Source organism: Lontra canadensis, unplaced genomic scaffold, assembly GCF_010015895.1.
Source record: "Lontra canadensis isolate GAN:19392208 unplaced genomic scaffold, GSC_riverotter_1.0 scaffold28, whole genome shotgun sequence".
NCBI classification, from domain to species: Eukaryota; Metazoa; Chordata; class Mammalia; order Carnivora; family Mustelidae; genus Lontra; species Lontra canadensis.
The window spans coordinates 557,856-628,910 of record NW_022631022.1 but is presented as its reverse complement, the minus strand read 5'-3'; the positions used below and the strand labels follow the sequence as shown (position 1 = coordinate 628,910).

Sequence of the window (71,055 nt, the reverse complement as noted above, 5' to 3'; positions counted from 1 at the left end):
AAAATAAAATAAAATAAAATAAAATAAAATAAAATAAAATAAAATAAAATAAAATAAAAATAGATGCAGCTGAGCTTGTTTGCCCTGCTGGGATTTCCCACAGGAACCCAGTCCTATGGGTGTTCTAGGACGCAGGGCTTTCAGTGCTAAACGTGGGACAGTCCCCCCCAGGCAAACCAGAATTATTGGCTACCCTACCCAAGCCCTTTAGAGTATAGCACACTGATCTTACAGGATGGCTGGTTTCTCACTCGCTGAGACTGTAAACCTTTTCTGAAGAGGAACAGAAACTACCCATTCCCTTTATGCTGAAACAGGCCTTCAAACTAGGAGCATTCAGCCTAAAAGCATGACGCCTTCTCCCCAAACTAACCTCAATTTAACTCAGATTGAGCATTTATTTGATGGTAACACCAAATGTAATTATATAATATCCTTTATATAAATCATAGTAGAGTGTTTTACAAACTAAAAACAAGATGAATGTTGAAATTTTATAATTTTTTTTGGACCTGGCAAAAATTTTGCTTTTTGAAAATCACCTGGAGGCTGGTGCCATACCTATGTGTTAGAAATTTAGAAAACCCTAGATATGGGGTCCAAGGCTGAAATTTGAAGTATCTAAGACAGTTGAAGGACACCGAAGGATACATTTGGAATATGTAATTAAACAAAAGGTTTGGAGAGTATATGGTCCTGCTATAACTATGCCCTGTGTGTGTTAAATAACTAAAAAAAAAAAAATCAATACACAATGTTACTGACAACCAAGCTATTGTACTGTGGAGGTTTTGTGCTGAAACAGATAGTAGTAAAAGAGAATGATGGTGTTTTTCATGCATCATGTGTTGCCCTCCAACCAATGGCATGATCTGGGGAATCCATAACTAATGATTTATAGCACGACTCAGGCCTTGAAATAGAGTCACTTGTGATCACGTTTGATCAACATCTTTGCCTGTTGTTATTTAAAAAACAATAAAAGACTTCTAGACCTGAAAGATAATCACCCACGTTAAAAGAATAAATGGGTTACAGAAACTTCATTAACCAACTACTTAAAACTTGGCCTTTCGCAGCACCAGTAAGATTTAAATTGCAAGGTCAGTCAAAACAAAGCCAGTTGTAGTTTATGAATGACTGGAAATGGATCAGCTTTGCCAAGTAGAGAGCCAAATAAGAAACTGGCACCACGAGCAAGGGTGTGGTTTGAACATGCTCATCTGTGATCGTGGAAAGGTAAAGTGGGACAAAATTTTTAGAGGGCATTTGACTCTAAATACAAAATTTTATGTTTCTTCTTATTTTTTTAAGATTTATTTACTTATTTATTTATTTGAGAGGGAGAGAGAGAGAGCTGGGATGGGGGGAGGAGCAGAGGGAGAAGGAAAGGGAATCCCAAGCAGACTCTACACTAAGAATGGAGCCCTACTTGGGGCTCGATCTCATGACCCTGAGATCAGGACCCCAGCCCAAACCAAGAGTCAGAAGCTTAACTGTGTGACCCAAGTGCCCCCCAAATACATAATTTTAAATACAATGTATTGTGTGGAGTGGATGTGTCTGATGGAGCAGGGCTATTTCTAAGAATTTTGTTCACAGAAATATTGGCACAGATTTACAAAGATATATAAACAAGGAAATCTTATTGCTGAATAGTTATAATATTTGTGATGGTGAAAAGTTGACCACCTAGATATTTAACAATCGTGTTAAAAACTTTATGGTAGATCCAAGGGCGCCTGGGTGGCTCAGTTGGTTAAGTGTCCCACTTTTCGTCTCCATTCTGGTCATGATCTCAGGGTTGTGAGATCTAGCCCCACTTTGGGTTCTGCTGTCTCCTTGAAATTCTTTCCTCCTTCCTCTCCTGGCCCCTTTACTCTCCCCGCCCCCTCTGCTTGCATGCATGCTCTTAAATAAATAAATAAATAAATAAATAAATAAATAAATACTTTATTGTACAGCCATACTGAAGAATACTATGCAGCCATCCAAAAGAAGGAAATTGATCTACATGCAATTGACTTGGAAATAAGTCTTGGATATACCGGGGAAAAGAGAGCAAGCTGCAGAGCACCATGCATAGTATAGTTTTATTTTGTAAAATAAATTAAAAAAAACAATCTGAATACACATTCATATGTATGCTCATAAATAATTCAGCAAACACTATAGTCAGAGCAAACTTAAGAGCGGTTAGTGTTTGAGAGTGGGAATGTTTCTTTTACATTTTTTTAAATGTACTTACTTTTGTTTTTTTAAGGCAGAATTTCCTCTTTCTTTCTTTCTTTCTTTTTTTTTTTTTTTTTAAAAACCAGGGAACATCTTGTCAATTAAGTCCTGACTCAGAAAATCACTGTACCTCTCCCTTGGAATAACCACATCAGAGACAAAAGATAGCAGAGATCATATATAAAAAGACATCAAGGATCTTGCAAGTAAAAGCAGGCCTCTTCATACCATCCCAGATATAGGGATGGAAGGGGAAAAAAAAAAAGAAGAGCCGTTTTATCCTGTATTTTTGGCAAGTTTTCAATTAGGTAACATATTAAACCATTTATCAAATGCTGAATTCATTTACCAGTTCTAGCAGTTTTTTGGTGACGTCTTCAGGGTTTTCTGTATGTAGTTTATGTCATCTGCAAATAGTGGAAGTTTTACTTCTTTCTTACCAATCTGGATGCTTTTTATTTCTTTTTGTTGTCTGATTGCTATGGCTAGGACTTCCAGTACTGTGCTGAATAAAAGTGGCGAGAGTGGACATCCCTGTCCTATTCCTGATCTTAGGGGAAAAGCCCTTAGCTTTCCCATTGAGTATGATGTTAGCTGTGGGTTTTTCATATAAAGTCTCATGTTGAGTTATGTTTCCTCTAAACCTACCTTGTTAGGGTTTTTATCATGAATGGATGTTGACTTTTCAAATGGTTTTTCTGAGTCTATTGAAATGATCATATGGTTTTTATTCTTTCTCTTACTGATGTGATGTAGCACATTGATTGATTTGCAAATACTGAACCACCTTGCATCCCACGAATAAATCCCACTTGATCGTGGTGCATGATCTTTTTTAACATATTGTTGGATTTGGCCTAACAATATTTTGTTGAGGATTTTTGTAACATGCTTATCAGAGATATTGGCCTATAGTTCTCTCTCTCTCTCTTTTTAGATTTTATTTTTAAGTAATTTTTATACCCAATGTGGGGCTTGAACTTATAACCCCAAATTGAGTCACACGCTCTACTGACTGAGCCAACCAGGCACTCATGTGGTTTTTTTGTTTTGTCTTGTTTTTTGTGGTGTCTTTATCCAGTTTTGGTCTCAGGGTAATGCTGGCCTCATACAATGAATTTGGAAGTTTTCTTTCTTTCTTCTTCTTCTATTTTTTTGGAATAGTTTGAGAAAAAATAGGCATTAACTCTTCTTTAAATGTTTGGCAGAACTCACCTGTGAAGCCATCTGATCTTGGACTTCCATTGTTGGGATTTTTTAAAAAAATTATTATTGATTCAATTTCATTTCTGGTAATTGGCCTGTTCAAATTTACTGTTTCTTCATACTTCAGTCTGGGTAGGTTATATTCCTAAGAATTTATCCATTTCTTATAGGTTATCCAATTTGTTGGCATGGAATTTTTCACAATATTCTCTTGCAATCCTTTGTATTCTGTGGTTTCGGTTGTTACTTCTCCTCTTCCATTTGTGATTTTGTTTATTTGAGTTCTCTCTCTCTCTCTCTCTCTCTTATTTGGTGAATAAGAGAGATGAATGAATGAATTTTGATGAACTTTTGTTGATCTTTTAAAGAACCAGCTCTTGGTTTCATTGTTCTGTTCTATTGTTTTTTTAGTTGCTGTTTCATTTATTTCTGTTCTAATCTTTATTATTTCCTTCTTTCTACTGGTTTTGGGTTTTGTTCTTTTCTAGCTCTTTCAGGTGTAGGGTTAGGTTGTTTTAGAGATTTTTCTTAGTTCTTGAGGTGGGCCTATTTTGCTATAAACTTCCATCTTCGAACCATTTTTGCTCCATCCCAGAAATTTTGTACCACTGTGTTTTCATTTTCATTTTTCTCCATGTAATTTTTGATTTCTTTTTTTATTTCTCAGTTGACCTACTCATTATTTAGTAGCGTGTTATTTAAACTTCATTTATCCGTGGTCTTTCAAGATCTTTTCTTGTGGTTGATTTCTAGTTTCATAGTGGTGTGATCAGAAAAGATTCATGATCTATTGTGGAGAATGTTCTATGTGTGCTTGCAAAGAATGTGTATTCTACTGTTTTGGGATGGAATGTTCTAAATATATTTGTTAAATCCATCTGGTCTAGTGTGTCATTCAAAGCCATTGTTTCCTTGTTGATTTTCTGTTTGGCTGATCTGTCCATTGATGTAACTGGGGTGTTAAAGTCCCCTACTATTATTGTATTACTGTCAATTAGTTCCTTTATGCTTGTTATTAACTGTTTTATGTATCTGGGTGCTCCCATGTTGGGTGCATAAATATTTACAATTGTTATATCTTCTTGTTGGATTGTCCCCTTTATGATTATATGGTGTCCTTTTTTATCTCATTATAGTCTTCAATAGACAATAGGCAAAAGTCTATTTTGTCCAATATGAGTATTGCTACCCTGCTTTCTTTTGACATCCATTTGCATGATAAGTGTTTCTCCATTCCCTCACTTTCAGTCTGCATGTGTCCTTAGGTCTTAAATGCAGCATATAGATGGGTCTTGTTCTTTTTCTCCATTTGGTCACTCTATGTCTTTTGATTGGAATGTTTAGTCCATTTACATTCAAAGTAGTTATTTATAAGTATTTATTTATTGCCATTTCATTACTTATTTTGTGGTTGTTTTTGTAGTTCTCTGATTCTTTTCTTCTCTTGCACTCTTTCATGGTTTGTTGCCTTTCTTCAGTGCTGTACTCAGATTCCTTTCTCTTTTGCATACCTATTACTGGTTTTTGTTCTATACAAACCACTAAGTTTGTATATAACATCTTCTGCATATAGCAGTCTACATTAAGTTGGTGGTTGCTTAAGTTTGAGCCCATTCTTTACTCCTCTCCTCCAACATTTTTGTATATGGTATATGATGCCATACTTTACATCTTTTTATTTTGTGAGCCCCTTCACTGATTTTTACAGATATGCTTGTTTTCACTGCTTTTGCACTTCCTACTTTGTAAACTCTTGCTTATGCTCTTTCCTTTCCACTCAGAGAGTCCCCTTTAACATTTCTTGTAGGGCTGGTTTAGTAGTCATAAACTCTTTTGGCTTTTTTTTTTTTTTTTTTGTCTGGGAAACACGTCTCTCTCCTTCTATTTTGAATGATACCTTACGGAGTATTCTTGGAGGCCAATATTTTTCCTTTCAGCACTTTGAATATATCATGCCATTCCCTTCTGGCCCACAATGGATCTCCTGAAAAATCCACTGATGGACTTACGGGATTTCCTTTCTACATAACTTCCCCCCCCCCCACTCTTGCTTCTTTTAAGATTCTCTATGATTACTTTTGGTCATTTTAATTACTTTGTGTCTTGGTGTGGACCTCCTTGGGTTGATTTTGTTGTGGGATCTCTGTGCCTCCTAGATCTGGATTTCTGTTTCCTTCCCCAGATTGGGGAAGGTTTCAGCTATTATTTCTTCAAATAAATTTTCTGCCCCCTTTTCTCTCTTCTTCTTTTGGGATTCCTATAATGCAAATATTATTAAGCTTGAGGGAGTCACTGAGTTCCTTTAGTCTGTTTTCATTTTGCATAATTTTTTCCCTCACCTGTGCAGCTTGATAACTATCCATTACCAGCCCTCCAGGTCACTAATTTGCTCCTCTGCTTCTTCTAGTCTGCTATTTATTCCATCTAGTGTATTTTTAATTTCATTTATTGTGTTCTTCATTTCTGATCGGTTCTTTACACTTTCTATCTCTTCATTAAGGGTCTCACTGATGCCCTTCTCTCTTTTCTCAAGTCCAGTGAGTATCTTTCTAATCATTACTTTAAATTCCCTACCAGGTATATTACTTATATCTGTTTTGCTTAAGTCTCTTATTGTAGTTTTGTTCTGTTCTTTTATTTGGGACATATCCCTCTATCTCCTCATATTGTCTAACTCTCTGCATCTTTTTCTCTGTGTTAGGAAAGTCAGCTATGTCTCCTGTTCTTAAAAGTAATGGCCTTATGAGGAAGAGGTCCTGTAATGCCCTGCAGTATGGTGTCCCCTGTTTATCAGAACCTGGTGCTTTAGGGGTATCTCTTATGTGTACTGCTGTTGTGTCCTGCCCATTTTTCTTTCAGTCCAGTTGTCTGCAGAGGCTCTCTTTGCCTGTTGTGGACAGTGTTTGTCCAGATAATTTTAACAAGGTACACACCAATGAGCTTGCAAAATGAGGCCTGCTGCCACTGCTGGGACTGGCGCTGCCTGGGCAGGGTTCTCAGTTTTAACAAGGTGTGCCTTGGGCTTGCACAGGGCCTACAGCCACCACCAATGCCACCACTGTGCCCAAGGCCCCACAAAAAGTGCTGGTGGGGAGACACGGTGTTAGGAAGATTTGCATTAGTCTTCTGACTAATTGCCTGAACTCATTGCCTGAACTGAGGTAAAGTAATTGGGAAGGGTGGATCCACTGAAGCATAGAGGGTGGGGCTTGATGTAAGCAACTTAGCTAGTGAATGTCAGCATTGAGCTGGTTCCTGCAGTCCTACAGGTGGCTGTGTGTTCCTGTTGAAGTGTGGGGGAGGGAGATGGCACCTGCCACCTCCTTTGTTCCTGGAGAAGTACTTCCAATACCCCTCTGGACATGCTCTGAGATGCATAAATAACTCTCTCACTCCTGTGAGTTCCAGGCATTTTTCAAACTGCTGTTTTTCTGCTGTAACTCACAGGTTGTTTGTCATGCTATCTCTTTAAGGGTGGGACTCAGCTTCCTTTTGCCCTCCAGACTCTCCCGGAACTGAGCTCTCTGATTTTTAAAATTTCAGGCTTTAGGTCTCACTGTAAGAAGTCACAAAATTTGGTCCCTTGGGTTTTCAAAGCCAAATGTTTTGGGGATTTATCTTCCCTGCATAGGCTCCCTGATGTGATAATCCATTTCTCTCCTTTCTTTATGCCTGCAGCTTCCTTCCCCCTGGACAGCCACAGTCCATTTAGCTGCCCACCACATCTTTGCCCTGCCTGCCCTCTTTGATATGGCCTCTAGCGTCTTCTCTACCTTTCGTTGTAGTGTTTGTTCTGTCAGTTCTCAGGTCATTTTCTGGGTTATTTACACTGATGTGTTATCTAGTTGTATCCATGGGACGAGGTGAACTTAGGGTTCTCTTACTTTGTCATCTTGGCACCCCATTCAATTAAAGTAAATTTTAAGGTATTTTAAAACAGGAAGCAGAAGTTGTCTATGAATGGCTCTAAATAAAAGGGTTATTTCTGGAAGGTTCCAAATGGACTAGGGGAAGGAAGTGGGTCAGGACATACTTGTGAGATGCAACAATTAGGAAGAGACTGAAGAGCAACTACTCAAAGGCCAAGGATAACTCTCTCTCTTCCCACCCATTAAATAGTCCCTGTCAATCAACTTAGTACTCTGTGAAGGCAACCAAAGAACTACTGGAGAGTATTAGAAATGTATGGAATTAAGGAGAATTGCTAGGAATAACAGCAGTTTAATCTTGGAAAACATCATTTGAACTCTTATAAAGGGACTGAAAATAAACTTTTAATTGAAGTATAACATGCAAACATGAAGTGTACTTACAATATACGGCTTATTAAATTTTCATAAACTCGACACACTCACATAACCAGCATCTAGATCAAGAAAGAGTACATTATTAGTACCTCAGGATTCCCCGCCCCCCACATTATTGTTTTTTTAATGTCAAGTGACAGTGCAAGCCTGTTTCTGGGCTCTCTTGGGAGGGACTGACATTTTCACAATACTGAATTTTCCAATCTTTGAACATGATCTGACTCTTACAAAGGGAAGCTTTATGATTCAGCAGCTGCCCTTGGAAATGCAGGAATATCAGGAAGAGATTGGTTGAGTTCATCAATTTCTCTGGGGTTTCTGAGAAATTTTCTGGGGTCTCTGGGACTTCCTCTGAGAATCCCTTGAGGAAGTAGATGTCCCACCTCTCTATGATCTAAGAAGAATGTGAATGTGCCCCTTGGCTTCATGGAGCAAGTAAAAGTTGCTACCTGGAGCCTCCACTCCATTTCTTTATCCACATCACTGCAGGTGCTTGGTGTCTTCCCCTCTCCACAGGACGTCCTCCATCATTTTATGCCACTTTTTCTCTAGTTCCTCTTCTAAGAATTTACATATGATCCGGCACTTTTGGTGGCCTTCCATCTTAGGTGCAGGGCTATTGGTCTAGCTTTTATTCTTGTTGGTCACTTTGGAGTGGTGCTGCTAGCCGCTCCTTGTTGACTTGACTGCCTATCCTGGGACTGTCCTTGACATTTTTTCTTCATGCTGGTGTGTCTTAAGGGAAAACAGGGATATCTTTTTAACATGTAATGCTTCCTACCAGTTTCCATGATAAAGTTTTCAACATAAAAAAAAAAAAAACTAGAACAAATCAAATAGTTTATATACACATACCAGTCAACTACCATTAATATTTGCCATGTTTTCTATACTGGTCTTATTGTTGAGATGTTGTACAGTGAATACAGACATCATTATATTTCACCCTAAGTATTTCAGTAGGCATCTCTAAAAAGTAAGGTCATTTCCCTAAATGACAATAACCTTATCATCTCTAACTATATTCCTTCATATTATCTAATCTAGAAGTTAGCCAAGATTTTTCAACTGTCCCCCAAATATCTTTATAGCTGGTTTATTCATTTATAATCTTATTGTATGTCTCTTCAATCTTGAACTATCTTACCATTCACTTATTGAAGTCACACCTTCTGAATTTGTCTGTTTACTTCCTCATACAACTGCATGAGTTGTTTTTTCTATCCTTCCTCTTTTCTTTCAACCAGAAGTTAAATATTTTTTGGCAAAAATACTTGATAGGTGGTGCTGTATACTTCACTTTTCATCATACTAGAAGGCACATGAATCTAGTTCTCCCAATATTTGCAATGCTAAGAGTGATCCCTGGGTTAAGATAATGATAACTTGATACCAGAATTACAAAATTAAATTTTCCTGTGCTTAGCAAGTAACCTGTTAGGTGAAATTTTGTGAAAATGTAAAACACCAGTTCCCATCGAGTCCTTCACCTGATGCTTTTAACATCTTTTGTTGATCCTTGCATGTATCAACTATTTCATTAGGGGTTGTAAGTTGATTTTCTAATTCTATTATTCCTTCAACATTTATTATCCAGCATGTTCCTATAAATCAAACTCACCCTCATCAACAAGGTTAATCTGATTATCCTGATAACAGATCCTAATGAAAAAGTAGGATAAATGCTTAATTACTTTCCTTTAATAACCTATTTTCAAAGTAGAAAGTAACTACCAATTTTCAAAGTTAATGCTATAGCTACCACCACTAGTAACAAATGAGTTTGGTTTTTTACCCTTATTCTAATAGCATCGTGAATTTATAATGGAATATCATTCTGAATTCTAAGTACTTCAGCCAGTTACATTAAATATTTTTTGATGCCCACATTGTTACATATTTGGCCAGCAGAACCCTTTCAAGATGGTTTACTTCTTTTGACAAGCTTTTATAAATCTTTGAAAGTTTCCTTACTTTCTGACATAACCAGATCTTCCACGGTCACCAGCTCATCATTTTATAAGCTGTGTAACCTAGAACAATTTTCTTAAACTTTCCAAGCTTCAGCATCCTCATTTATAAAATGGAAATAGTAGTACCTACCTCATAGTATTAATATGAAGAATAAATGTGATAGTGTTATTTGCTATAGTAACTGGCATTCAGTAAGTAAAAAAACATAGTTATTGTTATTATTATTGGTCCAAGCTCTGCGTAGTTTGGATAAGACATGTAGCCTCACCTTCTCTTTCTATACAATGGGAGATTTGGACTATAAACTTCCAATATTCAATGATTCTCTTTTGTAACCAGATCAGTGGTTCTGTACAGACTTGACAAAAACAAAAACAAAAGAAAAAAAAAGGGAAGGCCATATATGAAAACCCACAAATAAGGGGTGCCTGGGTGGCACAGTTGGTTAAGTGTCTGCCTTCAGCTCAGGTGATGATCCTAGGGTCCTGGGATGGAGCCCGCATCCAGGTCCTTGCTCAGTGGAGAACATGATTCTCCCTCTCCCTCTACTTGCCACTCTGCCTACTTGTGCTCTCTCTGTGTCAAATAACGAAATAAAATCTTAAAAAAAAACAACAACCCACAAATAACACCATATTCAATAGTAAAAGGCTAAAATCTCTCCCCTTAAGATTAGAATCAAAATTAAAAGACTTTTGTCAATGCTATTCAACATCATACTAGAAGTTCTAGCCGGAGCAATTAGGAATTGAAATGAGGTGAAGGAGCAATGAAGGAGTGTCCTAGAACTGAGCCAATGTGCAAAGACTAGGAAAGGTGTCTCTCTCTGTGTCTTTCTCTCATTCCGTTTCTGGGATTCAAGGAAATCTGTTAAAACACTACCTGAATATAAGCTAAAGAAAGAGAGACTTTGGAGATCACTTATAACAAAGACTGAAGACTTTACAGAATACTTTAGAAAAGTAACTAGGCAAACAAATAGCTGAAGCTTACAGAAAACAACAACAACACTGAAGGAGTAAACAATCTGATCTTTTGGAGTTGCCACATTTTAATATTCAAAATGATCAGTTTTCAAAAAAAATTATGAAGTATAAAAAGAAACAAAAAAAAATGACCTATTCACAGTAGATATGAATGTACCTAGGGAAGACATTGAACTTATTAGAAAAAACCTTTAAATAAATTGTCTTTAATATTCTCAAAGAACTAAAGGAAACCATGAACAAATGGTAAAGAAAACTGGAAAACAATATGGAGAAAGAGAATATTAACACAGAAATAGAAATGATAGAAAAAGAGTCAAACTGGATTCCGAAGCTGAGAATGCCATAACTGAATGAAAAACCTACTAGAAGGTTCAATAGATCTGACCAGGAAGAAGAAAAAAAAATGGCAAACTTGAAGATAGATCAAGTGAAAATACCCAGTTTGAGGAACAACAACAACAACAAAAAGAACAAAGAAAACTCAACAAAGCCTGAGAGATGTGTAGGACACTACCACACTAACATATGTACAGTGGGGGTTCCAGAAGGAAAGGCCAGAGAAAAAAGTACACAAAGAATATTTGAAGAAATAATGGTATCACACTCCCTAAATTTGATAAAAGACATGGATTTAAACACTCAAGAAGCTCAATAAATTTCAAGAAGGATAAACAAAGAGAGCCACACTGAGACACATAATCGAATTGTCAACAAAGATAAAGAGTACCTTGAAAGTAGCAACAGATAAGTTGACTAAGTATATAAAAAGAATCCTCAATAATATTAAAGCAGATTTCACATCAGACACATGGAGGCTAGAAGCGAGTGACATGACATTTTTTAATGTTCTGAAAGAAAACAAAAACAAAAACAAAAACAAACAAACAAACAAGAAAACCCTGGCAGCTGAGAATTGTGTTTATGGCAAAATTACCCTTCAAAGATGAAGGAGAAATTAGGACATTTCTGAATAGACAAAAACTAAAGGAATTTGTTGCGAGTAAAACTGCCACACAAGAAATACTTAAAGGTGTTCTTTGTGTTGAAATGCACAGACACTAAGCAGTAACTCAAAGCCATATGAGAAATATAGCTCTCTAATAGAAGTATGTAGGTAAATATAAAAGACAGAATTGCTGTATTTTTGGTTTCTAACTCTACTTTTATATCCTACATGACTAAAAGACAAATGCAGAAAACAATCACTGAGTCTATGTCATGGGTGCACAGTATATAAGGATGTAATTTTTGAGAGGAAAAAAATCTAAGAAGGAAATGGAGCTGTATAGGAGCAGAATTTTGTATGCTATTAAAGTTAAGTTGAAATCAATTCAAACTAGATTGCCATTTAGGATGTTAATTGTAATCTCCATGGTAACCACTAGGAATATATCTAAAAATTATACACAAAAGGAAATGAGACAGGAATCACAATGGTGCACTATGAAAAAATTAATGACCACCAAAGAAGGCAGTAATGAAGAAAACAGAAGAACAAAAAAGGTATAAGATATACAGAAAACAGCAAATGGAAAAGTAAGTCTTTTATCTATAGTCACTTTAAATGTAAATGAATTAAACTCTCCAACAAAAGGCAGAGATTGGCAGGATGAATTTAAAAAACTATGATCCAAATGTGTGTCGATTACAAGAGACTCACTTTTTAAAAAATTTTTATTATTATTTTTTTTTAGTTTCAGGTATAGAATTTAGTGATTCATCACAACACCCAGTGCTCATCACAACACATGCCCTCCTTAATACCCATCACCCATTTAACCCATCCCCCCACCCATCACCCCTCCAAGAAACCTGTTTGTTCTCTATAGTTAAGAGTCTTTTCTGGATTGCCCCTCTTTTTTCTTTTTTTCCCCTATGTTCATCTGTTTTGTTTCTTAAATTCCACATGAGTGAAATCATATGGTATTTATCTTTCTCTGACTTATTTCACTTAGCATATACTCTCTACTCCATCCACATCATTGCAAATGGAAAGATTGCATTCCTTTTTATGGCTGAGTAATAATCCATTATAGATATAGATATCTATCTATGCCTCTATATATCTATAATGGAAAATATATAGAGAAGATATGTATACATATATTATCTTCTTTATTCATCAGCTGATGGACACTTGAGCTCTTTCCATAATTTGGTTATTATTGATAATGCTGCTATAAACATCAGGGTGCATGTACCCCTTCAAATCTGTATTTTTGTATCCTTTGGGTAAATAACTAGTAGTGCAATTGCCGGATTATAGGGTAGTTCTATTTGTAACTTTCTGAGGAAGCTCCGTACTGTTTTCCGAAGTGGCTGCACCAGTTTGCATTCCCACCAATAGTTCCTGAGGGTTCCCCTTTCTCTGTATCCTCACCGACACCTGTTGTTTACTGTGTTGTCAATTTTAGCTATTCTGACAGGTGTGAAGTGGTGTCTCATTAAGGCTTTGATTTGCATTTTCCTGATGATGAGTGATGTTGAGCATCTTTACATGTGTCTGTTGGCCATCTGGATGTCTTCTTTGGAAAAATGTGTATTCCTGTCTTCTGCCCATTTCTTAACTGGATTATTTGTCTTTTGGGTGTTGATTAGATAAGCTCTTTATAAATGTTGGATCACTAACCCTTTATCAGCTATGTCATTTGCAAATATCTTCTCCCACTCCATAGGCTGCCTTTTAGTTTTGTTGATTCTTTCCTTCACTGTGCAGAAGCTTTTTATCTTGATGAAGTCCCAATAGTTCACTTTTGCTTTTGTTTTCCTTGCCTCTGGTGACATGTCCAGTAAGAAGTTGCTATGGCCAAGATCAAGGAAGTTGCTACCTGTGTTCTCCTCTAGGAACTTGATGCATTCCTGTTTCACACTTAGGGCCTTCATCCATGTTGAGTTTATTTATGTGTATGGTATAAGAAAAATGGTCCAGTTTCAGTCTTCTGCATGTTGCTGTCCCGTTTTCCCAACACCATTTGTTGAAGAGACTTTTTCCATTGGATATTCTTCCCTGCTTTGTTGAAGGTTAGTAAACCATATGGTTGTGGGTCCATTTCTGGGTTTTCTATTCTGTTCCATTGATCATGTGCCTGTTTTTGTGCCAGTACTGTACTACTGTCTTGATCACTACAGCTTTGTAACATAACGTGAAGTCCAGAATCATGATGCCTCCAGCTTTGCTTTCTTTTCCAAGATTGTTTTAGCTATTCAGAGTCGTTTGTGGTTCCATATATATTTTAGGATTGTTTGTTCTAGCTCTGTGAAAAATGCTATTGCTATTTTGAGAGGGATTGCGTTAAATCTGTAGACTGCTTTGGGTAGTATAAACATTTTAACAATACTTGTTTTTCCAATCCATGAGCATGGAATTTCTTTCCATTTCATTGTGTTCAATTTCTTTTATAGGTGTTTTATAGTTATCAGAGTACAGATATTTTATCTTTTTGGTTAAGTTTATTCCTAGGTATCTTATGGGTTTGGTTGTAATTATAAATGAGATCAATTCCTTGATTTCTCTTTCTGTTACTTCATTATTGGGGATATAGAAATGCAACAGATTTCTGTTCATTGATTTTGTATCCTACAACTTTACTGAATTCGTGTATCAATTCTAGCAATTTTTGGTAGAGTGTCTGGGTTTTCTATATATATTATCATGTCATCTGCTAATAGTATAAGTTTGACTTCTTCCTTGCTGATTTGGATGCCTTTTATTCATCTTGTCATCTGACTGCTGAGGCTAGGACGTCCAGTACTATCTTAAATAACAGCAGTGAGTGTGGACATCCCTGTCTTATTCCTTACCATAGAGGAAAAGCTCTCAGTTTTTCCCCATTGAGGATGATATTAGCTGTGGATTTTTCATCTATGGTCTTTATTTTTTTTTAATTTTTTAATAAACATGTAATGTATTTTTAGCCCCAGGGGTACAGGTCTGTGAATTGCCAGGTTTACACACTTCATAGCACTCACCATAGCACATACTGTCCCCAATGTCCATAACCCCGTCACTCTCTCCCGACCCCCCTCCCCCCAGCAACCCTCAGTTTGTTTTGTGAGATTAAGAGTCTCTGATGGTTTGTCTCCCTCCCAATCCCATCTTATTTCATTTATTCTTTTCCTACCCCCAAATCCCCCACGTTGCTTCTGCACTTCCTCATATCAGCAAGATCATATGATAGTTGTCTTTCTCCGATTGACTTAATTCACTAAGCATAATACCCTCTAGTTCCATCCACTTCGTTGCAAATGGCAAGATTTCATTTCTTTTGATGGCTGCATAGTATTCCATTGTGTATATATACCACATCTTCTTTATCCATTCATCTGTTGATGGACATCTAGGTTCTTTCCATAGTTTGGCTATTGTGGACATTGCTGCTATAAACATTTGGGTACATGTGCCCCTTCGGATCACTACGTTTGTATCTTTAGGGTAAATACCCAGTAGTGCAATTGCTGGGTCATAGGGTAGCTCTATTTTCAACTTTTTGAGGAACCTCCATGCTGTTTTCCAGAGTGGTTGCACCAGCTTGCATTCCCACCAACAGTGTAGGTTGGTTCCCCTTTCTCCACATCCTCGCCAGCATCTGTCATTTCCTGACTTATTAATTTTAGCCATTCTGACTGGTGTGAGGTGGTATCTCATTGTGGCTTCGATTTGTATTTCCCTGATGCCGAGTGACGTGGAGCACTTTTTCATGTGTCTGTTGGCCATCTGGATGTCTCCTTTGCAGAAATGTCTGTTCATGTCCTCTGCCCATTTCTTGATTGGATTATTTGTTCTTTGGGTGTTGAGTTTGCTAAGCTCTTTATAGATTTTAGAATACTAGCCCTTTATCTGATATGTCGTTTGCAAATATCTTCTCCCATTCTGTCAGTTGTCTTTTGGTTTTGTTAACTGTTTCCCTTGCTGTGCAAAAGTTTTTGATCTTGATGAAATCCCACTAGTTCATTTTTGCCCTTGCTTCCCTTGCCTTTGGCGATGTTCCTAGGAAGAAGTTGCTGCGGCTGAGGTCTAAGAAGTTGCTGCCTGTGTTCTCCTCAAGGATTTTCATGGATTCTTTTCTCACATTGAGGTCCTTCATCCATTTTGAGTCTATTTTCATTTGTGGTGTAAGGAAATGGTCCAATTTCATTTCTCTGCATGTGGCTGTCCAATATTCCTAACACCATTTGTTGAAGAGGCTGTCTTTTTTCCATTGGACATTCTTTCCTGCTTTGTTGAAGATTAGTTGACCACATCTATGGCCTTTATTATGTTGAGGTATGTTCCCTCTAATCCAATTTTGTTGAGGATTTTTATCAAGAATGGATGTTGCATTTTGTCAAATGCTTTTTCTTCATTTATTGATTCAGTTATTGATTCATTTATTGATTGATTATTGATTCATTTATTGGTTCTTATCCTTTCTTTTATTAATATAGTGTACCATGTTGTTGATTTACAAATATTGAGCCACCCTTGCAGCCCAGGAATAAATCCCACTTGGTCATGGTAAATGATTCTTTCAATGTACTGTTGGATTCGATTTGCTAGTATTTTGTTGAGAATTTTTACTTCCATGTTCATCAGGGATATGGGCCTGTAGTTCTCTTTTTTTAGTAGAGTCTTGGTCCAGTTTTGGAATCAGGGTAATGCTGGCCTCATCAATGAGTTTGGAAGTTTTCCTTCCATTTCTATTTTTTGGAATAGTTTGAGAAGAACTAGTGTATTCTGCTGAAGCAAGCACAGGTGTTGACTCTTCTTTAAATGTTTGATAGAATTCCCTTGTGAAGCCATCTGGCCCTGCACTTTTGTTTTTAATTATGTATGAAATTTCTTTGCTGGTTATTGGTCTGTTGAAGTTTTCCATTTCTTCCTGTTTCAGTTTTGGTAGTTTATATGTTTCCAGGAATTTATCCATTTCTTCCAGTTTGCCCATTTGGTAGCATATAATTTTTCATAATATACTCTTACAATTGTTTGTATTTCTGTAGTATTGGTTGTGATTTCTCCTCTCTCATTTGTGATTTTATTTATTTGGGTCCTTTCTCTTTTCTTTTTGAAAAATCTGGCTAGGCATTTACCAATTTTATTAATTTTTTCAAAGAACAAGCTCCCAGCTCTTGGTTTCATCGATCTCTTATGTTTTTGTTTATTTCTGTATCATTTATTTCTGCTCTAATCTTTATTATTTTCCTTCCTCTGCTGGCTTTAGGCTTCATTTGTTATTCTTTTTCTAGCTCCTTTAGTGTAAGTTTAGGCTGTTTGAAATTTTTCTTGCTTCCTGAGGTAGCCCTATATTACTATATGCTTCCTCCTTATGACTGCTTATGCTGCATCCCTAAAGTTTTGGACCATAGTGTTTTCATTTTCATTTGTGTCCATGTAGTTTTTAATTTCTTCTTTAATTTCTTGGTTGACCCATTCACTCCTTAGTAGCATGTCCTTTAACCTCCATGTATTTGTGGTCTTTCCATATTTTTTCTTGTGGTTGACTTCAAACTTCATAGTGCTGTGGTCAGAAAATATGCATGGTATAATCTCAATCTTTTTATACTGGTTGAGGCCTGATTTGTGAGCCCCGTATGTGGTCTATTCTGGAGAGTGTCCCATGTGCATTTAAAAAGAATGTGTATTCTGCTGCTTTAGGATGAAATGTTCTGAATATATCTGTTAAGTCCATCTGATCCAGTATGTCATTCAAAGCCATTGTTTCCCTGTTGATTTTTTGCTTAGATAATCTATCCACTGATGTAAGTTGAGTGTTAAAGTCCCCTACTATTGTATTATTATCAAAGAGTTTGTTTATATTTCTTATTCATTGTTTTATACAAGTGGGTGCTCCCAAGTTAGGGGCATAAATATTTACAATTGTTAGATTTTCTTGTTGGATAGTTCCCTTTTTTATGATATAGTGCCCTTCTTCATTTCTTGTTACAGTATTTGGTTTAAAAACTACTTTGTCTGGTAGAAGTATTGCTACCCTGGCTTTCTTTTGCTGTCCATTTGCATGATAAACGTTTTTCCATCCCCTCACTTTCTGCAGGTGTCTTTAGGTCTAAAATTGTCTCTGGTTGGCAGCACATAGATGGGTCTTTTTTTTTTTTTTTAATCCATTCTGACATTGTATGTCTTTTAATTGGAGTGTTTAGTCCATTTATATTCAGAGTAATTATTGATAGATATGTATTTAGTGCCATTTTATTACTTGTTTCATCATTGTTTCTGAAGATTTTCTCTGTTCCTACCTAGTCTTTCTCACTTTTGGTCTTTTCTTCTACTCAAAGAATCCCTTTTAATATTTCTTGCAGGGCTGGGTTAGTGGTCACAAACTCCTTTAGTTTTTGTTTGTCTGGGAAACTCTTTACCTACAAGAGAGTCACTTTGGATATAAGGACATGCATAGGTTGAAAGTGAAAGTTTATAAAAAGATATTCCCATGCAAATGGTAGGCCAAGCAGAACTTTATGACAATACTAAAATCAGGGGGAAAATATAGATCTTAATTCAAAAACTATTATGAGACAAACAAGGACATAACATATTGGTAGAGGGGTCAATTCATCAAGAAGTTATAATAACTACACACACCAACCAACAAAGCCCCAAATATATGAAGCAAACAGTGATAGAATAGAAGTGGAAAATAGTTCTACGATAGTTGGAGACTCCAATATCCTACTTTCAGTAATGAACAGAACATCTAAACAGAAGACCAATAAGGAAACAGAATAAGGAAATAGAACAACATTGTAAACCAACTAGATTTAACAGATATATAGGACATTCCACCCAATAATAGCAGAATACACATTCTACTGAAGTATACATGGAACTTTCTCCAGGAGAGACCATACATTAGGCAATAGAAAAATCTTACCAATTTGTTTAACCATTTATGCATTGAATGACAGCTAAGTTGTTTCCAACTTTTTTGATTATCAATAAAACTGTTATGAAGATTCATGTCCAAGTTTTTGTATAAACACACTTTTTAATTCTCTTGGACAAGGGCTCAAAATTACAACTACTGAGTCATATAGTTGTTTCAATCTGGTTTTTTTTTTTTTTAAGATTTTATTTATTTATTTGACAGGTAGAGATTACAGGTAGGCAGAGAGGCAGGCAGAGAGAGAGGAAGGGAAGCAGGCTCCCCGCTGAGCAGAGAGCCCAATGCTGAGCTCAATCCCAGGACCCTGAGATCATGACCTGAGCCAAAGGCAGAGGCTTAACCCATTGAGCCACCCAGGTGCCCCACTTCATCGGGTTTTATAAGAAAATACCAAACTGTCATTCATGATGATTAGAACATTTTTTATCCCACCAGCAATTTATGAGTAATCCTATTTCCCTGCATTTTTAAAAAAATTTATTTATTTAAGTAATCTTTATATCCAACAAGGGTCTCAAACTCACGACCCCCAGATCAAGAGTCATGGGTTCTTCCAACTGAGCCAGTCAGTGTCCCTTTCCCTGCATTCTTGGCAGCATTTTGTGTTGTCACTATTTTTTTTTTTTTTAGTCATTCTAATATGTATGTAGTGGTACTCATGATGAGTTTAATTTGCAATTCCCTAATGGTTAATGATATTAAACATCTTTTTATAAGCAATATTTGCCATCTGTAGATTGTCTTCAATGAAGTGTGTCTTGCCCATTTTTAATTGAATTTTCTTTTCTTCTGAGTTTAAGAACTCTTTATATATTCTGGATACTAGTCCTTTGTTGGATTTGTCTTTCACAGATGTTTTCTCTAAGCCTGTAGCTTGTCTTTTCATCTTTTTACTAGGGTCTTTTTTGGAAAAAAATGTTATTAATTTTGATGAAGTCCACTTCATCCATTTTTTTCCTTGTATAGTCATGCTTTTGGCATCAAGTGTAAGAATTCTTTGCTCAGTCCTAAGTCCTAAAGATTTTTTTCTATTTTTTTCCCCTAAAGTTTTACAGTGATCAATTTTGAGTTAATTTTTATGAAAGGTGTGAGGTTCAGGTTGAGTTTTATTTTTTAACCTATGGATGTCCAATTGCTCCAGCTCCATTTCTTGAAAAGGTTACCCTTTTCCCACTGAATTGCTTTTGCATTTTATAAAAAAACTGGTTGGGTATATAAAATCCAGAGGATTTTATATCCTGTTCCATTGATCTACATGGCTATCCTTCTGCTGCCAATACCACACAGTCTTGTTTCCTGGTTATTTTTTAAAAGCTCTGTACTAATTCTAATGTGTGTGAGGACTGAGAACCACTGCTGAAGCCAGAAAAATGGTCTGAAGAGACTGTCTAGTATGATTATCTCTTACACTCTGGATAAATACAGTGAAAAGCATGTTGTACTTAAAAGCAAAAAAAAAAATGTGTTTTGTGATCTTTGTAAATGAGGATGTGGCTAGGTGATCTGGCTGAATCTTTTAGCCCGAGTCTCAATTTTCTCATCTAATGGAACTGGGATACTAATACATATTTAGTCTACCTTTCTGGTATGCCTGTAAGTATAAAAGGAAATATAGAGTCTGTAAGGTTTAGACTAAAGCCAGTATTCAAAAGCAAAGGCTGAGTATTTGGGGGTGAGGTGGGGTTGGGGGAGGAAAACGAGATCCAGAGAGATTAAAGTCTTTCTTACCCAAGGTCACCTTTTATTTGATTTGGTGGCATTAGCTAGGAAATTTCAAGTTATTCAACACATACTTACAGAGCACATTCTGCCAGACACTGTGAAAAGTTCCTGGTACACAAACACAAAAAGACACAGTCCCTGTCCTTAAGATTCTTCCCATTTAGTGAGGACATATACCATTTTTCAAAAGTTAAGTGAATTAAAATTAAATTTGTAGTGAGAACTCCTTTAGAATTCCAGGGACCTTTTAGGTAGATGGATTCATAGGGCAATAAATCATTGTTCTGACATCTCTGTAAGTCACCAGCTATATTCTCAGACTTTCACAGGATTTTGCATGCGGACTTTGTAGAGACAAAAGGAAAGAGGGAGGGTTTCCCTGGAAAGAACTAACAACATTCCTAGGCTCACATGCTTGCACCTCCTCTCATCCCCACTCCAAAATTTCTTTGCCATCCATTTATTAAAACAAAACAAAAACATTCCATGAAGCCAAGTCAGAGTCCTGTATTGTGAATAAAAAATACATTTGCCTACCTCAGGTGGTACAGCGCCTGCAGAAAAAGGGTAATTCCAAGGGTAAAACTACTACTTCTGTGTGCTTCCAGGTCTCATTTTACAAAGTGATTTCAGCCCAGGTCTGTCTGTAATGCAAATGCATATCGAGTAGCTTTAACAATTAGAGGAAGACTGGATATGCAACATTCCTCCAGACAGCCTAAACTGAAGAAAATCACCCGTGGAGAATAAGGGCTAGTATTACAGAATCATTTTTAGTATTATTAAATGCTATTTGGTACGTTAAGAGTTCAAGGCATGAGAATAAATCAAAATGCATGCTAGCAAAACATCCTCTAGCACAACAAGATCAGAATCCAGTTCCCAGACCCCCAACTGGAAAGATGCTCAGAAGTGCTAGCAAGTTCTAGCCCAGCCATTGGTGAGGCTCTGCTGCCCCCAGGTGGCTGAAGTCCTTTTCCGACAAAACCACGGGTGCTCTTGTGCTAGTAAGGGCTATGATGAGTTTTAGAATGGTTGAGTGGATGGATGGGTAGGGAGGTGGGTGGATTCATTCATTTAGTAAATATTGAATTTCAACTATTTTGCCAGGTACTGTGCCAAATGCTCTCAGGAAGTGACATTTAAGATTTGATATCTGAAAATTGCTTTGGCATTAAGTAAACCAAGGGCTATGGTCAGAGATGCCCTATGCATTGGTTTCAGAAGAATAGTGGAGATGGGGGCAGGACTTCCCAAATATGCTTCATTCTTCAGGGAGACAAACATAACTCTGCTAACCTTAGTCTATTAATTCAAATTCATTGGGTTAATAGGAGAAAGAATACAGAGCAGGCAGATCATGATCCCAGGGTCTGGGATCAAGCCCCATATCAAGCTCCTTGGTCAGTGGGGAGACTGCTTCTCCCTCTCCCTCTGCTGCTCCTTCTATTTTTGTTCTCTCACTCAAGCTCTCTCTCTCAAATTAAAAAAAAAAAATACAGAGCTGGTAAATGCAGGCTTTAGATACACATTAAGAGTATAGAGGAAGTTCTAGGTGGGGGAAGACAGGGAGAGTAAGCAGAAGTCTTTACATCACTGAAAAACAAAGGGAAACAGATAGAAGAACAAGATACCATATTTAACATGGTTGATCCTCAAAGATGATGACACCCAGTATTATTAAGTCATTATGCAATTTATTTTATTTTTTGTAATTCTTTTTTTTTTTTTAAAAAGATTTTATTTATTTGAGAGAGAGAGCGAGCACAACAGTGGGGAGTGGCAGAGGGAGAAGCAGACTCCCTGTTGAGCAGGAAGCCCGATGAGGGACTTGATCCTGGGACTCTGGGACTATGACCTGAGCCGAAGGCAGTCACCCAACCAACTGAGCCACCCAGGTGCCCTACTTTATTTTTTGAAAGAGAGAGAAAGAAAGCATGCACAAGCAGGCAGGGGAAAGGGGCAGAGTGAGAGAGAATCTTAAGCAGGCTCCACACCTATCACAGAGCCTGAGATCATAACCTGAGCTGAAATCAAGAATCAGACACTTCCAACTGAGCCACCCAGGTGCCTCTTAAGTCATTACACTATTGATGGGTATGGGAATTGGTGCATTTCATTTGACGGCAATTCCACAATTAGAAATTTATTATCCAGAATTACTTGCAGGGATATATAAAGAAAAGAGTAGATGAGACTAGTGCTATTCCTTCCACCTGAGCTTAAACAATGGCCTCACAGACACGTAAGAGCTGAGAAGTTTCTTGATAATGCAATTTGTGCTGGAAGTTGTCTCTGCAGCTGAATAACTTAGTTCCTTTTAGGATTCTGTAAAAACCTACCAAAAAATTCCCAACCTTTCAATTTCCTTTGAACTCAAACATGCATTTATTGAGCACCTATGAATGCAATATTTTGGCTGGGGTGGGGAGAGTGCAATGCAGGGATAACTTAAATCTGCTTCTCTGACCTCAAAGACTTTGGTCTAGAGAAGTTTGAATTGTAAAAATAAAACAGTAATTAAATGAAAAAACAGTAATTAAATGAAAAAATAGTATTGTGGGAATATGGGGAAGGGAAAAATACCATATATTCTAATTGGAAGGATAAGGAAGGGATGGCTTCCTAGCAGATATGGCATTTGGGCCTTGAAACACAGTGGATTTTAATAGATCTGGGAGATTCAGAGGAAGGACAGGTTGGTGTCTCTTCCTTTAGGCTGGAAGAGCATGAACTGTAAATCTTTACTGAGCACCAAGATGCTGTGTGAAATGGAGAAACATAAGAACCAATATAAAGGGAAGATACAATACATCCCTGAAAAAAAATCATGTAATATTAAATGATACTGTGTGATTAGGCATCAGAACAGTTTAAAGACTCCAAAGGCGAAGCAGAGATACAGGCCAAAATACATTTTTTGGGGGTAGTGAATTAGTCACTTTAAAAATATTTCAGTGAAGGGCTCCTGGGTGGCTCAGTCAGCATCTGACTCTTGGATTTCAGCTCAGGTCATAATTTCAGGGTCGTGAGATTGAGCCCCATATGGGCTCCACACTGGGCATGGAATCTACTTAAGATTCTCTCTCTCCCTATCCTAATCATCTCTCCCTCCCTCCCTCTCCCTCTCTTAAAAAAGCATATTTCAGTGAAGCCAATAGGAGAAAGCACAAGGCATAAGATGCATATTACTTTTACTACTACTTCTCCTCCAAGCTTCTAGATTTTGTAAAAAGTTTTTATTTTAATTACATGATAAATGCATAATATATAATACAATCTTGTTTGAAAAATTCAACAGAGGGGTGCCTGGGTGGTGGTTAAACGGATGCCTTTGGCTCAGGTCATGATCCCAGGGTCCTGGGATTGAGCCCCACGTTGGCTCCTTGCTCAGCAGGGAGTCTGCTTCTCCCCTGCCTGCCACTCCCCCTGCTTGTCCTTGCTCTCTCCCTCTCTCTCTGTGTCAAATAAATAAATTTTTTAAAATCTTAAAAAAAAAAGAAGAAAAAAAAATTTAAGAGATAAGGGAAAAAAAACAGAGTAAAAAGAAAAATTCTCCCTTCAAAATCTTCACTTTCCCACCCAATCTCATTTCTTTTCCTAGAAGCAAGCACTGCTATCAGCTTGCTGTGTTTTCTTCAGAATGATTTCTGGAGTATTCATGTAAATATATAACTGTGCTATGGTTTTACATAAATGGATATGTGCTTTTCTGCATTTAAAAAAAAATACTCAATACCCTATTTTGGAGGTTTTTCCTATGTTAGTACATAGATCATAAAGTACACAGAGTTAAAAGTCATTCTTGGTAACTAAAATCCCACAGTTAGGATATACCTTGGCTATTTCACCATGTCCATTTGTTTTTCTTTCTTTTTTTTTTTTAAGTTTATTTAAGTAATCTCTACACTCAATATGGTGCTTGAAGCGACAACCCTGAGATCAAGAGTTACACTTTCTTCTGACTGAGCCAGCCAGACGCCCCTCAACATGTCCATTTGGATGATCCATAAGTTGAAAGCCACTAAGGTCTTACCTGATTTATATAAACATACAAAAAAGCAAAAAACAACCCCAACTCTGGGTCTAACAAACGGACATCTTCTTTGAACCTCTCACTAACAGTCCCTCACTCAATTCGGGAGATGTAAGTTATCTCTGCAAACACCAAAACCAATGAGGGGGTTCTCTCTGTAAATTGCAATCAGTGGTGGGGAAACAGATTATACATCATCCTGAAACCACCCCCAATCTATGGTTTATGCTCTCCTGTCCACCAGTTTCCTTGGCTTTTGATATTCGAAGTCAAGCAAGCATGTCCACTAAAAACACAAACAAAACAACAAAAACAAAACTTTTCAGCTAAGCAGCAGCTCCTATAAAAGTGATTTAACTTTCAACCCCATCATGAACTGAAAAAAAAAAAAAAAAAAAGAAAATTCAGCCCCTCTTTTGACTTCTCTGTTCAAGATTCTGGCTGTCCTTCCCTGAAGCACATGCATTATTAAGGTGACCACAGATATCTCAATGGTGGAATGAAAGGTAGTGGGACAAGGGAGCTCAGGGAAGGTGAAACCTCAGTTAATACCTCAAATATAATTCACTACAATGGAAAGATTTCCCCAAATTAGATATACTTTATGAGCACCGTTTTATTTATTTTTTAAAGATTTTATTTATTTATTTGACAGAGAGACAGAGAGAGAGCATGAGAGGGGAGAAGGTCAGAGGGAGAAGCAGACTCCCCACGGAGCAGGGAGCCCGATGCGGGACTCGATCCTGGGACTCCGGGATCATGACCTGAGCCCAAGGCAGTCACCCAACCAACTGAGCCACCCAGGTGCCTTATGAGCACCATTTTAATAGTTGCCCAGTATTATAACAATATTTTAGAATGCTTATTTAGAAACAAACTTTACCATTCTCTTATTTTTTAAAATTTTATTATAGATGATGATCCAATATGGCTATTTTAGGACATATCCCCCTCTGAATTTATTTTATGTAATTTACATCATAGTATTTATATTATGTTAAGGCTTTTGTTACATATTCCAAATTGCTTTCCAAATAGTTATAAGTGTTTGATTCTAGAAGAGCTCTGGTAGGGCACACCCAAGACCCCTGCACCAAACTTGAAAGAGTTGTCTGTATCAGCTGTCATCATTTCCTAGGCTCTTAGTCATTCCTCAACTCCTGTAGTCTGGCATCTGTCTAAACCACTACACTGAACTGCTTCTGTCAAGGGTCCTGTTGCTGAATGAAGTTCTCCTGTTTGACTTCTCAGAAGCATGTGACAGCCTTCGACTCCTCCTTTCCCATAAAGCTTCCATTCTCTCCTGCTTTTCCTCTCTCCACTTTGTTTCCTTTGCTTGTCCTCCTTCTAGCCTGCCATGTTTTCCAGGGATCTAACGTACCCTAAAGGCCTTCACCTCTAGAAGCTCTCCTCAGGCAATCCGATCATACATCCCCACTTCTAGGTTCTGATGCCTCCTACACCTCCCTCTTCATCTCAGCTTTTTCTAGGGCCCCACATTCCTCCATTCACTGGACAGGCTTTGCCAGAAGGAGGTCCCAAGCCCATCTCAACAGAACAATGTTGAGAGTAAACTTCTCTTCCTCCATCTCCCCCAACTCCTGTATTCCCCATCTCACACCACATGCAAGGTGCTCAAGCCAGAAACATGAGCATGATTTCCTTCTCCCTCAGTCCTCACATTCCGACAATTTCCCAGTCTTGTTGATTCTAACTCTAAATGTCTCTCAACTCTGTCCATGGGCCCCATGTGCTCTGCCAGTATGAGTCCAGGTCTCTGTCAATCCATGCTTGGAGTACCAGAACAGTCTCCTAACTTGGCTCTCTTCCTTTTAGTCTTGCTTCCTTCCCTCCAACCAGTTCTTGACACAGCAAGGGGAGCTTTCTGATATGCAAATCTAATTACACTTTTCCCAACTCTAAACCTTGCACTATTTCCCCATCACTTTTCCCAGCTCTAAACCTTGCACTATTTCCCCATTGCCTCAGAATAAAACCCATGCCCTTTGCTTCCTGAAGCAGAGATATGGGTGCATATAGATTTTTAAATATTACCCTATAGTAAAACTTAGCCTTGGTGGTTGGTGTACACGTCTGTGACTTTTAACACGTGTTTAGATTCTAAGGCCACCACAACTATGTGCCACTCCAAATCACTCCCTTATGCTATCCTTTTATAGCTACACTCTCTCACATCCCTAACCCCAGACAATCACGGATCTATTCACCATAGTTTGTCTCCATAGCTTATCTTTTAAGGGAGGGAGGGGGATCTTTTGGGAAAAACAAAACAAAACAAAACAAACCCAAGCCCCTTAAAGTAGCTTTAATGACTACCTAGCTCTTCTACCTCACCTCCAACACCTGCTCCCCACCCCATCGTGGCAATTAGACTGGACTTTTCGGTTCCCCGTAAGCGTCTAGCTTTCTTCCCTCTGGGGAGACTCCCCCCCAGCCCTTTTGGATTGGGGGGAACCTCCTCTGTGGTCCACAGTGCCGAGTGCTTCCCCCACTACAGCACTTCCACGCGGCTGTACCGGCCAGGCTACTCGTCTGTGTCTTCCATCAGACCGCTCCTTCCGCGCAAGGGCAGTCTTTCAAGCACCGCCACACGCCCATCCTTCGCGGAGTCCCCCAGCCCCGCCACATCCCAGCACTCACAGCTCCAGGAGTAGCCTGGGCGTCAAGTTCGGAGTACCGCGCGCGGGCAGTTTCGAAACCCGAGCGAGCATGCGCACCGACTCGGCTGAGCGCTATCGCCCCGCCCCCTACGCCCTCTCCAGGAGGGGCGGGCCTCGGCCGCTCGCGCTCCCCTCCCCCACCCCTCGCTGCGCCTGCGCGCTGGGGACAACCGTTGCAGGGCGCCCACGGCCCTGAGGGGGGACGGTCGCCCTAGGCACCCTCTCTTTTCGGCCCTGAGGTACCCGGCCCTGTGGCCCAGGACGTTCCCGTCGCATGGCGGAGTGCTGCGGACGATGCCCATGAAGTTCTTAGTCCTTCTAGTCGCGCTGTTGCTATGGCCTTCGTCCGTGCCGGCCAATCCGAGTGAGTGACCTACCTGCGGCGTCACCGACCCAGGGAACAGTCCTGGGGGAAGTCCCAAGTTTCGGGGCCCGTCGGAGACCCGGTCCTGCACTCCTCCCACACCTCAGTGACCCGCGTCCTGGGCCTCCGTTGCGGAGGTGTGTCCCTCTCTTACTCGCGCCTTCCCCCGCCCGCGACCTGCACGCGGCCGCCAGCGAGGCAGGTGGTGGGTCTTAGGCGTGACCCGGGAATGCCGATCCCCCCAGTGTACTCCCACAGTGCATCCCACAGGATTCACAACCTTATTTAAACAGAATTGAAACTTACCACTTGTTCGTGTCCCTCCTCAATAGCTGAAAATCAAACCTGCTAAGACTACCATATTAACATGTGGACACTTTGAGGTATTTAACTGGAGAATTCAATGTCTGATATTCCACATAAGACTATGAGGCTTGTCCATCTAGTCTAACAAGTTCATTGTAACATTAGTGATGTTGGGGTTGGTTTAGCCAAATAAAGTTTAACAGGTAGGTGTGGAAAAAAAGTACCAAGAAGCATGCCGGTTATGAAGAGCTATATTTCAGAATTGTTAAAAGGTCTTAGTTAAAAATTAGATTTAAAAAATGAAAATACAGGGCGCCTGGGTGGCTCAGTGGGTTAAAGCCTCTGCCTTCAGCTCAGGTCATGATCCCAGGGTCCTGGGATGGAGCCCCACATCTCGTGCTCTGCTCAGCAGGGAGCCTGCTTCCTCCTCTCTCTCTGCCTGCCTCTCTGCCTACTTGTGATGTCTCTCTGTCAAATAAATAAATAAAATCTTAAAAAAAAAATGAAAATACAGCACAACCTAAATCATGAGTGGTAGTGAGAAAAATTCTGGATAAAGTGTCCTAGATAACCAAAGTTAGCCCTGTAAATGCTAGCTGGCAGTTATGATTGTTAGCTATTTTAAAAGAGATCTTTGTAAAATGTTTCTTCTTTGCGGTAAGGAAACAGACACCCTGAAGATAATATCTTTTCTTGATTTCTAATGGTCATTATTACTAACATCAGTTATTTCGTTTTGGTACCTATAGATCAGTAAGTCACAACTGACTGACATGCATGGAGACTTTAGTTGAAGTGACATTAATACAGTCATAGAGTACACTCTGGGATTGCTGGATCCTTGCTTAATTCAGTGCAAGCTCCTGCCTAACTGCATCATTTTGTGGCCCCATTCTCTTTCTGCACTCTTCCCTAAACTTTCTTAAGGCTTGTACGAAAAGAAAAGATAATTTTCTGGGAAGAGAGCTGTTTTGTGTTAGATGTATAGATGACATAAGGCATAAGGAAAATATATACAGATCATAGAAGATATCTTGAAAATGTAATTTACTTTTCCGCAGAAGTGGATTAAGGGATATGTGGGGCAGTGTTAACATGGCTACTTTCTCTCTCTCATTCTTTTTCTCTAAGTAATTTTAATTTTGTTTATTAATTTTTTTTGGAATAAGTACACCAAAAGAAACCAGGCTTATCCTTGTGTTTGATTTAAATCAGATTTGTATTTATTTTACATGGCCGGTATTCCAACATTTGTTGGTGAGAGAATCATAAAAAATTCTGTCATGCCAAAGAAAAGGCACACAGGTTATTATAAAGAAAAGTGCAGCATTGACTTTTTTTTTTCTAGAATACAAGACAGGCAGGATGCCTGGGTGGCTCTGTTCTTAAGCGTCTGCCTTCAGCTCAGATCATGATCCCGGTGTCCTTGGATCAAGCCCTACAACCAGCTCTCTGCTCGGTGAGAAGCTTGCTTCTGCCTTTCCCACTCTCCCTGCTTGTGGTACTCTCTCTCTCTCTCTCTCTCTCTGTTAAGTAAATAAATAAATAAAATCCTTTAAAAAAATAGAATACTAAGACAGTTTTGAGGTCATCTTATACAGACATCATAGGTATTATATTAAGTAATTACATTTATTGAAAACCTCAGTATTCTTTTAATTGTCCACACCATTCTAATATGCCCAACCCAAGTATAGCTAGTACCGGTTTAATCTAAATTCAGTTTGACATGAATAAGGCTTGGGTATACAGCAGTCTGCATTCCTGTACATGCATAAACATCCTGACAGTGCAGGATAAACATCTTTTTACTATATACTTAAATTTATATACATTCAATTTTCTTCTATCTGATTTTTCCATAGTTTTAGTTTTAAATATTTTCCAAATTTAAAAGTCATACCTCTTTATTGTATTTATAGTATATAACTAGCTTTACTTCTTTTTTTTTTTTAAGATTTTATTTTTTTATTTGACACAGAGAAATCACAAGTAGGCAGAGAGGCAGGCAGAGAGAGAGAGGGGAAAGCAGGCTCCCCACTAGCAGAGAGACCGATGCAGGGTCGGGGGGCAATCCCCGGACCCTGAGACCACCACCTGACCCGAAGGCAGAGGCTCAACCCACTGAGCCACCCAGGCGCCCCATAACTTGATTCACTTCTTAATGAGAATGCTTGTTGCTTTAAAAAAATTATAACTTCTAAAGTATCATTTATATAATAGTTATGTATTAAAATATTATTTAATTATGTTATTTGCCTTTTATAATTTTAAGTCACCAAATCTTTGTGAGCCTGAAGCTACAAACACAAGAATGTGAAATACTAGCTTTTGGGCTCTTTTTTATATCTCATAGATAAATTGTTTTTTCCTGGCTATCTCTTTGGATCAGTCAGCAAAAGTAGAGTTAATGATCCAGGATTGTTTTAAGCTCGGGTAAGAAAACCTCTTAACTTGCTTCTCTAGGTTGGTGTTTAAAGAATGCTCATTATGTGCATTTTTGGCATATATCTTTGTCCTTAGGAAGACCTTTGTTTTAAAGGCCAAATAACTGTTCAAATAACTGAACCTAAAGGTTCAAATAACTGTTGAAATGTATTGGCAAGAACATTAAAAAGAAAAGCAGATTCCTTTTATCTCAAGTACATTCAAAAGATAAAATTCACTTCTGATGCTGCATGTTTACTTTACAGTGTTTCAAGGCCCAAGGCTATAGCACTGGGAGGGTCTCTCAGACCTATAGATGGAAGGCCATGACACACTTCATTAATGTTTTAGGTAATGAGGAGCATGTTACCTAATATGTGAGTGTCCAGAGAGCTGCCTTTAGGGGTGTTGTTGCAGTGGTTGCATTAGACTTTCCTTTAATGTTTTATCAGAAAAAAAAAAAAGCCATCTTAATGTACTTTTGAGCTGCTTTTTGTGTTCTTTTGATAGGATCTCATGTGTTTTTAAAGACTTGTTTTCTGATATTAGCTGGTTGTCCCAAGACCACTTTGTATCTTCCCTACTCTGAATGGGTTCAGCCATCCTTCTGAGGAGACAGAACATAGTATTAGAGACCGAAGTACCTGGGAGATGTATCAGACTTATGTCTCAGGTGATATTGTTATTTAGGTCATTTTATTGAGCAGAACTAGAAGAGATCTATTTCAAAGATGTGTTGTGAATTTGTTTTGGTTCCAATTCAATTTTAACATTACTCCTGGGATAACCCGGTTTTTAACTCTTTACTGGAATTGAATTTGTATCCCTTTTTAAAAATATAATTTGGCATGCATGGTTGGCTAAGTTGGTGGAGCATGTGACTCTTGATCTTGGGGTTATGAGTTTGAGTCCCATCTTGGGTGTAGAGATTACTCAAAAATAAAATCTTAAAATAAATAAATAAAAATATAACTTAATGAAGCTGTTTTGGTTATGTATTGCAGCATACAGACCACCCCCCAGATTTATTATTTCTCATGGTCAATGGACTGACTGGGCTCAGCAGGGCAGTTTTGCCTCATATGGTGGATTTGAGGTCACTCATTCAGCTATATTCAGCTAGAAGCTCAAGTGGGATGAGAACATCCCACCTGGCCTCTTATCTTCCAAGGTCTTTCTCTGCATGACTTTTCATCTTTTAGTAGTCTTGCCCAAGTGTTGTTTTTTTTTTTTACCATGGCGCCTTGCTTCTTGGAGCTTTACAAGCCCTCAGTATGTGAGCTCTTATCAAGCCTATGCTGTGTCAGACTTTCTAATGTCTCCATAGGCCAAGACAATCACATTAGGCAAGCCCATATTCACTATGGGAATATACTAACCAAGAACATAAATACCAAGAAGTGCAAGGTCATAAACTTTTTTTTCTTCGCCCCCGCCCAGCTTTATTGAGCTATAATTGACAAAATGTAATATATTCACAGTATATGATGTGATAATTTAGGGGCTTCTGGGTGGCTTAGTTGGTTAAGGGTCTGCCTTCAGATCAGATCATGGGTCCTGGAATCGAGCCCTTTATGGAGCTCCCTGCTCAGTGGAGAGCCTGCTTTTCCCTTTCCCTCTGCTGCTCCCCATGCTGTTCTCACTTTCTGTCAAATAAATAAAAATCTTCAAAAATATATATACAGTGTGATGATTTGACGTATGTCTACATTGTGAATGGATTCCCACCATTGAATTAATTAGTCTGTCACTTCACATAATTACCTTTTGGGTGTATGATCAACAGTAGTCACCATGTTATACATTAGATCCTCAGGCCTTACGCATCCTATAACTGAAAATTTGTACCCTTTTACCAGACTCTTTATATTTCTTCCACCCCCAACCCTAAAGGTATATTTCTTTATCTGGAACACTTAATTAATATGAACAAAATTACTTGTTTTGTCTGTCAGCAAATATTTAAATTAACAAATTATAGGGAAACTGCTAGACGAATAACAAGATAAAATGTTTCCCTTTGTGTCCATTCTTTGAGTGTACCCCACTAATGAAGCACAGTTATTAGAACTTTGATTTAAGTTGCAAGTACCTCGTCTTATTTATATTCATTTTAATTTGAACATGTTGGTGTGTTAGCTGGCAGTTTTTTTTTTTTAAGATTTTATTTATTTATTTGACAGAGATCACAAGTAGGCAGAGATTGAGAGGGAGAGAAGCAGGCTCCCTGCTGAGCAGAGAGCCCGATGCGGGGCTCGATCCCAGGACCCTGGGATCATGACCTGAGCTGAAGGCAGAGGCTTAACCCACTGAGCCACCCAGGCGCCCCTAGCTGGCAGTTCTTACATGATGACAGATTTCAGGTATTCTTATTTGTATCACTTCTGTAGACTAAGGGATGTCTATTTGTGTTCCCCCTTAATGACATGGGTGGAAAATACAAAGAATTTGTTCTCCAAATTAAGGACATTCAGCCAGAGTCTGGTCCACCTATACATTTGCTTGGATATATGTTAAGCTTTATGTATATGAGGTTTTTTTTTTTTTTAATCAATAAAGCCATTCCATTTTTTCATTCTTGTGGTAATAAAAATCCTAGTTATATTTGGATCTTTAAAAAAATGGAGCATCTATGGTTCTTGGTTAAATTTTGAGTGTAATCACCAGATGCCATAGCAAGCTTATAGGCCAAGGGCAAAGTAAAAACACATTTCTTAAAGAACAGAGACCAGAGGCATTCTGTTGAGCTTTAACTTCTTTGTCTTCCTGTGAAAGTTAAAAAATTTATCTTTTCCTCCTTACTGAGCTACCAACTTTCCTCCAATGATATGGAATATTTTACTACCACACATTTGAAAATTAACAGTATTATTGGGCTTTAAAGTCTTTGTTTTTAAAACATAAGTTGTATATTAAGCACATGATCAGATAGCACCCATCTTACATTGAGAGATGCAGATTTTTTTAGAATTTCCTCTAATTTATGCTGTTTTTGAATGTATGTCCTTGAATAGCCTACATATTATATTATGTATACGTAAGTTATTACAATCTATTGGTATCAGTATTTTATCAGAGTGAATGAAATATAGAAACCTTACCTTTCTTTACGTCCTTTACCCTCTCCCATTCACAGTATGATTGCCTTAAGTATTTCCTTTACATACATTGAGAACCACACCAGAATATTATAAATTTTGCTTTAACTGTCAAACGTAATTTGAAAAACTCAAGAGAAGGAAAGTCTGTTGCATTTACCCATACTTTTGCACTTCCTGTTATTCGTTCTTCCTTCCCAGTGTTCCAGCATTCCTTCTTCTATCAGTTTCTTTTTGTTTAATGAAAGCCATTTAGCCATTATAGGGTAGGTCTTTTGGCAACAACTTCTCTTAATTTCCCTTCATCTGAGAGGTGTTGATCGTTCTTATATTCCTGAGGGATACTTTCCCTTGATAGAGAATTCTAGGTTGACAGTCTTTTTTTTTTTTTTAAGCACTTAACAAATATACCATTTTTCCTCTGACCTCCATGGTTTTGCCTGAGAATTCAAATTGTCATTCAAACTTTTTTCCACTATAGATAAGGTGTTATTTCTCTCTTCATTCAAGATTTTTTTCTTTGTCTTTAGTTTTCAGAAGTTTGACAGTATGTCTTGGCATGGATTTCTTTTGGTTTATTCTGCTTGAGTTTCACTTAGCTTTTTGAATCTGTAAGTTCATGATTTTTGCCAAACTTGGGATTTTTTTCAGCCATTATTATGTCTTTCAGTACTTTTCTAGACTCACCTTCTTTCTTCTTTCCTTCCAAGACATGGATGACATGAATGTTAGGTCTTTTTGTTATAGGCTCACACATCCCCAAGGCTCTGTTCATTTCTTTTTAAGTCTATTTTGTTTTTCACATTGAGCATTTGCCATTGTTCTGTCTTCCATTTCACAGATTCTTACTTCTGTCCCCTCCATTCTGCTGTTGAGCCCGTCCATTAAGTTTTTTTTTTCATTTCAGTCTTTGTGTTTCTCAGTTCTAAAATTTCAGTTTGGTTTTTCTTTATGTATTCTTTTTTTTTCCTCTCTATTTATTTTTCTTTATATAGTCTATTTCTTTGCTGAGATTTTCTATTTCTTTGCTGAGAATTTCTATTTTTCTTTTTCTTTAAGGTTTATTTATTTTAGAGAGAGAGAGAGAGAGAGCGCGCCAGGGGGAGGGGCAGAGGGAAAGGGAGAGAAAAAGGGAGAGAAGCAGACTCCCCACTGAGCAGAGGGCCGGAGGCAGGACTTGATCCCATGACTCTGAGATCATGACCTAAGCTGAAATCAAGAGTTGGAAAGGGGCCTACTGAGCCACCCAGGCATCCCAAGACTTTCTATTTTTCATTTGTGTCAGGAATGTCCATAATTGCTTATTGAAGCATTTCTATGATGCTGCTTTTAAACCCCTGTCAGATGATAGTAACATCTGTGTCATCTTTGTGTTGGTGTCTGTTGACTGTTTTTTCTCATTCAAATGGAATTTTCTTGGTTCATGTTGTGACCAGTGGCTTTTGATTAAAACCTGGACATTTTGGGTATTACGTTATAAGACTCTGGAACTTACTGAAATCTATTACAGATTTAAATAGGCCTCTGAGCCTTTAACATCACTTGAGTGGTGGAAGACAACTGTTATCTTGTTACCACAGATCCCAGCTTCTCATACAGCCTTCTCTACTGGAAGAGAATTTATTAATTCATACTTGGTAGCAACATTTCTACGGGATAAGGGCAGAGAGGTTGAAGCATGTCGCTGCAGCCTGATGAGGGTAAAGTCTGGGCTCTATACTCAGTGTTTGCTAGTGGCTATAGGGCTACCAAGTTTTCTGTGGTGTTTGACTGGAATAGAGCGGTTATTGCCTAAAAGTTTTCTTTCTTTCTAGGCTACCCTTTTACTTGTCCTTTGGCTGTAGAAAGCTATATTTTCTTGGAGACTTTTTTGGCTATGTCCATTGGTGCATTGGTGTTTCTGGGTTGCTGGCTTCTCCAGTCTGGGGTATTTGTGGCAAAAAGAAAACCCAGGGAACTCTCTGCTGTATCATTCCTTGGATCTTGAAGTTCCTAGTTGGTGTGTCTTTTCTCTGCCTTTCAAAATGCACATTTTGAATCTGACTAGTGATTCATAATACTCCACCTAAATAACTTACAGAGATTGTAAATAAATTCAATATTTTGAGAGTTTGTTTGCAGTTCTTTAAGTTTTCAATTTTATAGGCAATTAACCAGTGTACATTACTTTCCTAGCAACACTCCTTTTAATTTACATGCAGTTTGATGCCAAACCTTAATGTTTTTCTTATAAGTCTTTAGCTAAATACATGTTATTAGTTTAAATGTTAGCTTATAAGGTCATAATTAAAAATGGCAGGAAATATAACCAAGTTAATGTCAAAATAAAATACAATTCATATTAAATATTGTCAGAGAATTATAACACTTAAAAAACTCTACATAGGACATTTTAATTGAAAAATTCTAATCATTATGATCTTATAATGTGTAGGTTTCATAATAACTAATTTTTAAGACACCAGGTACTTGGTCTATAGCACATTTCAAGTGAAATTGCATATTCACATTATAATTATTATATGTTTTTCACTATATTTCTCAAAAAGTTTAGATACATTAGCTTAAGTGCAAAAAACTAAATTCTGCATAGATTTGGATATGCCCTGTTTATTTTCTGGTTTTGTGTTCTGTAATAACAACACGATCACCACACAAATGAAACACATAAAAAATGCTTTGTTAAAAAGTAAAGTTTTTTATAAGACCCAAATTTTACCAATATTCTTCTGGAATTTTAAATTGTAGCAGTAAGTAAGAAACTCCCTGAGGAAATATTAAAATTACCTAGTTTTATTGTAGACCTGTATTTTATTATTCTTTAAAGTAAAGATATTTCATATAAAAGTTCCCAAATTTGAATTACATATAAATTTTTAAAAAAATTATATTCCCCCTTCTTTTTTTTTTTAACCAAAGAAGGGGTGGAAACAGTTTAGTTTTCCTTTTTAATTCAGCTTAGAAACTATTGCTTCTTTGCCCAAGATTTAAGGCGACATGTTTTTCTTTCTTAAAACTTTAGTTTCAAAGAAACTAGGTATGCTACTGTATAAGATTTTTAATATTAGCATTTTATTACTATCATTACATTTTATTGTAATTTTTGCATGCTGTTACTTCTTAGGAGCATAGAGTCTTTTTCTTTGTGGGGTTTTTTTTTTTTTTTTTTTCATTTTTGAGTGAAAGATTTTTCTGGAAAAAAAATTGTTAGTTAAAACAGTTAATGCAGGGACGCCTGGGTGGCTCAGTGGGTTAAAGCCTCTGACTTCAACTCAGGTCATGATCCCAGGGTCCTGGGATGGAGCCCCGCATGGGGCTCTCTGCTCAGCAGGGAGCCTGTTTCTCTTCCTCTCTTTCTGCCTGCCTCTCTGCCCACTTGTGATCTCTGTCTGTCAAGTAAATAAATAAAATCTTAAAAAAATAAAAGTTAATGCATAATACCATTTTAACTTTACCAATTAGGAAATTTCTCCAGAAACAAATAAAAGTGTAGCTTTTTGGATTTTTACAAAAAAACACATCTATGTATAGCCACTCTTTTAAATAGACACTGTAGAAGAAATTACTTGGTTTGTTACACCTGTTACCAATTGAAGTTTCAGGTATGCTATTAGACATTTTAATTGATGCTTGATCGTATATTTTTAAGAACTTGAGACTTCCAAACATCATTTTAAAAACTTAATTAATGGGCACCTGGGTGACTAAGTCAGGTAAGCTTCTGCTTTCAGCTCAGGGCATGATCCTGGGGTCCTGGGATCCAACCCCACCTGAGACTCCCTGCTCAGTGGGGATTCTGGATCTCCCTTTTGCTCTCCCTCTGTGTGCTCTCTTTCTCTCTCAAATAAGTAAATACATAAATCTTTAAAAATACAATAAAATAGTATGCATAAATTAGTATGCAGTATATCTGCATAGATAATAGAGCACAAGGTTTTCTTGGGATGGTTTGTTATACAGTTTCATTAAAAAAGAAAATAAGCCATGTAATTTACACGTGTTAAAACCATTATTTGTTCTTTAAAATGACTGACTAGAGCTAAAAATCACATTTTTTAATTTTTAAAACTTTGTAATATCTCTGGCCAAAGAAATCATAGTTTCTCTGCTTGAGACAGGAGACCCAAATCACTTCTAACTCTTTGGGAGAAGAAAAAATCTTAAGAGCTGTACCATTATATCTATAATCTTAAATTTAAGAGATATTATATTAATTTTGTCTTAGTTCAAAGTAATAAAATTTATGGCATAACGAAACTGGGAACTCCAGCTTAGTTTATAGAATGTCTTCAATTAGTTCTACTAACTGAATGAAAATAACATCTATTGACAAAATCAAATTTTTGTAAACTAGTTCTTTAAAAATGATTTTTTGTTTTATCTTTATGTTAATGTCCATAACTATAATGCAGAACAGAGTGATAAGCATGATATTTTAAATATATACATACAGTGAAGTACACAAATCAGGAGGCTTAATGAATTTTTATGGTTAATGCCCCTGCGAAACCAATGCCTAAACCAAGTGACAAAATATTACCAGCCTAGACTAGTTTATAAGTATTATGTTTTAATGCACGCAACTATTTAAAATCTTGCACAGAGGGGCACCTGGGTGGCTCAGTTGGTTAAGCGACAGACTCTTGATTTTGGCTTAGGTCATGATCTCAAGGTTATGAGATTGAGCCCCATGTCAGGCTGAGCCCGGAGTTTGCTTGAGATTCCTATCCTTCTGTCCCACCCAGCACTCACTTATGCTTATTTGCTTTCTCTCTTTCTCAAGTAAATAAAATGTTTTAAAAAATTAAAAATAGGTAAATAAAATATTGCATAAAATTTAGATGACCGGAATTTCCTAAGTTTCTTGAAAATTCAACTAAGGAGCAGGAGAAACTATTTTCAGTCATATAGATGACAAAGGACTGGTCTCCAGAATATATAAAGAATACTTAAAACTCAATAATAAAGATAACCCAATTAAAAAATAGGGAAAGTATCAGAATACTGATTTCTCCAAAGAAGATATACAGATGGCCAACAGGCATGTGAAAAGATGTTCAGTATCATTGGCTATTAAAGAAATACAAGTTGAAACTACAATGAGTTATGACAACACCAACAAGGATGGCTATGATTAAAAATACAGATAGTATGTATTGGGATGATATGGAGAAATTGGAACCCTCATATTGATGGGAATGCAGTTGCTTTGGCAGTTCCTCAAAGTTTAAACATAATATTACCAAATGACCTAGTAATTTTGCTCCTGGATACTTGTTCAAGAGAAACGAAAGCATACATCCACACCAAAACTTGTACATGAGCGTAGCAGCATTACCCATTATCACTAAAAAGTAGAAACAAGTCAAATGTGTAGCAACTGATGAATTCATAAACAAAATGTGGTATATCCATACAATGGAATATTATTTGGCCAGGTTTATTATTTGGCCACAAAAAGGAATGAAATAATGACGTGTGCTACAATATGGATGAGTCTTAAAAACATTATGCTAAATGAAAAAAGACAGTCACAAAAGAATACATATTATATGATTCCATTTATATAAAACATCAAGAATAGGCAAATCCATAGAGACAGAAAGTAGTTTAGTGTTTGCCTAGGGCTGAGGGAATTGGGGAATGGGTTTATTTTGGGGATGATGAAACTGTTTTAAACTTAGATCATGGTGGTGGTTGCACAACTGTGAATATACTAAATACCATTTACTATCATTTACAATATACTAAATACCAAATCGTATACTTTAAAATATGTAAAAGATAAGTTATGAAGGTATTTTAATCCTCGTAACCCTTAGGGATTTTAATTCCTAAGATTATAATTTACTGATCTAAATTTATATTAGGCTATTCAGTAAGGGCCAGTTAGAAGAAGTGCAGAGTCTTTCTGAAAATTGGAGCTACTTAACTACAATAATTATGATGTTGTTGTTGATAAACTTCAGACTTAGAAATTTAAAAAAAACCATGAAAACTGCCTCCTTAGCCTAAAATAAGGGAACTTTTGTCTTAATGCCCAGATTTTCTCCCTAATAATTATTGGACTATTATTTAAGAAATAAAACCAAACAAAAAAACAAAAAACTTAACAAAACCAAAACAAAAGACAGTTTTTAAACTAGCAGATTTATTTTAAACATAACATGACATTTAGTTTTCCTCTACTGCATTCTTACAGAATTTTATAGAAAAATTTTTTACCTGTGATTATTTCCTTAAGATAAATTAGTGGAGGTAAAATTAATTTACATACCTGCCAGACTTTGGTTCACTCATTCAGTCATTCAGTTAACAAACGCTTTTTGACTGTCTGCTATGGCTCTAGGCATTGAGTAGAATAGAGGATATAGAGAACAAAGCAGACATGGTCACAGCTTTCAAAGAGCTTACAATATGTAGTCGTTAAAAAACATTAAACAAATATATATAGTTAAGATTATCTTAAATTCTATAAAGAAAAGATCAGCGTGCTACTGAGAAACTAATGAAGAATGTGAGGATCATAAAGGAAGAAAAATTACCTTTTTTTTTTTTTTAAGTAGGCTCCATACACAGCACAGAGTCCAACATGGGGCTTGAACTTATGACCCTGAGATTGAGACCTGAGCTGAGATCAAGAGTCAGATGTTTAATAGACTGAGGTGTCCCAGGAAGTTACTTTCCCTTTACCAAGGAAGTAATTATATACATGCCAATCCTAGGTTTTATTGTTTTAATTTTTTTTTTTACCTTGACTGACAAAGATTGTTTTTAACTTGAATTTCTTTTATGAACAGTGAACTTTAGCAACTTTTCATGTTAAGTGGCTTTTTTATTTCTTGTACTCTATTCCACCTTTAATTGGCCATTCCATGACAAGGAAATGTATGTTTTGAAAGTATTGTTTATTGATTGAAGTTTTGTATTGCATTGCTCATTTTAAATCAGATTTTATTATTTTCCTCAAAGTTAACTCAAAACTTACTTTTTGCTTCTGTGTGAAGTAAATGTATTCTTTTATATGTCATTGACTGTCAGTTCCTACCCATACTTTGTAGTAACAAAAACATATCAAATTTGGATTAGTTTTGGACATTTTTTCCAAAGAAGACGTACAGATGGCCAAAAGACACATGAAACAATGCTCATCATCACTAATCATCAAGAAAATGCAAATCAAAAGTACAATGAGCTATCACTTCACACCTGTCAGAATGGCTAAAATCAACATAAGAAATAACAGGTGTTGGTGAGGATGTGAATAAAGGAGAATCCTCTTGCACTGTTGCTGAGATTGCAAACTGGTGCAGCCACTGTGAAAAACAGTATGGAGGAGGTTCCTGCAAAAGTTAAAAATAGAGCTACCCTACGATTCAGCAATTGCACTACTAGGTATTTACCCAAAGAATACAAAAATACTAATTCAAAGGGTACGTGCACCTTAATGTTTATAGCAGCATTATCTACAATAGCCAAATTATGGCAACAGCCCAACTGTCCATCAACTGACAAACCGATAAAGAAGATGTGGTATATGTCCACAATCGAATATTATTCAGCTGTGAAAAAGAATGAAATCTTACCATTTGCAGTGACATGGATGGAGCTAAAGTATTATGCTCAATGAAATAAATCAATCTGAGAAAGACAAATACCATATGATATTATTTATATGTGGAATTTCAGAAACAAAACAAACAAGCAAAGGGAAAAAAGAGAGAGAGGGGCAAACTAAGAAACAGATTCTTAACTATAGAGAACAAGCTGATGGTTACCAGAGGGGAGGTGGCTGGGGGAGATGGGTGAAATAGGTGATGGGGATTAAGGAGGGCACTTGTCATCATGAGCACTGGGTATTGTATGGAGTGTCGAATCACTATATTGTATACCTGAAACTAATGTGACACTGTTAATTAACTGGAATTTAAATAAAAATTAAAAAATAAAAAGAGTAAAAAAGGTTTTTGGATCAGTTTTAAAAAATATTTCTAAATACATCTTAATATATGAAAGGGATATATTTTTGCCCAGTTGACAGTAGAGCATAATTTTGTGTATTTTACTTATGGATGGATTGATTGATTGATTATATCTTAGTATTTACATGTATTTCAAAAGAGAGTCTTATTTCTCCAGGAAAATTTTATTATCATACTTCTGTTTTACCAGCATCCTTGTGGCATCTTTTTATGACAACATTGTATAGTTGTTATGTGTACCTGCTTGGAAGTAAGGCAGCCTCTTTTGAATGCCATTATTACCACCTACAAATAAAATATAATCTTAGGCAAATTACTTATCATTTCTAAGTGTCATTATTTTCCTCTCTGTAAAAACACTCCTCACATTCAAAGCCCTTAGTATAGTGTTGGCACGTAGCAATTGCTCAGTCTGTTGAGCTATTATGGTCTTTTCAATCACTGTCTTCCAATTTTCCCCTTCAGATTTCACGCCACTTTTGTCCCTACAGTTGTTTTCCCGTATTTTTTTTTACTTTCCTATCATTCCTGTCATGTAACTAATTCTCCCTGTACTATTTCAAGAAGAGAAGTGCAGAGAGTCTCAAGCACAGCTATGACATCTGTATCTGTGATTCCTGTTAAACCTTAAGCCTGCTTAGGAAGGAGCCATCCTGCTTACTAGAGGCACTGGAAAACAGCATTATGGTTTCTAAAGATGGAAGAGATTCTTACCTTATCCACATTCTGAGACATTGCTATGTCTGGTTGGATCACTAATTGGTAAAGAAGATAGAAGGGGATATTATAAAGTACACCCATGTAAACTATACATATCCAATGTGTAAAAAACTCAACTTATAGCAGAATAGTTTGGTCTTTGTAGGAATTTGAATTTTGTTTAGTTCATCTTTCTAGGAACGTCTGAAGAATAGGGAAAGCAGGTTTTCATAGTGGCCAGGGCCATTTGTCAGGATGTTTGAGGCTTAACTATATTTTACCACCTTGCCTACAAACATTTGTATAAAGATCAAATTGATTTGCAAGAACAGTTCTGATTAGTGGAACTGAGAAGTCAATATGAAGTATGTAGATGTTTTAGGGATACAAAAGTAGGAGGTGGGAAGTATGTGGGGAGAGGATAGATTTAATTAACAATAAAACAATATGGAAACAAAGGGTTCATGAAGAAGAGAAGAAAAGCAAGGTAGAAGATAGCGTGTTGTTTTGTTCAGCAGCCATGAACGGGTTTTTTAATGTTGCCTAAGTAACAGTGTAAAGGGATAATGAGTACTTTAATTTTTTTTAGGAAGCAGCTAGCAGTAAGGATCTCCTTTTCCTGTCCTTTGACAATCTAATTCACCTAATAGTAACCTGGGTGTCCTGTTTACTACTTTGAGAAGGGAGAAGTTAAATGATTAAAAATGGAATGTTTAGGGCGCCTGGGTGACTCAGTCGGTGAAGCATCTGCCTTCGGCTCAGGTCATGATCACAGGGTCCTGGGACAGAGTCCCACATAGGGTTTTCTGCTCGGAGGAGAGTCTGCTTCTCCCTCTACCCCTCCCCTCTGCTCTTGCTCTCTCTCTCTCTCTCTCTCTCTTTCTCTTTCTCTCACATAAATAAAATCTTTAAAAAAATAAGAATAAAAATGGAATGTTCAGCAGCCTACAATTTGATGGCAATGTCTTTTTAAAAGCATTTAAGCCTTTGCTGGCTGCACATTTTGATTTGCATGTGAATAATGGCCCAGAATTGAAATATTTACAGAACGTGTATAAAAAAATTTATTATGGAAGAACTTAAATATATACACAAGTAGAAATAATGGTATAATAAACCTCCATATAGCTATAACCAGCTTCAACTACTAGCCCATAATTAATTTTGTTTCATTGATATGTCCACCCATATTCCTTTCCCCCTCATCTTTCTGGTCCCTCTCCCCAACTTCTCAGACTTGAATTTTTTAGAAGCAAATTTGATACATCATATAATTTTATCAGTAAGTATTTTAATATGGAGCACTAAAATATAAATACAATAATAATGTGAATTTCACACCTAAAAAGATAATTCCTTACTATTATCAAATATCTAGCCAATGTTCAAACTTCTCTGACTCTCTCTTTTCTAGTTTGGTTGAATTGGGATTCGGAAAAGATTCATACATGTAATTCATTGATATATCTTTTAATTCCATTTTAATGTATTCCTCCTCCATCTCTATTTTTGTCCTTGCAATGTAATTGTTGAAATTGGATCATACGTTCTATAGTTTCCCCCAGTTTAGATTTTGCTGATTATATCCTATAGTCCAGTTTATATCTTTCTTTGTTGTCCCATGTATTTTCAACATATTGTTAGATCTTGAGAGACCTGTTACATACAGGTTTTGACCATCTTTTCAAGACTGCTTCATAGGTGGTATTACATTCTTTCACCAGGAAATTCATAATGTCTGATTGTGTATCTTTTTGTGATACAAGTAATCATTGATATTGATAATCATTGCAAAATGTCATAATTATAAGTGGCTTCTTCATTTGTTACCTAAATACATTTGTAAATTGAACTTCCCTCACTTATAGCTATTTTTCCATACGCAGTGGGTCTGTTTCTGTATTTTCTGTTCTGTTCCATTCATCTGTACATTCATGGACAATGCCATATGATTTTTATAATAGAGATTTTACAATATATTTCAGTATCTATTGGGGCTGGCCTCTACTTTTCTGGCTATTCTTACTCATTTTTCCTTCCAGATGAACTTTATAATCCATTTTCCTAACTCCAGAAAACAAGTAACGGTATTTCATTAGGAGCATATTAAATGTGTACATTAACAGAAAGAATATGACATCTAAGCATCTTTATGATATTGAATCTTCTTGTCTAGGAACATGGTATATCGGGTGCCTTTGTGGCTCAGTCGGTTAAGCATCTGTCTTTGGCTCAGGTCACGATCCCGGGGTCCTGGGATTGAGTCCCACATCAGGCTCCCTGCTCAGCGGGGAGTCTGCTTCTCTCTCTCTCCCTCTGCCTCTCCCCACTGCTTATGCTCTCTCTCTCAAATAAATAAACCTTTAAAAAAAAAAAAAGGCTTAAAAAAAAGAACATGGTATACCTTTCCATTTGCTGAAGCTTACATTATGCTTTTTGGAAGGTTTTGTTACATTCCTATATCAGTTTTCTGTGGCTGCTGTAACAAATTACTATAAACTTGGTATCTAAAAATAACAGAGATTTATTCTCTCACCATTTTAGAGGCCATAAGTCTAAAATCAGTTTCACTGAGCCAAAATCAAGGTGTAAGGCAGAGCTGCATTCCCTCTACAAGCTCTAAGAGACAGTATTTTATTTTCTTTATTTTTTTAAAGATTTTTATTTATTTGATGAACAGAGATCACAAGTAGGCAGAGAGGGAGGCAGAAGAGAGAGGTGAAAGCAGGCTCCCCACGGAGCAGAGAGCCTAATGTGGGGCTCGATCCCAGGATCCTGGGATCATGACCTGAGCTGAAGGCAGAGGCTTTAACCCACTGAGCCACCCAGGTGCCCCTAGAAGACAGTATTTTAATTGGCTCTTCTAGCTTCTGGTAACTGCCAGCATTCCAAGTCTTCTGATCAGTTCATTCTAATCTCTGCCTCTTCCATATTACACTCTCCTCTTCTATGTATCAAATCTCTGTTTGTCTCTCTTATAAAAAACATTTGTGATTGGATTTAGAGTCTACCCAGATAATCTAGGATAATCCCCTGTCAAGATCCTTAATTTAATCACATCTGCAAAGACCTTTTTTTTTTTTTGTAAGGTAATATTTACAGGTTCCAGGGAGGAATTAGCCTAATATAATTACTCCTATAGATTTTGGACATGTCTTTTTAAATTTATGATTAGATATTTTCTTTCATTATTTGTTATCAAAATAGCATCTTCTTTCTCACCTTTTAACTGGTTTACATTGGTGTAGTGATTTCTGCATGTTGATTTCATAATTTGCTACTTTTCTAAATTATCTTACTCCTTGCAGTATCTTTTCAAAGGAACTCTTTTGTGTTGTCTAGATGTCTAATTATATCATCTACATATAAACATAGTTTAACCTTTTCCTTCCCAATTCTCATGCTTCTAGTTACTTTCCATTGTCTAATTACATTGACTAATACCTCCAACATGATGTTAAATAGTAATGGAGATATTATTATCCTGATCTTATTTCTGTCTTTAGCAGAAACCTTCTAGTGTTCTTTACAGATAGGATCCAAGGCATATTTTTAATTTTTTTTTTTTAGGGATTTAACTTTATATTTTAAGATGAGAAATGTCATCAATTATCTTTATAGAGCTTTTATTTATTTTTCTTTATAGGGCTTTTATTTATTTTTTAAAAGATTTTATTTATTTATTTGATAGAGATAGTAGGCAGAGTAGGCAGGCTGGGGTGGGGGAGCAGGCCCCCTGCCGGGTAGAGAGCCCCTTGCAGGCTGGATCTCAGGACCCTGAGACCATGAATGGAGCCGAAGGCAGGGGCTTTGTAGGCTTTAACCCATTGAGCCACCCAGGGGCCTATTTATAGGGCTTTTAAAGCATTTTTCAAGTATCTAATTTATTTGGTTCTATGAAATAAAAGGACAAATATCTAAGATACAAAGTATCTTAATTTTATAGTTAAGTAAATGTTGAGAAAAATTAAGTAATTGTCTAAGGTCTTTATGCTTGGAAAGTGGTACAAGCAGGACCAGAGTTAAAAAAAAATTCACTGCTCTAGGCTGCATACTCATTTTACTTAATATTTTCCTCCAGGATTCGGGACAATGTGTTAGATGCCTATGAGAATATGTAAATACGTTATTTTCCTTTTTAAAATGTGAGTTTTTAATTGTTTACTATATTGAGTGATTGGGTATGTGTGCTTGTGTGTTTTTAGGGAGTAAAATATTATATATAGATAAGTGTAAAGTCCCCTTTAAAGACCTGACTTTAGTCCCATTTCCTTTCCTCAGAGGCAACGTAGTATAAACTGACAGTTGTTTTTTTTTTCTGTTTTTGTAATGCAAGTGCCAGACTTAAGCTTTGATTGTAGAGGCATCCATTTCAAAGAGCCAATCCATTTCAAAGTCTGCTATCTTAAATATGCACATTGCCAGCCAAAAACCTAGATAAAGAGCCAGGCCACCTCCCTCTACTGAGGCTCCTTTGTTTTGGAGATCTTAATTGATTTTGAGAACTGTCCTTTTGGGCCAGTTGTTTTTCCTCTTCCTGAGCTTCAAATTCATGCTCTTATGTTTTAAATTCATTAATAATGAGTGAACCCTAGAGCCCAGACATTTGACCCCAATACAAGGAGAACCCCTGGCCCATTTGCACTCTAAGCACCCCCTACCCTCCAACTACCTTCTCTTTGGCACTGTCTCTAGCTCCCTCGCTTTCCTGGGCTCCCGCTCACTCTCATTTCCCTCTCTCTGTTTTCCTCTCTCCATCCCCCTCCACCTCCCGCTGTGTGGCCCCAAGTGTGCTATGTAATTTCCAGTTCTAAACCTTTATTTTGTCAAAGTTTCGTGATGGTTGTTGCTGAAGGATGCCTTGCAATCATATTAAGAACCACAAGGGCCAGTCCAGTCATATAACACTGATTTGGAAAGGGGAAATGTCAATGGGTAGCTCACTCCAGGGCCCAAGTGAACACTACCAGGCATTTCTAGTCTGCAGCCTTACTGTGGATAGGCTGAGACTGGCACAAAACAGGCAACGACACACAAGAGTTAGGTATGTTAGCTTGCTAGTCCATTTTTTATAAAATCCACAATTCACAGACAAAATGCATGATATGGGGTCAGCGATTTTAAGAAAATTATCAGAGGGATAATATCAAAATCTACCTCCCTTTTTTCACCTATCTTCGTCATATGGATCTTGAAGTAAGCAAAGCTTTTCAAAACATTACATAAAATGCAGAATCTGCCTTTAGATTCTAGATCTCCAGACAAATCTTGTATTGATGGGTCCGTGATCAAAGCAGCGAGACTGATACAAAGCAAAGGTCAAGCAAAGCTTTATTTCGCGCCAAGCATCGAGAATCAAACCAACCGTTGGGGGCTGCCTCTTACAGAGAGGGTGACCCCTCCCAGCCTCACGGACTAACTTTTATAGAGCAAAGGCCATGTGGTTGAGCCTGGCCACACACGGGTGGCCAATGAGATTGCAACACACAGAGAAAGCTGCACAGTCATGCTCGGTCACACACGGGTGGCCAATTGAATTACAATTCACCCCATAGTAGCTATTTGAACTAGCCTATCACCTTGGTCAGAATTGGCGCCCAAAATGTGGGGCCCACACTCCTTGGTAGCTAGGGAGACAGTATGCTCACTCTACTGATTGGATATCTCCACCTGGCCCGACTCACCCCTGCATCTGGGCTCTGTTATCTCCACCTGACCTGACCCGCCCTTGTATTTGGGCTCTGTTACCTGGGACTGGTCGACCATATTTTACTAGTTTCCCGGACTTGCTTTTAAGTAAGTCCCCCCCGGGGGGTGGGGGGTGGAGCGGGCGGGGTCAGTTTAAGTTTTACTACATAAACAACAAAATGGCTGTTCAACCAAGATGGAGCCGCTCTGGCTAAATAGGCCCTTACAGTATCTTTCGCTGATCATTTTGCCTTACTAAACTCTTCTCATTAAGAAATTTTTTTTAAATTTAGGGGCGTCTGTGTGGCTCAGTTATTAAGTGTCTGCTTTTGACTCAGGTCATGATCCCAGGGTCCCGGGATGAGCCCTGCATCAGGCTCCCTGCTCAGTGGGAGGCCTGTTTCTCCCTCTCCCCCTCTCCCTGCTTGTGTTCCCTCTCTGCTCTCTCTCTGTCAAATAAATAAGATCTTTTTTAAAAAAAAAGAAAGAAATTTTTAAAATTTAGAAATATACTTTCAGTTTTGATTAAATCTCCATCAGGTATTTCTAAGTTGTAAGAAGAGTTAAGAAAGAGAGGAAAAACATGTAAATAAAGCTTTTTTTTTTTTTTTTTTGTTACCGTTTTGTGCTTGTGAAAGTGCTGAATAGAAGTACCTGCTGAACAGAAGGTTTGGTATTTCATTTGGCCTGCAGAGGGAGGATTTAGGTAGGAGGTATGCATTAGAGTTTGGTAAAAAGTGACTTACTCTCTTGAATTAAGTCAATTTATATCCTTGATAGTGGCAAAATCATTTCAAAATGACATGTAGTGGGCGCCTGGGTGGCTCAGTGGGTTAAGCCTCTGCCTTCAGCTCAGGTCATGATCTCAAGGTCTTGGGATCGAGCCCCGCATCGGGCTCTCTGTTCAGCAGGGAGCCTGCTTCACCTCCTATCTCTGCCTGCCTCTCTGCCTACTTGTGATCTCTGTCTGTGTCAAATAAATAAATAAAATCTTTTTAAAAAAAAATAATGATAATATCACCCTTTTACACCAAAGATGTCTCAAGAGTTCTTTCTTGACCGTTTGCTCTAAACCTTAACATTTCCACATCAGAAATGACCCACAGGTGTAGTTAGATCTTTGCTGGGTTGAAGGCAGTGGTATACTGTAAACGTTCAACAACTGGCTCTTTGGAGAGACTGGTAAGCTGAGATTTACAGCATTTGCCCATCACAGTTGATTTCAGACTATGTATTTGGTGTTACTAAGCAGGGACATAGAAAGAGATACAGAGTGGTACACCATTACAAAAGCATTTCTACCATACAGCTACCCTAGATGTAAATAACAAGACCATAGATAATAGTAAAATGACATAAAATAATAAGAAGTGATAAATTTTGAATACTTACTACCTTTATTTCGAATACAATTTATTTAATTGCAAATTAAAATAATTTTTAATAATGTCTGTGTTTAACATTTGGTTCACAGCATTCCTAAAGATTGAATAATTGATTCTGGTGAGGCAGTAGGAACCAATTCCAGTACACTGCTGTGGGGGACGAAATGATCAGGATTTTGGTTTAATTAGCTACCTACTGAATCATATGGGAGAGTAAAAGCAAAAAATTATAAAGAATTGTGTTGATATGCAAACTTTGTACTAATCTTGTTCATGTGTTTTGTTAAGAATCTGAAAATATATATATGTTTTATTTAAGTGAAAATCAACCAAGTCAAAGGTGCTTTATTTCTTGGTTCTTTCAACTTTTAAGTGATAACATCTGAAGTAAATTTAGGTCAGTAGATTCTGTCGATATGTCATATATAATGTTAAGTGTTACTTATTGTTTGATTTTTTTTTTCCTTTAAGGCATAACCGTGACACCTGACGAAGAACAAAACTTAAATCATTATGTAGAAGTTTTACAGAACCTAATACTAAGTGTTCCTACTAGGGAGCCAGGTCGTGAGAAAAAATCAAAGTCTCCAAATAATGTTCATTCTAGAGGACGGAAGCTATCAAGATTAAAGGAGATAATCACACATGGAGACGTTTCAACTGAAAATGATGTTTTAATCAATCCTCTTGGTGAAGAAACCACAGCTTCCCCTACTGGAGGCTTCACACTGGAAGTGCAGAAGAAAAAACCTACTGAAAGCACAGCATTCTGGTCGATTAAACCAAATAATGTTTCTATTGTTTTACACACAGATGAACCTTATATTGTAAAAGAGCCAGAGCCAGAGCCAGAACCAGAATTATCACAAACAAGGCCATGGCTAAACTTTACTGAGACATCCCCAAGCCCAGAGGTCACCTCAGGCCAACTGTCTATCACTTCTTTAAGTAGAAGCACTGACATGAATACCGTCACAGAGCTAGAAGATGTTCCTCAGCTCTCAGGCGAATATGGAATGGGAACACCTGACACAGTAACATTTGAAAAACACCCACAGATTCTGAATAATGAAGACATTTTGAAAAAAATTTCAGATATTCATTCACAGGTACAACGGGTACCTCTTGCTGAGAGCCTCAAGCCAGAATACAGAGAGGACATTCGAGCCTCTAGAGAGCACCTAAAACGGAGCCTTGCTTTAGCAGAAGCAGCAGAACATAAACTACAAAAGATGTATAAATCCCAGCTATTACCACTAGGACGAAGCAGTAGTGGAATTGATGACATTGAAACTGTTATTAACATGCTGTACAATTCCAGATCTAAATTAGCTGAATATTTAGATATTAGATATGTTCCACCAGAGATGAGACAAAAAGCTACTACAGTATTCAATACATTGAAAAAAATATTATGTGTAAGTCAACAAGAAACTCAAAATCTTATTAGGAAGTTATTAAACAATAATATAAAAATTTTAAACCTACTTGATGTTCCATGACAAAGTTGATTTAAGCAAACTGTGCATTCATTTCACTAGAGAATTAGTGATTCACAAGTTGTATGAGAATATTTTCTATTCAATGTGCTAACATCTTTACATGTCATGTTATAAAAAACTTTCATATGCACAAAAGCCTAATAATTTAAAATAAAATTTTGGTTCAGGAGTTTGTAGTTTTTTTCTCATTAATTAAAAGTTATGAAGATCTAACCTTTAAAATGTTTAAGCTTTGATTTTACTTGAATAGATTAGTTAAGTTCACCCATTTTATAAAAGTTAAGAGACTGTGTGCAATCTGTATGTAGCCTATTTTAAATAATTGAATATAAATGTAAAATTTTAGTATATATGGTCTTTATTACTCTTTCAGAGAATCTGAGTTTTCTGTCTGAATAGCGAAGTTGGAACTTGAATCAGCTGTTTTATTGAATATCTGTCTGCCTCCTCTAAAAGGTGGATGGTATATGGAGAGATGTTCCTGTTTCTTTGTTGTTAAATACTTTTGGAGTATCAGTGAGTTACTGTAACTTGGATTTGTAATGTAGTCATTCTCACCTAATTCCTATTTTTATCTCTTTCTATACATATACTTTGAAGCTTTGCAAATCTTTTGTTAGGAATATGACTAACATGATTAAGGTTAACTGTGTAATATTGTGCTTATGGTGCATGTAATTCTTTTTCATGATTTGACCAGTATTGTGTTTAAATTTGTTTATTCATTCATTCATCAAACCAGTCATTTATAGTTTAGTAGAGATTTATTGTCCTTTTACACTATGTGCAGAAAAAATGCTAGGCTTTGGGGATATAGTAAGACCTGTTTCTTCTCTCTATGAGACTGTATTACAGGAGGAAAGACAGACATTAAATAAATAACTTTGCTAATTTTTAAATTTCAGTTGTGACAAGTTGTTATAAAGCTGTGAGAAGCTTGACCTCACCTAGACGGAAAATAATGGGAAAGCTGTCCCGAGAAGGCAGCATTTCTGGTGGTATCTGAAGGATCAGCGTGCATGTAGGGGAAGGCGGCATTCCCAGCAGAGGGAACAGCAAGTGTGAAGCTCTGAGTTGGGAATGACTATGGCAAGTTCAAGAAGTAGCTGGAGTGTAGAAACGTAAGGCAGAACATCTCAAGATGGAGCTGGTGAGGTGCCCAGGGTTGAAATAGATCCTGCAAGGCCTTAAAATGTATATATATCGACGATGCTAGCTGTTATCCTATGATCGGTGAAAAGCGTTTGTGGATTTTAAGCAAAATATGGGAATGATCAAATTGGTGTTTAAAAAAAAAAACACTTTGGCTGCAGTTTTGGAGGCAGACAAAAGTAAAAGCATACTAGGCAAAGGCCAAATTTAGCTTGGACTAGTTCGAAAGAAGTGTTAGTTTAGAGGTAGAATCAACAGTATTTGGTGATTGCTTGGACATGGAGACTGAGAGAGTAGCAGGGATTGAAGATTATTCTTCCACAATTAGCTATATCATAAAAAAGACCACATAGGTTTTGTTTCACAATAGCACTCTTTACTGTTTCCTGTGGGTTTTTTTTTTTTTTCATTTTGTGTGTGTGTTTCTTATTTTTTAAATCAATTTTACTATGGAAGATTTCAAACGTGAAAAAGTAAACAGATTAATGTAATAGATCTATGTACCTAATGTCCAGTTTCAACAATGATCTACTAATGACCTGTCTTGTTTCACCTAAACCCTCATCCTTTCCCCTCTTCCCTATTTCATGTTGAATTAAATCCCAGATACTTTTTCATTTCATTTGTAAAGATTACAGTGTGAAGCTTTTAAGTTTTTTTAAAAAACAACCCCAATATCACCACACATACAAATTTAATTATTCTTTGTCATCAAATGTCCAGTCATTGTTCAAATTTCCAGCTGTCTACTATTGAGTATGTATGAAGCAAAGATCCAAATAAAATTCACACATTGAGATTTATTGATTTGACACATAAGTCTTTTAATCTAAAGAGTTTCTTCCACCTTTTCTCCCCCTTGAAGCTTATTTATCCAAAAAATTGGTCATTTGACCTATAGTTTTACACCTATGGATTTTGCTGATTGTATCTCCATAATGCTATTTAGTATGGTTTCCTGTCCTCCATATTTTCTGTAAATTGATAGTTGGATCTGGAGAGGCTTTATCAGACTCAGGTTTATCTCATTTTTTGGTCAAGATAGTGTAGCTCATCTGGTTGTGTTTATTTTTGTATTTATAGAGCAGCCTTTGATGTTCATTACCTAGATAGATTATTGATCAGTTGTTGTAAAATGGACATATCATTCCTTTTTTTTTTTTTAAAGATTTTATTTATTTATTTGACAGATCACAAGTAGTCAGGCAAGCAGAGGGAAAGGGAAGCAGGCTCCCCGCTAAGCAGAGAGCCTGATGCGGGACTCAGTCCCAGGACCCTGAGATCATGACCTGAGCCGGAAGGCAGAGGCTTCAACCCACTGAGCCACCCAGGCGCCCCATATCATTCCTTTCTTATTAGCTGGAATGTCTATAATGAGAAACTTCCTCTCCTATTATTCAGTTCCTAGGGGTCCAGTGTGTCCTGGAAAAACATAAAATTTTACTCTTTTTAACAATTTTCAAAATAATTAGTTCGATTATCCACACATTACATACACAAACTTTTATATTTGGCCAATCTGTTAGATGAAAAGTATTATCTAGTTGTTGTAATGTATATTTCTTTAATTATGAGTGAGGTTGGACAGCTTTTTTTTTTTTAGATTCTTTTTTAATTTATTTATTTGACAAATGGAGATCACAAGTAGGCAGAGAGGCAGGCAGAGAGAGAGGAAGGGAAGCAGGCTCCCCGCTGAGCAGAGAGCCCGATGCGGAGCTCGATCCCAGGACCCTGGGATCATGACCTGAGCTGAAGGCAGAGGCTTTAACCCACTGAGCCACCCAGGCGCCCTGGACATCTTTTTATATTTATATTTTTATTTCTGGAAATGGCTTCTTCATGTTTATTTCTCTACTGGTTGCTTTTCCTGGGTGATACATACAGCCTTTTAATGTAACAAGGAAATTGGAATTTTGTGTCATATTTTTACAAATATTTTGTCTAGTTTTAATTATTTGTATTTTGATTTTTCCATGTAGAAATCAAAAACCTTTATAAATCAAATTTATACTTTTTTTTCTTTGGGTGCCTTTGTGTTTTATGTCTGACCTTTCTCTGAGATTTTACAAAATTCCTCTTTTTTATTCTAGTGCTTTAATGGTTTTACCTTTTTAAAGATAAACTTTATTTTTTAGAGCAGTTTTAGACAAAATTAAGGAGAAAGGTGCAGTTTCCATATATACCCACATATGTATGGCCTCCCCCACTATCAATTTCCCCCACCAAAATAGTACATTTGTTAAAATCAATAAATTTTCATTGATGTATCATTATGACCTCCAAGTCCATAGTTTACATTAGGATTCACTCTTGGTGGCATACATTCTGTAGGTTTGGACAAGTGTACGATGATAGTTTTTCACTATTAAAGTATCATAAAGAGTAGTAGTTTCATTGCCCTAAAAGTCCTCTGTGCTCTGCCTACTCTTTCCTCCCTCCCCTCAATCTCTGGCAACCACTGGTCTTTTTACTGTCTCCATAGTTTTGTCTTTTCCTAGAATGTCATATAGTTTGAATCATATAGTATGAAGCTTTTCCAGGTTGGCTTCTCTCACTTAATCTCATTTAAGTTTCCTCTGTGTCTTTTTATGACTTTATAGCTTATTTAATTTTAGCTCTGAATAATGTCTGTTTATTTATATTCACCAATAAAGGACATTTTGGTTGCTTCCAAGTTTTGGCAATTATGAATAAAGCTGCTATAACATTTATGTGCAGGTGTCTGTATGGACATCAGTTTTCAATTCCTTGGGGTAAATACCAAGGAGCCCAGTTGCTGGGTTGTACAGTAAGAGTATTTTTAGTTCTGTAGAAGCCATTAAACTATCTTCCAAAGTGTGCCATTTTGCATTCCCACCAGCAATGAATGAGAGTTCTGTTCCTCCACATCCTCACCCAGCACTTGGTGGTGTCAGTGTTCTGGATTTTTACCATTCTAATAGGTGTGTAGTGGTCTTATTGTCATGACCTATTTTTTTAAATTAAATTTTTAAAGTATTTGATAATTGTAGATAAAATGCCATTTTAAGAAATAATACAAAGAGATCTAGTTAATGTACTCTTTACTCATTTCATCATTTAAGAAATAATACAAAGAAATCTAGTTAATGTATTCTTTACTCATTTCATCTAATGGTAATATCTTCAAAACTATAGTGCAATATCACAAGCAAGATAAATATGTTGGTATAAGATATAAAACATTAACAATACTGTAGGGTTCCTTCATGTTGCCCTTTTATAGCTACACCTACTTCCCTCCTGTTTTCACACCTTCCTATCTCTGCTAACCACCATTCTCTTCTCCATTTCCATATTTTTGTCCTTTTAAGAATGTTCTGTAAGTAGAATCATACAGCACGTAATCTTTGGGGATTGGCTTATTTTCCTGCAGCTCAATTCTCCAGAGCTTGAGCAAGTTTGCTGCATGTGTCAGTCCCTTCCTTTTTACTTGAATGGTGCCTCACAGTTTGCTTAGCCATTCACCTGCTTAACAACCTCTGGGCTATTTCCAGGTTTGGGCTATTATAAGCTCCTATAAACATTCATTTACAGGTTTTTACAGGTTTTTGTGTGAATGTAAGTTTTCATTTATCCTAGGGATTTCATTTATCCTAGGGATAAATGCCTAGGAATGACATTGCTGTGATGTACGGTAGTTACATATTCAGTGTTGTAAGAAACTGCCCACCATTCTTCAGAGTGGCTGCACCATATCCTAAAACCACCAATGTATGAGTTTCTCTGAAACTTCACCAGCATTTGGGGTCATCACTATTATTTAACATTATTTTATTTTAAAGTATACAATAGTTTTAGTGTATTTATAAAATTTTACAACCACCGTAACTATCTAATTCCAGGATACTTCAGCACCACCCCCAAAGAGAACCCCTTATCTGTTAGCAGTCTTCTCCCCATTCCTTTTCCCCCAGCCCCTAGCAACTGTGTTCTGTCTCTATGGATTTGCTTATTGGACACTTTATATGATGTAACCCTACAATATGTGTTCTTTTGTGATTGGCTTCTTTTTACTTAACAGTGTTTTCAAATTTTATCTGTATTCTAGCATATATCTGTACTTCATTACTTATGGCTGAATAGTATTCCATTTTATGGATATATTGAATTTTGTTTATGCATGCCTCAGTTGATAGACTTTGGGTTTTCCCCACTTTTTAGCTATTAGGAATAATGCTACTACAGACGTACACATTTTAGTGTGCACATAAGTTTTATAGTCTCTTGGGTATATACCTAGGAGCAGAATTATTGGGTCATATGTGAACTTTCTGTATAACTTTGGGAGACTACCAAACTTTTCTAAAGGGCTTGAACAATTTTTTTACATTCTCCCTAGCAATATATGAGGATTTCAATTTCTTCACATCCTCCCCAACACTTATCAAGGTCTTTTTTTAATTACAGCCACCCCTGTGGGAGTGAAGTGGTTTTGACCTGTATTTCTCTGAGAGCTAACGCTATTGTGCGCTATTGCATACCTTTTTTCATGTGCCTGTTTGCTATTTGTATATCTTCTTTGGAGAAAATCTGTTCAGATCCTTTGCCATTTCTTAATTGGGTTCTTTGTCATATTATTATTGAGTTGTAATTCTTTATATATTCTGGACACTGGCCCCTTATTAGATATACAATTAGAAAATATTTTCGCCCATTCTGTCAGTTGTCTTTTCACTCTCTTAATGGTATTGTTTTCAGCACAGAATTTTAAATTTCAATACAGTCCAGTGTTTATTTCCTTTTGCTGCTTGTGCTTTTGTGTCACATCTAAGAAACAATTTCTAAATGCAAGTTCCCTTATTCAGTATGACTGGTGTCCTCATTAGAAGATTAAAAAGCCACATGAAGACTGAGACACACAGAACACTGTGTGATGACAGAGACATAGATTGGAAGGACAAGGATCATGGCCATCACCAAAAGCAAAGAAGAGGAAAGGCAAGATTCTGCCCAGAGTTTCAGAGGGAGAATGACCTTGCTGACACCTTGAGTCTGGAATGTTACCCTCCAAAACCATGAGAGTAAATTTCTGTTGTTTAAAACCATCTAGTTTATGGTACTCTTGTTAAGACAGTCCTAGTAAACCAAAATAGTTATGGTGTTTATTTTTTATTTATTTTTAAAGATCTTATTTATGTATGACGAGAGAGATAGCAAGAGAGGGAACACAAGCACAGGGGAGTTAGAGAGGGAGAAGCAGGCTCTCCGCTGAGCATGGAGCCTGATTTGGGGCTTGATCCCAGGACATTGGGATCATGACCCGAGGCAAAGGTAGACGTTTAATGACTGGGCCACCCAAGTACCCCATTTATGGTGTTTAATTCTTTTGTATATATTGCTCAATTCCTTATGCTAGTAGTATTAAGGATGTTGCACTGATGAGAAATATTGGTCTGTAGTTTTCCTTTTTTGCATTTTTTTGGTCTGGTTTTGGCATCAGAGTAATATTACTTTCATCAAATGAATTGGGGAGTGTTCCTCCCTCTTCCATTTTCTGGAAAAGATTGTGTAAACTCATCTTAATTCTTCTTTCAGCAGTTGATAGAATTCTCTAGTGTACCCTAAGGCTCCCCTTACCTGAAATATCTTCATTTTCCCCTCATTCCTGAAGGGTCATTTTGCCAGATATTGGCTTTGGGTTGATAGTTCTTAATTTTCATCACTTTAAAAATGTTGTATTAATTCCTTCTTATCTCCATGGTTTTTGTTGAGAAACCCATTACCATTTGCATTGCTTTTTTCTTATTGGTAAAATGTAATTTCTCTTTCACTGTTTTCTAGGGTTTGTCTGTTTTTCTTTAATATGACTTTTCAGATATTTAACTATAATATGTCTTGGTGTAGATTATTTTGGATTTATTCTGTTTGGAATTGTTCAGCTTCTTGATTCTATGGGCTTATGCTTTTGGCCAAATTTGGAAAATTTTTGTCCATTATTTTTTTGAGTACTTATCTTTTTTTTTTTTTTTTTAAGATCTTATTTATTTATTTATTTGGGAGAGAGAGTGAGTGAGTGAGAAAAAGCTAGCATGAATGGGGTGGGATTAGAAGAGAGGGAGAAGCAGACTTCCCACTTAGCAGGGAGCCTGATGCACGGAGCCTGATCCTGGGACTCAGGGATCATGACCTGAGCTGAAGGTAAACACTTAACCTACTGAGCCACCCAGGTGCCTCTCTTTGAGTACTTTTTCAACCCCACCTTCTTCTTTCTTTTTGGAACTGCAGTGATGAGAAGCCTAGATCTTTTATTATAGTCCCATGGATCCTGGGGCTCTAGTCATTTATATTTTTTTAGCTCACTTTCTTCTTATTGTTCAGATTGGGTAATTTCTATTATTCTGTCTTCAAGTTTACTTATTATTACCTCTGTTCCCTCTGTTCTTCTGTTGAGCCCATCTACTGAGCTTTTTGTTTCAGTTATTTTATTTTTCAGTTCCAAAATTTCCACTTGGTCCTTCTTTATATCTTCTAGTTCTTTGCTAAGACTGTCTTTCTTTGGGGGAGATTTTAAACTTTTTTCATTTATATGAAGCATGTTTGTAAGGTTCATTGAAGCATTTTTATGATGGCTGTTTTAACATCTTTGTCATATAGTTGTAAAATTGCTGTTATCTTGGTCTTGACATCTCTTGATTATTGTATCTGCTGGATAGTGGTGAAACTCCTGACTCTCTACTAGGCCTCCTCTGACACCATTCTAGTGGTGAGGAGGAGGGATGACTCATTACTGCTGGATGGGGTGGAAGTTCAGGCTACCCACATACTGTTCACTAATATGAAGTGGGGGATTACGTACATCCATTGGGGAAGAAAATCCTGTATTCCTACTGAGTCTTCTCTAATACCACCCTGGTGAGGGGAGGGTCCCTATTTGGCTTTTGCCAATGGGGATGGGGATTGAGTCAGAGGTTACAGTTTTTATGTTATGTTTGGCTATAACAGAGGGGTTACTGTCTAAGTTTTGTGTGTTGCTAGCCTGCCCCTTTCCAATCCTTTGGCTACAGATAATGGCTTTTGTTAGGGTTTTTATCTCGGTGCCTGCTCATGTTTCTGGTTTGTCAGGTTTTTAAGCTCTAAGTCTGGGATATATGAAAGGGGGAAAAAGGCTGGAGAATGCACCACCATGTCATTTCTTGGATTCAGAGTTCTCTAGAGAGTATGCCTTCTTTTTCACCACCACTTAGAGTCTTCTTATGTTTATTTTATATGTAATATCCGAAGTTTTTAGTTGTGTTTAGGAGTTTGTTCTTTATCCTAAAGACAGTGAAAATATTTTAAAATATTTTAAGCATTTTTTAAAAGATTTTTATTTATTTATTTGAGACAGAGAAAGCATGAGCAGGAGGGAAGGATAGAGGGAGAAGCAGGCTTCCCACTGAGCAGGGAGCCTGATGCAGGACTCGATCCCCGGACCCTGGGATCATGACCTGAGTATTTTAAGCATTTTTAACAAGTCGTTTTCGTGACTGCAGGATAAGGATAAGAGAGAACAAGACTGGAAATAGAAGCCAGCTACAAAACTGTGATAGGAATCTTAAAGACAATGATGTCCTGCACTTGGAAGGTAATAGAGGAAATGGAAATAAGTAGTTGAATTTCAGAAATATTTAGGAATTGGGGTGCCTGGGTGGTTCAGTGAGTTAAAGCCTCTGCCTTCGGCTCAGGTCATGGTCTCAAGGTCCTGGGATCAAGCCCCACATCAGGCTCTCTGCTCGGTGGGGAGCCTGCTTCCTCCTCTCTCTCTCTGCCTGCCTCTCTGCCTACTTGTGATCTCTCTCTCTGTCAAATAAATAAATAGATGTTTAAAAAAAAAAGTCCCATTTACCAATTGCACCAAAAATAGTAAGACATCAAGGAATAAATCTAACCAAGATGTGAAAGCCCTGTACTCTGCAAACTATAAAATATTGAAGAAAGAAATTGAAGATGATGAAATGGAAAGACATCCCATGCTCATGGATCAGAAGAACAAATATTGTTAAAATGTCTATACAACCCAAAGCAATCTGCACATTTAATGCAATCCCTATCAAAATACCAAGAGCATTTTACTTTAGATGGAAAGATTAACATTTCCTTTGTTGCAATGGGGTGGGAGGGTGAGGAGAAAGAATGGATTCAGATAAAGATAGGTTTATAGGTTTGGTAGCAAAAGTTGAGGTAATTCCAGATTGTAGCTGCTGCTGCTGCTGCTGCTGCTGCTCTCCTTCTCCTCCTCTTCTTCCTTTTCAGTGATATAGAAAGTGAGGATATTTGCTGAGATTGAGAGATTTGGAAGGTTTAAAAGGGATAGCATATGTGAAGGGTCTAGAACATAGCAGGTGTTAATGAGTGGTTGTTTTGTATTACTTATAGCTTTAGATAGTTTGTAATATAAGACCAGTGCATATATTGTGATTTGAGAACATTCAAATATCTTCTCTATAGTCCAAGAATGTACTTGAAACTCTTTTTTTTTAAGATTTTATTTATTTATTTGACAGACAGAAATCACAAGTAGGCAGAGAGGCAGGCAGAGAGAGAGGAGGAAGCAGGCCCCTGCTGTGCAGAGAGCCTGATGTGGGGCTTGATCCCAGGACCCTGAGACCATGACCTAAGCTGTAGGCAGAGGCTTTAACCAACTGAACTACCCAGGTGTCCGTGCTTGAAACTCTTGTTTGAGAAAATGTTTACATTAGATTAAAGCATTGTGAGATACTGCTTTATCTATTTTATATGTTCAGATTTTGGTGGGACTTATTATTTTATGTTGAAGCCAACTTCTACTTGATTTCAAACTGTTATTAGTTCCCACCACAATCTCTTTTAAGTTTTGGAGTTTTTTTTTTGTTGTTGTTGTTGTTGTTTTTGAGTAATCTCTACATCCAACATGGGGGTCACACTTACAGCCCTGAGAGAAAGAGTCGTGTGCTCTACCAACTGAGCCTGCCAGGCACCCTTCCACTAAAATAGATTTTTTTTTTTTAAAAAAAGGTTTTATTTATTTGACAGACAGAGATCACAATCAGGCAGAGAGAGAGGAAGGGAAGCAGGCTCCCTGCCGAGCAGAGAGCCCATGCGGCGCTCCATCCCAGGACCCTGGGATCATGACCTGACCCGAAGGCAGAGGCTTAACCCACTGAGCCACCCAGGCGCCCCTCCACTAAAATAGATTTTGATGTTTCCTGCAGGTTGACACTTGACCCCAGGACCAGCTTTGACTTTAAGCAGCAATAATGTAACTCAACTCTTTTGGATTTAGCATTAACTCACCTTGAGTATTAAACTAGACTTGATCTGGTGCAGTAGTTCTGAGATCCCTGTTTCTTCCTTATTCCTGAGACTTCATCCCCACCTCACACCCCAGGTTTAATAATCAGAACCTTGTCCCTGAATCTCAAATTTAGCAATCATTCCTTTTGTACTGCTCTAGACTAATCCCTGTTCAGGGACTAGAATTCTACCCACTGGGTTGGCACTAGCTGGACTTACCTGATGCTTCCTGCCTTCATGAGTATTCTCTTCTTCTATATTACTGGTTGTCAAACTGTGCTCCTCAAACCAACAGCATGCACATTGCCTAAGAACTTGTTAGAAATGCACACTATTGGGCCACACACCTCCCGCCTCAGGTTTCTAATTCAGTGGTTCTGGGAGTGGCGCTCAACAATGTGTGTTGCAGTGAGCCCTCCAAATGACTCGGACACATGCTTAAATGGAAACACCTGCCGCTTTCTAGAGCATCCATCATCCTGTGATAATCACTGAAAGCACATCAGTATTCCATATTCTCATCTATGTGCTCTGCCTGATAGACTGTGTTCTCAGTGTGGATGTCTGATCCTCATCGCCTACTACATCTTTGTGAACCCAGTCCAGTATTTGTTCCTGCCAGCCTGCTCATCCTGTTTGTCTTCCCGTAGAATTAGGAAAGCTGTAATATGTAGTCAGAGGTTTGATAGACAAAAATCCTCACTATGTCTTAATTCCCAAAGAATAGAGCCACAAATCGGCATATATAAGTTTCATTAAATTAGTAATACAATACATATTTATTGTTTTTTGAGGAATAGCATTTAGTAGACAACTATTGGGCAGAACTGTGTATTTGCTTTGTAATAGACACTGGATAAAGATGATAATTTCCAATTCAAACGTGATATAAAACAATGAAAATGTGTTCTGCAGAAAAAATACACTAATGACTTTGCTAACATTTCCTATGAGAATTTACTAGCACTTATTTTACAAAATGGAAATTTGTTTTCCATAAATTATTTTATACCTTTTTTGTTGTCATATTTCTTATTTTAAAAATTTTCCAGCTTTATTAAGTATAACTGATAAAATTGTAGTATGTTTGAAGTGTGTAATATGATAATTTGATATATGTCTACATTGTGAAAGGATTCCCACAATCAAGTTAATTAACATATCCGTAACCTCACATAGTTACCTTGTTTTGTTTAGTTTTGGTTTGTTTTGTTTTGGTAACAACACTTAAGATCTACTTTCCTCGCAAAGTTCAATTATATGATACAGTATTATCAATTAGAGTTAGCAGACTATACATTAGATCCTCATACCTTTACTGATCTTATAATGGAAAGTTTGTATCTTTTTAACTGCCTCTCCCCATCTCCTCCATCCCCTTTCCCCTGGCAACCACCATTCTCCTCTCTGTTTGTTTTAGACACCATATATAAGAGATACCAGGTAGTATTTGTCTTTCTCTAACCTATTCAATTAGCATAATGCCTTCAAGATTCATTCATGTTGTCATAAATGGCAGAGTTTCCTTCTTTTTTAAGGCTGAAAAATATTTCATCTCTCTCTCTCTCTCTCTCACACACACACACACACACACACACACACCATTTTCTTTATCTATTCATCCATTGACAGACACTTGGGTTGTTTCATATTTTGACTGTCATGAACAATGCAATGAATGTGGAAGTACAGATAACTCTTTGAGGTCATGACTTCATTTCCTTTGGAGATATACCAAGGAGTAGGATTGTCGAATCATATGGTAGCTGTGTTTTTAGTCTCTTGAGGGAAACTCCATACTTTTTTATTTTTTTTTTATAATGGCTATATCAGTTTACATTTACCATTAGTGTATAGGGGTTCCCATTTCTCCTCATCCTTACTACTTGTAAGAATGTAGTTGTTGTTATCTTCTTTCTTCCTGTTAATAGACATCTAACAGGTTTGAGGTGGATTTTTATTTGCATTTCCTTGATGACAAGTGTGTTGAGCAACTTTTCATCTACCTATTGACCATTTCTAAGTCTTCTTTGAAAAAGTGTCTGTTCAGGTCCAGTGTCCATTTTTAGATTGGGTTTTTTGTTTTTGCTTTTATTTTTGATATTGCGTTACATGACTTTCTTATATATTTCAGATATTAACCACTTTTCAGATATGTGGTTTGTAAATATTTTCTCTTATTCCATGGATTGCCTTTTGTTTTGTTGATAGTTTCCTTTACTGTGCAGAGGTTTTTAGTTTGCTGTAGTCCCAATTGTTTGTTTTTATTTTGTTGACTTTGCTTTTGGTGTTAAATCAAAAATCATTGCCAAGATATCAAGGAGTTTAACCTCTATGTTATTGTTTTTCCCCCAAGAGTTTTACATTTTCAGGTCTTACATTCAGATCTTCAAACATTTTGAGTTGATTTGTATGTAGGGTGTAAGATAAGGATCAAATTCAATTCTTTAGCATATGAATGTTCAGTTTTCCCAACATCACTTATTGAGGACACTGTCCTTTCCCCATTGTATATTTTTTGGCATCTGTGTTGAAAATTAATTGACCATATATGAATGGGTTTATTTCTGGGCTCTCTATTCTATTCCATCAACCTATGTGTCTGTTTTTATGCCAATACCATACTGTTTTGATTACTATAGCTTTGCAATGTAGTTTGAAATCAGAAAGTGTGATGCTTTCAGCTTTGCTTTTCTTTGGTCAAGATTTCTTTGGTTATTTACAGTCTCTTGTCATTCCATATGGATTTTAGAATTGCTTTTACATTTCTGTGAAAAATGTCATTGGAATTTTGATAGAGATTGCATTAAATCTGGGTATTGCTTTGGGGACTATGCACATTTTAACAATACTAGTTTTTCCAATCCCTCAGCATGAAATATTTTTAAATTTATTTTATCTTCTTCAGTTTCTTTCACTAATGTTTTATAGTTTTCAGGTTATAGATCTTTTTCACCTTGGCTTATATTTATCTTGAGTATTTTATTTTTTTCAGAGAGGGGGATAGAGCATATCAAATAAAAGAAAAGAAAAATAAAAAGTGAATGCAAAATTAAAAATTTGTGAAAAAATAACTTATAAAACCTCTTGCAACCCCACCCTTATTTTGGTAATATCACTGAATGACTTCCGTCAGAGAATCCTAATGAAATAGGCATATCTCACTTGCTAACCTATGAATACTTCGGCCTAGAAAATGTTATTATACTGACAGTCACATAACTTCCAGGACCTAATAATATGAAATTCATATATTGACAATGACTCTAGGTAAATCCGACATTGTGCCTCAGACTGAATTTCTTTTTAAGATTTTATTTTACTTAGAGACCGTGCATGTGTCCGTGCACAAGCAGGGGGAAGGGACAAAGAGAGGGAGAATCTCAAGCAGACTGTGAGCTGTGTGAAGTCCAACATGGGGCTCGATCTCAAGACCCTGTGATCATGACCTGAGCCAAAATCAAGAGTCAGATATGCAACCTACTGAAGCAGCCAGGTATCCCAGCCATGGGATGAATTTTTAAACAAGTATTAAAATAATTTTTTATTGGTCAGTTTTTAAAATCTTCAACAATGATAATATTTATATTCAGATTTCATGGAAAAAGGAGATAACACATGCATTTGAAACAATAGTATTAAAGTGGTACTTAGTAAAATATCTCCTTTTGATTATATTATTTACTGAAGTGGAATTCCAATAAAGTTAACCACTTAAAAAGAATTTTTTTAGAGAGAAAGAGAGTGATGGGGAGACACAGAGTAAGAGGGAGAGAATCTTAAGCAGGCTCCACACTTCGCACCCTGAGATCATGACCTGAGCCAAATCAAGAATCAGTGCTTAACTTACTGAGCCACCCAGACACCCCTAAAATTAACTATTTTAAATTGAACAATTGAGCGGCATTTAGTACATTCACAATGTTGTGTTACCAGTCTCTATCTAGGTCCAAAATATTTCCATCACGTAGAGTATAACTCTACCTATTAAATAGTTTCTTCCCATGTCCCCTCCCTTCAACCCCTGGCAACCACCAATCTGTGTTTGGTCTCCATAGATTTATCTGCTCTGAGTATTTCATCTAATAGGAATCATACAATATATGACCTTTGTGTTTACCTTCTTTCACTTAGCATAATGTTTTCAAGCTTCATCTACATTGTAACATGTATCAGTACTTCATTCCTTTTGATCACTGAATAATATACCATTGCATGCATACACAACAGTTCATTTATTCATTCATCTGTTGATGGACATTTGAACAGTCTCCACTTTTTAGCTATTATGAATAACTGTTATGAACAGATGTGTATATGTTATGTTATATGTTATATGTTATGTATATGTTATGAACATATGTGTATATGTTTGAGTGCTTATTTTCAGTTCCTTGGGGTATAGACCTAGAAGGGGAATTATGGGGTCATATTTTTCTTTAAAGATTCTTTAAAGATTTTATTTATTTATTTGACAGACAGAGATCACAAGTAGGTAGAGAAGCAGGCAGAGAGAGGCAGGGAGAAGCAGGCTCCCCGCTGAGCAGAGAGCCCGATGTGGGGCTCGATCCCAGGACCCTGAGATCATGACCTGACCTGAAGGTAGAGGCTTTAACCCACTGAGCCACCCAGGCGTCCCTCATATGGTAATTTTTACATTTTTGTAGGAATGCCAAACTGTTTTCCACAATGGCTGGAGATGGCTGGACCATTTCCACCAGAAATGTATGAGGGTTCCAACCTCTGCAAATCCTTGCTAACACTTGTTATTTTCCATTTTAAAAAAATTATGCCATCTTTGTGGGTTTGAAGTGACATCTCACTGTGATTTTGATTTACATTTCCCTAATGACTAGTGAGGTTGAGCATCTTTTTACAAACTTATTGGCCATTTATACATCTTATTTGGAGGTATGTCTGTTCGTCCTTTGCCTATTTTTTGATTGAGCTGTCTTTTGTTGTTGATTTGTAAAAGTTCTTTATATACTTTGAATACTAGACCCTTCCTTAGCAGATGAGTGGTTTGCAAATATTTTCTTCTAATCTGTGGGTTATCGTCTTGCTTTCTTGATAGTGGCCTTCAAGGCACAAAAGTTTTTAATTTTGATGTACTCCAGTATATCTCCTTTTTTCTTTTGTGCTTTTGGTGTCCTATTGAAAAATCTATTGCCTAATCCAAGGCCGTGAAGATTTACCCCTATGTTTTCTTTAAGGGTTTATAGTGATAGGTCTTTTTATTTGTTCTTTTGAAAATTTTTTCTTTAGTCCTTGTTTTTCTAGATACATATAATCATGTACGCTTTATAAGTGGTCTTATAGTATTAGCTCTTGTATTTAGGTCATCAGTCCATTTGGAGTTAATTTTTGTGTTCAGTGTGGAGTTGGAGTCCAATTTTATTCTTTTACATGTGACTATCTGGTTCTTGAGCACCATTTGTTGAAGAGACTATTTTTTCCCCCAATGAGTTGGCTTGTACCAGTGTTGAAAATCAAATGGCAATAGATAAATGAGTTTATCTTTGGGCTTTCAGTTCTATTCAATTGGTGTATATGTTTATCTCTATGCTATTACCACACTGTTTTGGTTACTGTATCTTTGTAGTAAGTTTTGAAATTGGAAAGTATAAGTCCTCAGCTTTGTTTTTCTTTTTCCAAGATTCTTTTGGCTACTCAGGACCCCTATAATTACATATGAATTTACAAATTGGCTTTTCCATTCCTGCCAAAACCAAACAGCTGTTTTGAATGTTGTTAAGGATTGCATTTAATTTGTAGGTCTCTTTGGGTTGTTTTGCTATCTTAAAATAGCAGTACTTCACGAACAAAGGAATTTTTTTTAAATTTAGCTTTTCTTAATGACTCTCAGCAATATTTTGTATTTTTCAGTATATATATCTTTCACTTCCTTCGTTAAATTTATTCCTAGTATTTTATCCTTTTGGATGCTATTGTAGATAGAATTGTTTTCAGCTTGTTCATTGCTGGTGTATAGAAACACAACTGACTTTTTGTGTTGATCTTGTACTTTACAACTTTCCTGAATTTGTGTCTTAGTTATAGTAGCTTTTTTGGTGAATTATTTGGGATTTCTATATATAGAACCATGTATCTGCAAGTAGAGGTGGAAAGTTTATTTCTTCCTTTCCTTGTGAATGCATTTAATTTCTTCTTCTTCCCTAATTGCTCTGGCTAGAACTTCCAGGACAGTGGTGAATAACAATGGTGAAAGTGAGCATCTTTATGTAGTTCCTGATCTTAGAGAGAAATCTTTCAATCTTTCACCATTGAGTATGATGCTAATTGTGTGTTTTTCATAAACGCCCTTTATCATATTGAGAAAGTTCCCTCTATTTCTAGTTTTCTCAATGTTTTTATCGTAAAACATTGTTGAATCTTGTCAAATGTCTTTGTTGTGTCAGTTGAGATGATTATGTGGGGTTTTCCCTTTTATTCTATTAATGTGGTGTATTATACTGATTGATTTTCTTATGTTGATCACCCTTGCATTCCTGGGATAAATCCTGTTTGGTCATGGTGTAGAATATATTTAACGTGCTTCTGAATTCTGTTTCCTAGTATTTTGTTGAGAAATTTTCATCTACATTCATAAGGAATATTAAGTTATAATTTTTTCTTGTATTTATTTGACTTTCCTGGCCTCATAGAATGAATTAGGAAGTATTCCTTCCTCTGCTGTTTTTGGAAGGGTTTGTGAAGGATTGGCATTAATTTTTTGTTAAATGTTCAGTAAAATTCACCGTAAGGCCATGTGGTCCTGAATTTTCTTTCTTGAAAGGCTTTTGGGATTGTTGATTCAATATCTCTGTTTGTTATAGTTCTGTACAGATCTTTTATTTCTTCTTTTTAAAAAAAGATTATTTTAAAAAAATTTTTAAGTAATTTCTACACCCAACGTGGAGCTCAAACTCACAATCCCGAGATCAAGAGTCACACACTCCATCAATTGAACCAGTCAGGTGCCCCAAGATTTTCTATTTCTTCTTGAGTCAGTTTTGGTACCTGTGTTTTAGGAACTTGTCCATTTCATCTAGGTCTAATTTGTTGGCATACAATAGTTCATAATATTTTTATTTCTGTAAAATAAGTAGTTAACATTCTCATTTTCATTTCCGATTTTAGTTATTTGAAACTTCTCATTCTCTTTCTTTGTCATTCTAGCTGAAGATTGTAAATTTTGTTGATTTTTTTCAAAGAACTGAATTTTGTTTTCATTAATTGTACTGTTTTCTTATTCTCTATTTATCTCCACTCTGATATTTATTATTTCCTTCCTTTTTCCAGGTTTGGGGTTAATGTGTGCTTGTTTTTCTAGCTCCTTAAGGTGGATTATTTATTATATATATAAATATATATATAATGATATTTATTTATATATATGATATATAAGATATAGATCATGATATATGAACATATGTATCATGATATATATTTAAGATATATATTTATTTAAGATATAAATATATAAAATCTTTAAAAGATATACATATCTTTTAAAGATTTTATATATTTATTTGAGAGAGAGAGTGAGAGAGAGCATGAGAGAGGAGAATGTCAGAGAGAGAAGCAGACTGCCTGTAGAGGTGGGAGCCTGATGTGGGACTTGATCCCAGGACTCCAGGATCATGACCTGAGCTGAAGGCAGTCACTTAACCAACTGAGCCATCGAGGCACCCAAGATATATATATATTTTTTAGTGTAAGTGTTTATTGCTATAAATTTCCCTCTGAGCACTGCTTTTACTACACCCAGTAGTTTTGGTATATTGTGCTTCCTTTTCATTTACCTTTAAGGGTTTTCTGATTTTCCTGTGATTTCTTCTTTAACCCATTGGTTGTTTGAGAGAGGGTTGTTTAATCTTCTACATACTTGTGAATTTTCTTGTTTTTCTTATGGTATCAACTTCTAGTCTTTTCCATTGTGTTCGAAGAGAATACTTTGAATCATTTCAACTTCTAAAAATTTATTGAGACATTTTTTGTAGCCTAATGTATGGTTTATTTTGGTAAATGTTCGGTAAATGTTTAGCAAATGTTTGAGAAGAATGTGTATTTTGCTGTCATCTGGTGGGATGTCCTATAGATCTCGGCTAGGTCCAGATTGCTTACAGCGTTGTTCAGTTGTCTAAATATTTAAAATATAAAAATATTTATAAATCAAGCTTTAAAAAGTTAAATTTGTCCTCCTACCTCAAAAAATACAATTAATAGAGAAGATTAAGATTTAGAATTTTCTAAGATCCTTGGAATTCCACTCTGGAGCATGGTGGCCCTGCTCCATGGGTAACAGCCTGGAAGAAGAGCAGGTCTAAGGACAGTACTGGCCTCTATTGAAGTCAGGCTTCATTTAGACCATCTAGCAGACTATTAATGCCACCTCCAACACCCCCACCCACTTAAGCCACCACATTAAGTCCAGAATTTGGGTGAGTGCACTCAAGTAAATAAACTCAGTTACTTCTTGGGATATTAGGACCAGTGGAGTTCTCTGGTCACATGCCCATTTCATACTTCCTATACCATAAAATGGGTACCTTAGTACCAGTTTGACAGTCACTTGATATGCCATGGTTATGTGCTCAGTCTCTAGCAAGATTCACTTCAAGACCTCCTTTCCAAAAGGAAAGTTGTTTTCTGCTGCAGAAGGCATGGCTTTGCTCCAAAACCTTATAGGTTTGTATTGTAGGTTTCTTATCAAGGCTTTCCAGAGACTCCTCATAGTGTGTTTATCTGCCATGGATATTTCTAGTGCCTTGGATAGGCTGGGTCTTAGGGTCAAAATGTCAGTGCTGCTCACAGCCTGGACCTGTAATAGTCCTTTCTTATTCTGGGCCTCACTCAAAATTGTTCACTTCTGAGTCACCCAATTAGTGAGTTGAAGCAATATTCCCAGATGAAGTACACGTTGTCTCCAAAATCCAGAGACCCATCAGGTACTGTGTCTCTTTCCTAAAGATAAGGGGTAACAGGTACAAAAATATGGTCTTATGAAAGGATGAACTGGCATGGCCAGACTATTCACTGATATGACAGGCTTCCAAATTTTGTTAGGGTTTATGTCCTACCCTCTGGCATATTTCCTTAGAACCTCCTACTTCTTTTTCACTGAATCTGATTAACATGATTTTTTACCAATATAGTGGATCAGCACTATATTCTGTGAAATGTTAAAATTATCGAAGTCTCCATGGACTGTCTTGTGACAGAGAACAGAAGCATTAACATAGCTCTGGGGCAAGACAATGTGTACTTCTGTCCTTTCCATGTAAATATTATCCTCATTTGCTCTTCTTTATTGATGGAGATTGAAAATATCGCATTTACCAAGACATTCGTTACTTACTATAAGGTGTGTTGTAGTAACACCAGTAACACCAGTTGCCAGTAACACCTGGCACAGTAGCTATAACTAGAACTACCATTTGGCTGACGTTTTGGTAGCACACCGCTTAATGCCACAATCTCTCTGGTTTCTGCAGGGGCCATACAAGTGAATTGAATGGGGGCTACAATGGGGATTACCACCCAGCATCCTTTAAATTTTTGAGAGTGACTCCCTTAGCAAATGTACCCTCATCCATGGAGAAAAATCAGTGGAGGAGCCTTGGTGCTAAATTGGAAGTGAAAAGACTCCCTTCTGATCTCGATCAGTCCCAGACTAGAGTTTACTTTTCTTCTTTTTTTCAAGATTTTATTTATTTATTTGACAATGAGAGAGAGTACAAGCAGGGGGAGCGGCAGGGAGAGGGACTTCGAGTTATATTTCAAAGCTGCAGTGATCAGGACAGTATGACACCAGCAAAAGAAAAAAAAATCGATTAATGGAATAGAAGAGAAAGCCCAGAAATGTACCCATAATTATATGGCCAATTAATCTTTCACAAAGCAGGAAAGAATACACAATGGGAAATGATGGGAAAACCGGACAACTACATGCAAAAGCACCTGGTGGCTCAGTCGGTTAAGCATCTGACTTGGGCTCCGGTCATGATCCCAGAGTCCTGGGATTGAACCCCATGTAGGGCTCTCTGCTCAGCTAAAGTGTAAAACTCCGCACTGAAAGTCCCGTGTCCTGCAAAACCCCTGACTCCAGGCAGACCCCGTGATCTCTGCTCCTCAAGTTCTTTCCCAGTACTCCTA

The 71,055-nt window shown here is 37.0% G+C and overlaps 1 protein-coding gene across 1 annotated transcript; it reads left to right on the top strand.

The window, feature by feature from the left end:
- The first annotated feature begins 27,156 nt into the window (after positions 1-27,156).
- On the top strand, positions 27,157-50,512 carry SPESP1 (sperm equatorial segment protein 1). The gene is made up of 2 exons (XM_032864596.1): positions 27,157-27,385; positions 49,442-50,512. The coding sequence occupies exons 1-2, from the start codon at positions 27,316-27,318 to the stop codon at positions 50,470-50,472; spliced, it is 1,101 nt and encodes a 366-aa protein (XP_032720487.1). The 5' UTR covers positions 27,157-27,315; the 3' UTR covers positions 50,473-50,512.
- Positions 50,513-71,055: the final 20,543 nt, after the last annotated feature.

Excerpts from the sequence above, each read along its gene's own strand:
- SPESP1 (XM_032864596.1), top strand. The coding sequence starts at position 27,316 with ATGCCCATGAAGTTCTTAGTCCTTCTAGTCGCGCTGTTGCTATGGCCT. Across the intron at positions 27,386-49,441 it reads GTCCGTGCCGGCCAATCCGA|GCATAACCGTGACACCTGAC; the intron begins GTGAGTGACCTA and ends TTTTCCTTTAAG.